Here is a 60,948-nt window from a genome sequence, read left to right as displayed (position 1 = left end):
TTAAATTTCCAGCACGTGTATACACCGTGGCATTTCATCAATACCGCGACAGAAATAACAGCAGCTTGCGTGCTTTGGTTGCAGTACATTTAATTCACATTCAGTGTGTGGAGTTTTCCCTTTTCTGAATAAATCACCTGAGCTTAACTTAATGTAGAAAGTGTCACTGAAAACGAAATGATTAATACCGCTCACTACTTGATGTTGTGTACTCTATCTCGATTAGCCCACAAAGAATGTTTGAAATTACAAAAATTGCTTTGCAGCGTATGTCCTTGTTCTTCACATGTCCAAGTGTTTGTAATCCCATGGCTGTTTTGTACATCACAATTTACATTTTTGGTTAGTCAACAGTGGAGAATTTCCATACATAACTTCTCTTGTTTGTCCTAAGATCTCCGTCGTCTTAATCGGATTGTTTAATGCGTGTGTTTCATCCATTTTTGTCGAATTCTCTGTAGTTTGGTATTTGTGCCTTTGTTTTTGTTGCTCTTAGGCATATTTACAAACATGCACGTCTTGTGTCAATTGCGATACTTTATAATCGATCCGCACTTGTGCAGTGTTTTCTTTTTACAGAATTGTGTAGAGTCCTTTACGCAATACTTTTTAAAAATCGTAATACTGAGAAGAAACACAAACTAGTTCTGTTGCGCTTCTTCAATACACTGTACACGTGTGTGTGTGTGTATATTTTTTATGTATATTCCAAATATTGAGAGTCAATTAAACGATAATGATGAAACACTAAAACTCTCCTTGTTAATTAGATGGAGTATTCTTGCAATATTTAATTATTATCCATTATAACTTTCCGACAAGATTTACTGATACATACGTAAACTAATGTTACTGGTTTTAATACATTCTACGCTGCTAGGTTGCGTTTTAATATTTACCTGAAGTACTTGATGCTTCATTAATAAAACACTTAATTCGGCAGATGTAACGTCCAAAACAAATATAGAATATGTTAATATTAACACGTGCGCGAAAGATCTTTTTCACAAATACTCATTTTACGCGTACAGTTTTCCAACGCGTTAAACATTCAACTACCATATAAGCGCGTACAGTGCAGGAATTCGGCTTCATTCATTGATCCTATACATGCAACGATAACTATTTTGTTAACAGAGGCGTCGGAGCTGGGGCGGCAGGGGCGGCGGTCGCCGCCCCAACATTTTCGGCAAAAAATAAATATCGGCAAAGACCTTTTTTTTTTTTTTTTTCATTTCAATATCCGTATATTTGAAAATATTTTTACCATGAAGCAAAGTAATCACGCTTTTGCGGTTATGACACGTGTATTGTTGAGTGTCATCACCCGCCCAAGGTAATGAACGTGTCAACTATGTTGTTAATTGATCGGTTTCGTTTATAACGATAATACCTTTACGCCAAGTCGCAAATGAATTTGTCAAGTATAAGGAAACACGGATGTCTGCATTTGGAAAACTTTAAGTGTGATGACCTTGTGGTACCTACAAGGTTGCCGGCCAGTGTTCAGTATTCAATGTAAAAATGACCTTGTGGTACCTGTATGGTTGCCGCTCAATGTGAAAATTAAAAAAACAACTACATAGACAAATTACCATCATTAATCGCGATAGCGTTCACATTTGATTGTCCTGTGATATTATGGTTGTATGTTTCATGCGATATGGTTATATTGTTACTGTACAAACATGTACACAAATACATCAAATAAAACTTAATACTAGCATCTTAATTTGACTTTAAGCATATGTTTATTCAGTATTGACGTTAAATGATCTCTATTGTTGTGTTGCCTGCTACAAAGTACAAACTGCGACATATAGAGATCACTTCTCCATCGTCTGTCTGTCTGTCACAACTTTTGGCATTCAGAATATGCCTGCAATAGACGCATTTACATGTATCAGGCATAAAAACGCACCAGAATGCGCCTTTGAATGCTAAAATTTGAAGAAAAAAATTCCCAGACCACCCCCACCAACGTTCGGGGGATGCCCACCCCCTCCACCGCCTCAATGAAAATTTGCTTCCGACGCCCCTGGTTAATTTCAATAACGTCCATAAGCGCCCGTTAATTACGTAAACATATTACTCACTATATAATGTTGTCAGGTGATTTGTTATTTATAATTGTTTGTATATATATATATATATATATATATATATATATATATATATATATATATATATATATATATATATATATATATATATATATATATATATATATATATATATATATATATATATATATATATATATATATATATATATATATATATATATATTATCCATACTTGAGCTAAATATGCTTCCAGTGGCCACTATAATTTATATCTGAGCTAAATATGCTTCCAGTGGCCACTATAATTTATATCTGTTTATTTATTTGCGGAACTCATGCTTGATGAAAGGCGGTTATTATATTTCGTCATAATATTATGTTTCATGCGAGTTCTTCGTCGACGTTTCGGAAAAAAGCGATGATCTTGTAAGTTTCATTACGTAAAATGTCGTATGATAAAACAATCGAAAGCTACAATTTATTAGCGTTTAAATATCTATGCATGTTTTATGTTTAATTTTAATTTATAACTGTCGTATTATAAACATTATCTTAATCAATCTCGTATTAATAAACTAATAAACAAATGAACATGCACAGAAGTCTAAATTGATTATGTACTCTTAACTGTCGTGTTATCTTTAAATATTGTTTAATACATAGTACATGTATGAGAATTTTACTGTCGCAAATAAACAATTTAAACTTAAATCCCCCTCTTTTGATATATCAATGTCAGAAAATGAGAACACTCGGTGATAAAATAATAATAATAAGTGGCCAAACATGCTTACTATTAATAATACCGGTCAGTATTGTGAAACCACCTTGCTGCAAATCAAGTGATCAGCCGTAAAGGGAGGTGACCATTATTTGCGCTTTCAATGGTTGTCACGCTTTTGCGGTTAGTAGCTAAACAATTGTGCAATATCTAACCTTGCGCAATAGTCAACATCCTGAATAAGTATATATGAATGTATGTATGTATGTATGGAGAAATATTAGTTGCACATTACACATTTGTGAAAAGAAACAGAGGTAGGTAGATCTACATTAATTCATAGAAAATAATAATTTTAACGCCTAAAAATACTATTATTTATAAAACATTTGTGTACAGATTACTAGTGACAGATAAACAGTGTGAATAGAGATTCAATTGAAATGCGTCATGTGTTGGTTTAAATTGGTGATGTTACAAAATGGATGTGTAATGTAATACAAATTTAAAGATGTATAAAGGTGAAGATACGTAATTATTTACAGATTTTTAAATATTGTTTTCATATTTTATTTATAAAGGTTATCAAAAAACAATATATACATGCTATTGGACAGAATAATAAAAAATGAGCAATAAAACTTGTTTTGAGTTCAAAATAAAGTGTCCTCCAAGTCAATTGTGTTTACAAACAATCAGTTTATTTACATCGCTGTTTACTCGCGAAAGGGAAAGTGAAAGTGACTCAGGTCACCAAAAATATAACGATGACTTTTAACGTTTCCGGTATCACTCATAAAGTAGGTCTTTTCTAAATGGTTAAAACGTTTGGAGTGATCTATTAAGTTACTTTCTGCCGGTAAAAAGTTTTTAAAATAGAATTAAAATTGAATTTTCTTTCGGCTATTTTTAGCATATGTCAACGCTCTGAGGCTACACATCACGTTAGTTGCAAAAATGTAAACATGTCTTTCAATTATGAAACGGGTTTATCTTCCATAATTCTTGACAACGTTGTACCCAAGCAGTGTTATTAGCAGTTTTTATGCAAGAGTAACTGAAATCCGGTAAAAATTAGACCAGTTGATATGCATAATAATTGGATTTGTGACCTTTATAGAGCCTTTAAGGAACATCAATAAGGAATGGTTATTCTGTACAGGTAAGTCATATCTAACCTTTATTTTTATCGAAGAAGAGGGGGTATATTGCTTTGCTCATGTCGGTCGGTCTGTCGGTCGGTCGGTCCACCAGGTGGTTTCCGGATGATAACTCAAGAACGCTTGGGCCTATGATCATGAAACTTCATAGGAACATTGATCATTACTCGCAGATAACCCCTATTGATTTTCAGGTCACTAGGTCAAAGGTCACGGTGACCCGAAATAGTAAAATGGTTTCCGGATGATAACTCAAGAACCCTTATGCCTAGAATCATGAAACTTCATAGGTAGATTGATAATGACTGGCAGATGACCCCTATTGATTTTCAGGTCACTAGTTCAAAGGTCAAGGTCACGGTGACCCGAAATAGTAAAATGGTTTCCGGATGATAACTCAAGAACGCTTATGCCTAGAATCATGAAACTTCATAGGTAGATTGATAATGACTGGCAGATGACCCCTATTGATTTTCAGGTCACTAGGTCAAAGGTCAAGGTCACGGTGACCCGAAATAGTAAAATGGTTTCCGGATGATAACTCAAGAACGCTTATGCCTAGGATCATGAAACTTGATAGGTAGATTGATAATGACTCGCAGATGACCCCTATTGATTTTCAGGTCACTAGTTATATTTCTATTTTAAGCATTTTAGGTGCTGCTAATCCGACGAACATCTGATCAAATTGTTGTGGCTTAGGACGTTCTATGATACTTGACTTACTAGTAACCGATTTCAACTCAAAATAGTTGAATGGTTGAAAAGTGACAGCGAAGTGAAAACGAAAATAGAATAAAGAACATTTATACAGGTACGTATACATTAATAAAACGTGTTTCTTGCTCTTTGCCTTCCATTAGATTACTGATAAATGCATGCATTTAAAGTAAACTTTATATTCGTATATAACATTAACCATAAACCCATTTCTTCTCTTCAGAGTCAGGTAATGGCTGGTACTGTGTCCAGTGCCCATTGCGCCGTGCAGGTGGGAAGCTACATGGCCCAGAGGAGTAGCGAGTGGCCGGAGAGGGGTAGACACATCTTAGCACAGTTTGACGAGGAAACCATCGTCGTGTACCAGGCCTTCCGGCCAGATATAGCGGAGTACGCCGTGACGCATGGGAAGTTCGGAGGTAATTTCAGTGTACATATTTATGATGATGATGAAGATGATTAGTTTAAACCTAGTATTTATTTTTCGATTGCATCGAAAGCCTTGGGCTTATTGAAACGCTCTTGAGTCCGTTTCCTGGGTAGAACCAGTACTTGGAGTCTTTGGGGGAGATCTCAAGAACGCTCCCACAATGAGGATCGAACCCGTTACCTCCCGGTCGCTAGGGGGACACCGTATCCACTACACCACCGCGACCTAAAGATGATTATGATGGTGATGTGACAATGAGTATTGAAATGACTCGCCATTTCTTTTGCGGTAGAAAAGAGTGGGAGAAAAACGCAATTGCTAAATACACTTTATACAGTAATTTTAAGCACATGAAACGGATTTTTCCAACAGGCCCAGAGTACAGTTTTACCCGGATGACATGGATCAAAACCAACTTCATGTGGATGATGTATCGTTCTGGTTGGGGACAGAAACGGGACCAGGAGCGGACACTTGCCATCTTCCTGAGCAGGAAGGGGTTTGAGGAACTGTTGAAAGGGGCAAAAGGGGTTGGAATTACATTGGAAAAACATCAACCAGGTAAATTACGTTAATACCAAAATATGAAGAGACAAGAGAGCTGTATACGTATATGCGCTTGAACGAGTTAAACACTTGCAATCGCATGCTTTAAAATGATGATTGATACAATTACAAGCATGACATTTATGCAATATGCATGGTAGCTTAGAAACATCATGTCTTCTGAAAGACTTTTGAATATTATTTTTATAGACTTACTAAGTATTTGGATATGCGATGATACCGTCTTTGTGGTCGCCAATGTGTTCGCGTACATGTATAAGAATGACAGCTATATTGAAAGTCTATCTGGATGTAGCACATTCATCAACTCTACAAATTATAGAAACATACACTATGCTATAAACTGTAAACGAATAAGTGCAAAACATAACATGGGTACCGCATATTTCAACTTGCATTTTTGTACAGATGATGTACGGATACAGTGGGATCCTGACCACTGTCCAAAAGGGGAAAAGCTCGAAAGAAGGGCCATCCAGCTAGGTCTGAAAGGCACCGCTCTACAGAAGTTTCACCAGGATTACATACAGCGCATTGCCGATATTAGCGAGTTCGTTGATGAACAACGACAATTTGTTGATAATGATGCACTTGACAAGCTATTAAGTCCAATTGAAAAGGTTTACGTACCTAGTGACAAAGAGATATGTCGACATATCTTATTGGAGGGCTACGACACTATCAATGGGATTGCAGGTGCTACTGAGGCTAGTTACCCACTAAAGAACATAACCGATGAAAATGCTGAGGCCTGTTGTTCAGGGAAGTTGCAATCACTTATTGACGGAAGGTTTGGTGGTACCGATACCAAGGAGAATGTCATTGTTTGTCTTGGGGGAGCGTTCAATCCCGTCCATACAAGACATGTTGCAGTTTTAAAAGCAGCTATTGGTTGGCTACACAAGAATACTCATTACCGCGTTGTTGCCGCGAGACTAGCGGTCGCACCGGACGGATACGTGAAACAGAAATGCAAGAAGACGAAAGTATTGTGCATCAAAGCACAACACAGACTCAGACTGTGTCAGCTCACGTGTGACGGGCATGATTTAATACAATCTTATCACTCAACGGTCGGATCTGCCCTGGAGTGCGGGCAAAATGTCCGCAGGGAGGAGAACTGGGGGAACGTCAAGACCGCCGTGGTAGTCGGAGCAGATAGGGCTGTGAGCAGAGGTGGTGGGAAGTGGACGAGAAAGAGCAAATGCGTCACAGTCTGCGTTGGGAGGAAAGGTACCACCGATGCGGTTAAACAGGCGTATCTTGCGGATCTTTCTTTGCACTCAGTTGAAGACAAGGACTTCTTTATTGCAGATACGGAGATCGATGATGTCAGCTCGACGGAAATACGACGCAAACTACAAAGCGTTAATTTGGGTATCTCTGACGTTTACGCGAAAGGAAACTACCAGAGTTGTTCTAGTACGAGCTTCGACCAAGAGAGGACAGTACTTGAGACACAAGGACCGACTGAGGAGGATACAACGACAACCCAGCAGTGTAGTACAATGAAGCCAGCTGTTAACAAGCAAACATCACCGGATGTTGTTATTGGAGAACTGGTTCAAAAAGGCTGGATTGACAACAAGGCTGGTGCATACATTTTAGAGCATCTGTCAGACTTGTACCACTAGCAGCGACATGGTTTTAAGAGCATTCACATTTAACCTAGTTTGTGGTAAATGTTCAGGTCAGTTTTGACGCAGTCTGATAAAATATTTACAAAGGAGGTTAACGCATGGCAATGTGGTCATCAAATGATCAAATATCATGGTACCAAGAGAGAATGTGTATGCATTATATTTTTAATTAATTTTTGCTAACCTAATGCAAGAAAATACCAAAAAAAATCATACTAAAAACAAGTGATATCACTGTTAAAGCATAATCCCCGCGAATAAGGGTAAATAATGGAAAATAAGGGAAAATAAGGGAAAATCAACACCTTTGAACATCGGAGTTATTAAATGAAAAACAGAACATTTACAAAGAACAATAACTCTGCAGTACGGAAAAAATATATGATATTTGAACTATGCATTGCCTCGCAGTGTTCATTATCATTATTTTTAATTAACTTCTGTATTATTCCCTTCAATGTTAAGTGAGTAATGCTCCAAAATAGGAAAAAATAAAGAACACCAACTCTCTATCACTGAATATAGAGTCTTTATCACTGAAGGAATTGTGCTTCTTGTACTCTGCGATTCCTCTCAATGTCCACTATTTATATCCGAAGTTTCAAAGAAACTCAATTCTATATTAACAGAGTTATTCTTCGCACAATTAAATTCAACAAAGATCAATAACCCCAGTAATATAAATGAAAGAATCACAGTTTACGTTTACAGTTATGATCTGCATAATAAAATTACACGACCTGTATGTAATTGTGCTCTGCAAAAGAAAACAAACATGGGCAAAAACTTCTAAAACAATGAAGTTATATTTCTTGCACTGTGAACTTTCTTGCGATGTTCAAGGTATATCTATGAAGTATCATCTTGATCTACAATTCTTATATTATTATGGAGAGCACTAAAAAAAACAAAGGGCATTAACGACGTAAAATTCGGGATGCAACAGGTTAACCGGTTAAACTACTGAATGATTAGTTATCAGGTTACATTTTCAAGAAAAGGTTATCCTGAAACTTAAAAAAAGCGTAATGGAACTTGGTCAGTGACCTCACACAATGACTCGAACCCTTGTGTAAAATTTCAGGTGAATACTAATTGATAAAAGATATGGAGTCACTGCACGCAATCCCCAAATTATAAGCAGAGCTTAACGCCAACGCTGACAAATAGCAATCTCTTGCACGACGGATACAGTGTATGTGAGAGCAAGGATCGACAACTCTGCGTGGAGATTGATCCATATAGAATGACGAAAAATTGTTGAATATTTTAGTGGATTGTAGCCCCAAATCCAATTTTCACGACACTGTTTAATTTTAATGACAAAACATGTCAAATTTAACGAAAACATCGGCGGCATAATTTGTTCGTCTTCATGAAAAAATGTCTTTGGAAGATCCTTTCTTCGTCGTAAAAGAGTAAGTTAAAGCTGAAAAAGAACATTTCGTTATTTATCCAGCTATGTTTGGATCAACGCAATTTTATGATAATGTAGAAAATGTTAAGTGTTTGAACTTGAAGATGAACAGAAATTAAAAAGCAAAGGCAGTACAAATACTCATAGGCGCTCGATATCACATTCGGTACCCCTCGCAGATTATCATAATCGGACTCGGGAGAAAAACGGGTTGAAAGTAGTCCGCCCAAGTGATACCATTCTAACAATGTTACAACAACAAAAACAATAACAACGATGGCGTCCATAATTCCTGTAGAGTTTGTACTTGCTCTGGCTTCAGAGCATAGAAAATCCCCATGTTCATCTTTGCAAAATGTAAACAACTCGCAAAACCGGCCATGTTTGTTTTTACTATGTAATTTTGATTCGCGTAGGCCCGCGTAGGTAGACCGCAATACCGCTTCCGAAATGTGTATTCATGCTATCTCCTTCGAGGTACTTATCCGATGTTTGACGGAAAGGGCCAAGAATGTGCGATTGTCAATATCAATGACAATGTTTATTATTTATTTATTTATTTTTTAGCTACCCGTTGTTTATTTTAATGCATACACATACTAAATTAATAAAAATCTTCCGACAAAACGTCTTCTTAAAAAAAGATAGTTTGACTATGTATGTATAGATATTGACAAGGTAAATCACTCGCCATTTTCTAAAGCAACGGATGTGTGTCATTATGCATAATATAATTGCTGTCACCCCGCTCGCTTATTGAAATGCGCGCGCAGGCCGGGAACCTCGCTCAATATACACATTACAGCCACTAAGCGCCAGATTTGATTTTTGACGTGCTGATTTTTTTTCTGGAAATCACCATGGCAGACGAAATCAAGTTAAACAATTGGTAAGGAATGATTCATGTGTATGCAATTTACAATATATTTTGTTGATTACCCCATTAATTGAGTGAAACAATAGTTACAAAGGATTTATCACATTGTCTGTGGATGTTTCTGTTGAAACTGAAAGAAGATAGAGAAAGAGCGAGGTTCCCGGCCTGCGCGCGCATTTCAATAAGCGAGCGGGGTGACAGCGCTTTAATTATGCATAATGACGCACATCCGTTGCTTTAGAAAATGGCGAGTGATTTACCTTGTCAATATCTATGTACATAGTCGAACTATCTTTTTTTTTTAAAAAGACGTTTTGTCGGAAGATTTTTATTAATTTAGTATGTGTATGCATTATAAAAAACAACGGTTAACTAAAAAACAAATAAATAAATAAAACATTGTCATTGACATCGAGCGCCTATGCAAATACTACAGTATATCTGTTGAATACTATACTATAATTGACGTGTTGTACAACTTTAAATTCGTGTTATTTCTAGCCTTTTCAATTTGAGTGTAGTTTGGTTAAATTTGGAGCAGACAATCTCAAAAATTCCCTATTTAGGCAGTATTAAATAGAGGTGTACCATTTTTTGTTGTGTGTAAATATCTTCCGGTCACCACATAAAATTGTAACATATCATGCAGTTAATGAAACAAGATTTTCTGAAAAAATACAAACAATTCAACAATAAACAATTTTCCTTCAACAATTGATTTAATTCCCTGTATTTCCCTGTCAAAATTGTTTATTTGCAGCGTGTTTAACCATGCAAAGCTGATACAGTTTTTTTTCTGCCGATTTTGGGAAAAGGAGTCTGGCAAAATTGGGAATTTTTTATCGACAAAATTGTCAATTTTTGGAATTTTTGCATCGGGGAAACAGCCTGTCTTGGGAATTTTTGGTGTTATTTTATTATGATAAAAATATAGAATGAGTGCTATATTGACGTCATCATTTGATGACTTTCAATTGGACGAATGATAATGGCGACTAAAATATATTAAGCTCCAGGGTATAGCTGCGATTTGATTCTCTAGAAACCTGGACCAACACGTTGCCTGAATTTTGACGTGTATGGACCAGAATGCGATCTACCTGTTGGCGTAATTGTTATGTCTGGGAAAAATCTAGTTTTTGATTAAATCACGAAAACATGGTGTTTTTTATTGCGCAATCGCTATAAAAACGCGCTTGGCCGGAAGAAGCGCTGTTCGTGATGTGAACACATCTTCTGTTATGGTTTGCACGAAGCATTTGCTAGATTATTAATATTTTATGTTTCAATCATTTCGTTGATAACAAGTAATACTACAAACTTCGATCGAGGGTATATACTATTTAAATAATCAACGACAGAATTATTCTGTTTAAATATTATCAATACAGAGGCCCACGCTTTGTGCATTGTACTGTTGTTCAAAAAGGCGTGACAGAAAACTAGATAAGTGTCAATTGTGTTCTTGAATGTGTCCAACAAGTTGAATTGTATATACCAATAGGCCTACCAGGCGAGAAAGTTTGCAAACCAATTTATTTCTTATACAACTTAGCTTGATATTTTGTCCGGCATCGGGGATTCGGTGCTAGTGCATAAGTGTGTTTGTTAGCCTGGATGGTTACACACCGGAAATAAAGTGTTGCGTTTTTGTCTTGGCAATTCCAGCCTTAAATTAATAGTTTAATCGCCTTGCGAACCCTTAAATTAACATTGGCGACGAGGATTTGTGATAGGCGAGTGTCAGCTCACAGTTTTGAACGTCAACTCGGCATTTTCAAGTATAAAAATTTGATTTGTTTGTTGCCAACGGATGTCTTGGTAGAAACATTCACTGAAAAATGGCGACATTCATTGGAAAAATTGATATTTTCGATGATAGTACAGAGTCATGGAACTGTTACAGTGAAATGTTGGAGGAATATTTTACTGCTAATGAGATAGCCAACAAAAAGCGTGTGCTAGGTCTTCTGTCATTAGTCGGTGGAAAAACGTACCAGATTTTGAGAGATTGGACTTCCCCAGACAAACCAGGTACAAAGACCTTTAAACTACTATGTGAACTGTTGCAGAAATACTTCAACCCTAGACCATTAGTGATAGCGGAACGCTTTCGATTCTATAAAAGGGATCAGAGAACGGATGAGTCTGTAAAAGACTTGAATGTTAGACTCTGGGCTATTTCAGCATTTTCAAAATACATGCCAGTTTGGTGATCAAGATCCCAAGCTCATTTTTTTCGTACCCAAGTTATTTTTGGCATAATTTTTTCGTACCCAAAGTTTTCGTACCCACATTTTTTTCGTAACCAAAATTTTCGTACCCACATTTTTCTTACCCAAAATTTTCATTTTCACTCATTCCATTCCGCGAAACCCTAAAGGTGTCGCAACTCTAGTTATTCATTTTTGACAAATTGACTTCCCTTTACTTGTTTCTATGCCTGTGTATATTATAATTTAAAAGCCATGCAAAACTGGAAAGTGTTACATTGAAAATTGTCCAATTTTAAAATCACACAGGTAATAAGTAAACGCCTAATAACATGGTCACCAACAGTAAATAAAACACTAACTAATCAAACAACAAGCCACAATTTTGTTAAATTGTTTGACAATTTTCTACCGTAACTTTGCTAACTCTCAATGTTCGCAAAAACACATTAAACTAGAAGTAAGCGATTTGGATTAGAATGTGTAGTTTGCGGACCCCTTTACTTTTTGCATACTATTGCAGAACAGTTCAGTATTAATTGCTATAAATGTTGCTAGAAGAATCCAGAAAATAAACATGCTTACATCTGAGGCGGTAGATGCGTGCTATTTGCAGATAAAGGAGAGTCACTCAAATCTTTATTATACCCCCTCAAACGAAGTTTAGGGGGGTATATAGGAGTGAACTTGTCGGTCAGTCGGTCTGTCTGTCGGTCTGTATTAAGTGTCCACTCTCTAATTCAAGTAGTTTTCATCCAATCTTCACCAAACTTGGTCAGAAGTTGTATCTAGATGATCTTAAGGCCAAGTTCGAACATGGGCCTTGCCGGGTCAAAAACTAGGTCACAGGGTCACTGAGTACGTTTTACACATTGAGCATGGTGTCCACTCTCTCTATTTCAAGTTGTTTAAATCCGATCTTCACCACACTTGGTCAGAAGTTGTAACTAGATGATGTGTAGGTCAAGTTCGAACATGCCGGGTCAAAAACTAGGTCACAGGGTCACTTAGTGTGCTTAAAACCTCACCATGTTGTCCGCTCTCTAATTCGAATAGTTTTTATCCAATCTTCACCAAAATTGGTCAGAAGTTGTATCTTGAGTATGTCAAGGGCAAGTTTGAATATGGGTCATGCCAGGTCAAAAACAAGGTCACGGGGTCACTTAGGGCATTTTAAACATCACAATGTTGTCCGCTCTCTAATTCAAGAAGTTTTCATCTAATCTTCACCAAACTTGGTCAGAAGTTGTATCTAGATGATGTCTAGGTCAAGTTTGGATATGGGTCATGCTGGGTCAAAAACTAGGTCACAGGGTATCTTAGTGCATTTTAAACCTCACCATGTTGTCTGCTCTCTAATTCAAGTAGTTTTCATCCAATCCTCACCAAACTTGGTCACAAGTTTTATCTAAATGATCTCTAGGACAACTGTGAACATGGGCCATTCCGGGCCTAAAACTAGGTCATGGGGTCACTTAGTGCGTTTTTTAACATTCAGCATGGTGTCCGCTTTCTAATTCAAGTAGTTTACATCCGATCTTCACTAAACTTGGTCAGAAGTTTTATGGAGATGATCTTAAGGCCAAGTTAGAACATGGGCCTTTCTGGGTCAAAAACTACGTCAAGGGGTCACTTAGTGCGTTTTAAAAATGGAGCATGGTGTCCGCTGTTTTTTGTGAAGACGACATGCAAAATATTATGTGTCAATGCGGCATGTAGGGGTATTCGTCACGTCTGTGACAAAGCTCTAGTTTTAGTTTGTTAACATCTTTTAACGGTATTGAAAGAAAACTGTTTTATTGGAATTGGGGAAAAATGACTTTGCTGTGGGAATGCCTCTGTTTTCCGGAGGCACAGACGGTGCTGAAAATCCCCTGCGATAGCTCCATGCCATAGTGTATACCCACATGGTTACCTTGTATTGAGACATCACATTGCCAAGGCAGAGTACTCAATTGCAATACACATAGGGCCAACAAAATTTGATTAAACTTTTTAATTACTTTTATTTACAATTTAACAAATGTCTGTTCTATCAATCATTCTTTTGAGCAACATGGGCACCTAAAAGTGCTCAAGAATTTCATAAACACAAATATTCCACATTTGTTGAAATGAATTTTTGCATACATGTATGTTCCTTATACTAGATTTTTTGAATATTCCCACTGAGCATGTGTATATCAAGTGAGGCGGTGTGCACACACCATTTTTGTGCTAAAATTTTTCATGCAACATTTTCTGACAATAGTGAGAAAGTGAAAGTAGTTTTTGAAAATATTTTAAATAAATGGAAGTGTTATGTTAATATTAGTTCAGTCATCTGCTTCGTTTTGGAATGTATTTCTAAATTGAATGAAGAAGACCAATACAATGTATGGAATATCGGTGAATTTGGGTTTCTTTTAGCTGAAGTAAGATTTTGAAAAGCAATTACACCTGAATATAATATGACAACACTTTAAGTCTAAGTTCTACAGTATTTTTAAGTAAATAACCCCTCAAAACTAATGTGTGCAATTTAAGTATAACAATAAGATTTTTTTCCATATCCAAACTGCCCGTGCCCAATTAATTTAAATTTAATAAATGGTTAAAAAAAACACGTACTGTATTGGGTAATGTATTGTACTGTACTGCTTAATGTAATGTATTGTAATGTACTGGATTGCTTAATGTATTGTAATGTACTGTATTGCTTAATGTAATGTACTGTATTGCTTAATGTAATGTATTTTAGTGCACTGTATTGCTTAAATTATTGTTATGTACTGTATTGCTTAATGTAATGTATTGTAATGTACTGTATTGCTTAATGTAATGTATTGTAATGTACTGTATTGCTTAATGTAATGTATTGTAATGTACTGTATTGCTTAATGTAATGTATTGTAATGTTCTGTATTGCTTAATGTAATGTGTCTGAAAAGTATCACTTAAAAACGTTGTTCATTTGTGTCTTGTTCTGTGAAAATTGGGCAAAATGCATGTGTGTAAAGTGTCGTCCCAAATTAGCCTGTGAAGAGACTTCCTTTAAATGAAAAATACCATTAAAGTGGAAAGTGTTGTCCCTGATTAGCCTGTGCGGACTGCATTTGCCCAGTTTTCTCAGAACACAACTCATTCTATTATTACTCTCACATTTGCACAGAGAAATAATTTTTATTTAGTATAAAAATAATTTGTTTAATGAAAATACATGTACATATTATAGTAAAATATAGTTTTGATATAATAAATGCTATATTGTTTATACGCCACAGGGCTGATATGAAACTGTGTGATCAAGTGCCTGTTTGACAAATTCTAGCTGGTTCTCCAATAACATGACATTCTTGGCGAGGCACATAAAGCTCTGTTGTGTTGCAGAGAGGTGGAGAAGGCTCTGCAAACGTCCAAGAATCTTTACACACGATGGTGCCAGTTGGCCGACCAACCCAGTCAGGTGTCTGTAGAGGAGTATAACTGGACCACAAATGAGCTGAGAAACAGCCTGCGCAGTATTGACTGGGATGTGGAGGACCTAGAGGAAACTGTCGATATCCTTTTTGGAATTAAAATCAGTTGCTTTCTGGGAAGACTTGGCTTGATACATATGGGTAAATTGACATACCTGAATCATTGTGTGTTTTTTGTTCAAAATAGGGTCCATTATTCGGCCCCATTCCCAATGGGAAAAAGTACATATATTTCCCAAATGGGACCTTAAAATTCTCGATTTTTTAGGCACCCCCCCCCCCCCCCCCCTCAATTTTGAAGCATTTTTAGCAAAATAGCAACAATACTAATTTCTCAATTTTTGTCAAAACGCAGCGAATTTTTCCAGTCCTCAAGGACCCATACCATTTCCCAAAATGATGACAAAACACACTGTGATTAGCCTGTGCATTCCAAACTGGCTACTCAGAGACCACACTTTTCGTCCGAACTAGAATTGAATTTGGAACAAATTTCATATAAACAAAGAAATGCTCAAAAGTGGAAGTATTAACGCTAAGTTACTTATTAGCCTGTGCTGGGACCACACTTTACACACATGCATTTATACCAGTTTTCAAAGAAAACTGCTCACATTAAGTCTAGCAGGTCCACAGGGACCACAGAAATTCCAGATAAATTATTTCTTGGTAGTCTTAACTTCCTTGGCCTAAGTCGAAAGATTGCTGGTGACATTTGTTTCCTGCCTTTTCTAATACTTACATTAGGTTCCATTTGGGCAGCTCATGTCAAATATTAAATAAAGGTATTCCCTTTTAATTATCATCTCAATTAACAGGGGTTTTTTATTGAAAGAGAAAGAATTGTGTTAATTCTTTCTGAGAATGCTGGTATTTTCAGGAACCCTTTGCATCCCTTTTTCAGATATACATGTATATTACAGTCTCCTGTTAAAATCCCAAAACCATAACTTACAGTAACTGACAATAGTGTGTGTTTTTTTTTCATTCAAAATCGGGTCCAGTAATTGGCACCATCCCCAATGGAAAAAGTATACATTTTTCCCAAATGGAAGCTAAAAGTTCGCAATGAAAGGTTTCCAGGTTATATTTTTTTTAGATATCAATATTTTGTTCAATCCCATCCATATAAGTTCTATCTTAGTAAATATAATACTGAAAACACTTGTGTTCTCAATTTTGAGCATTTTTTAGCAAACAACAACAACACTAATTTTCCAATGTTAGTCTTAATGCCGCAATTTTCCAAATCCTAAGTGAAGATACAGTATTGCTGAAGTCAATATCATATGATTATAACTTTTCAGTACTTAATTGATTACATTGGCATCTCAAGCGTCGTATATATATCAGCATGGCAAGCTAGATTGTCTACTTCTTAACATTACAAAAATCTCTTGTAAGTTTAAATTGTCGTACGATCGTTTATGAAACGGCCGCCAGTATTTTAGAAATTATTCATGCAGTTTTACTGGCTGGTCTGCAGGCTGACAAACTTTGGCAGAAACTGATAATAACAGGTGTTATGCAAAAAAAATAGGTGGAACAGTAAAATATAATTATATGTTTACACATCTGTGATGCATCAGTACAATTTACAATTCTTAACATTTGTGTAAGTATTGTTGAAAAGAACCCCAAGAAGTTCAGAATAGAAGTCAGTGAGTTGAAAGAGAGAAGAGACTTTATAGAACGCACCAAATCTGCCGTTAGGGTAAAATTTCTTGAATTTTTTAGTTTCAAGTAATCAACTGTCTTTCTTCATTTATTTTATGAATTTATGTGTGACTAATATAGCATTTAAAATTAACTAAAAGTTTTGAATTTTTCACCAATAAGCCTCTATTTTTAATGTCATAAATACTGACCTGTTATCTCATGCTTCTCCTTTCCAGGGGGAATTAACTCCCCTTGGAAAGCAGAAGCATGAGATAACCGGTAAGTATTTAGTAATTAAAATGAATTTTATTTAAAAAAATTGTTTTAGGAGATGAAATCTCAGATGACCTCACCGCAAATCCGAACTACTGAGGATACAAATGTCAGACAGGTAGAGAAAACATACCATAAACTATAAGTAAACATGGAATGACACCATAGTTAATCACATAAAAGATGGACTGCATATCAGGCTATAACAACAATATCATGGCCTTTGAAGTCTACACAAAGCAGGATACTTTCCTTAGAAAAATTAATTCTTTACATTAAAGAAGTTAAATCCTTATGAACACTTGTGAAAAAGATATATTTCTTAAATGTTTTGTATAATTCTCAGATTATTATATTGTCTTTAAAACAGCTTTCTTTCTAAAATGTCCCCAAATTTGGGGCTCAATCATAATGGCAGTACTAGTTGTAGTCAAAACAGGTTTGTGGATGTTGACCTGTCACGCACATTCCAAGATTGTATGTGTCTTGTTCTGAGAAAACTGGGCTTAATGCTTGTGCATAAAGTGCCGTCCCAGATTAGCCTGTGCAGTCCGCACAGGCTAATCAGGGACGACACTTTCCGCTTTTATGGTATTTTTAGTTTGAAGGAAGTCCCTTATTACCGAAAATCAAGTTTTAGCAGAAAGTGTTGTCCCTGATTAGCCTGTGCAAACTGTGCAGGCTTCTTTGGGACAACACCTTAGACACATGCATTAAACCCAGTTTTTCCAGAACAAGGTTCATATTGAAAACTGTTGTGGGTTTCAGTCCTTATTGAACCCCAAAAGCCCCAGCAAGGCGTATGACAAGTAATTGTTGTGAGTTTCAGTCCTTATTGAACCCTAAAGCCCCAGCAAGGTGTATGACAAGCAACTGTTGTGGGCTTCAGTCCTTATTGAATCCTTAAAGCCCCAGCAATGCATATGACATGCAACTGTTGTGGGTTTCAGTCCTTATTGAATCCCAAAAGCCCCAGCAAGGCGTATCACAAGTAACTGTTGTGGGTTTCAGTCCTTATTGAACCCTTAAAGCCCCGGCAAGGCGTATCACAAGTAACTGTTGTGGGTTTCAGTCCTTATTGAACCCCAAAAGCCCCAGCAAGGTGTATTTCAAGTAACTGTTGTGGGTTTCAGTCCTTATTGAACCCTTAAAGCCCAAGCAAGTTGTATGACAAGTAACAGTTGTGGGTTTCAGTCCTTATTGAATCCCTAAAGCCCCAGCAAGGTGTATTTCAAGTAACTGTTTTGGGTTTCAGTCCTTATTGAATCCCAAAAGCCCCAGCAAGGCGTATTACAAGTAACTGTTGTGGGTTTCAGTCCTTATTGAATCCTTAAAGCCCCAGCAAAGCTTATGACAAGTAACTGTTGTGGGTTTCAGTCCTTATTGAACCCTTAAAGCCCCAGGAAGTTGTATGACAAGTAACTGTTGTGGGTTTCAGTCCTTATTGAACCCCAAAAGCCCCAGCAAGGCGTATTACAAGTAACTGTTGTGGGTTTCAGTCCTTAATGAATCCCTAAAGCCCCAGTAAGGCGTATTACAAGTAACTGTTGTGGGTTTCAGTCCTTATTGAATCCCTTAAGCCCCAGTAAGGCGTTTTACAAGTAACTGTTTCTGGTTTCAGTCCTTATTGAATCCGAAAAGCCCCAGCAAGGCGTATGACAAGTAAATATTTTGGGTTTCAGTCCTTATTCAACCCTTAAAGCCCCAGCAAGTTCTATGACAAGTAACTGTTGTGGGTTTCAGTCCTTATTGAATCCCTAAAGCCCCAGTAAGGCGTATTACAAGTAACTGTTGGTGGTTTAAGTCCTTATTGAACCCTAAAGCCCCAGCAAGATGTATGACAAGTAACTGTTTTGAGTTTCAGTCCTTATTGAACCCTTAAAGCGGGTATATACGATTTTGTCAAATATTTATGAATTTATATAAACCGTGTAAAAAACTTATTATATATATATTTCAATATAAATTAAAATAAAAGTTAAGAAGAACATGTGTCGAAAAATTCGAAATAAGCCAGATATTTAATTCTGAAATTGAAAACGGCTGTACAGCCGAATTCGCCAGCATGTATACCATACATGTACGATGTGCATCTAAACTTAGTTTAACGGTTTATTTGAATTCCTGCAACGATATCTATTCATACGACACACGAACACTATCTCCGATCCTAATACAAAGACGAATGCTTCGGTTATTGTAGGAAAATATATACGTCACTATCGGCTCGATGCGCTAATTTGTCTTTGCTGCATTTTATGAAATTCGGCTTTAATGTATCATTTTTCTTTCCTATTTTGTGTTATTGTAACATATTTTATCAATATATTACAATTAAACACATATAAAAAATCGTATATACCCGCTTTAATGCCCCAGCAAGTTGTATGACAAGTAACTGTTGTGGGTTTCAGTCCTTATTGAACCCCAAAAGCCCCAGCAAGGCGTATTACAAGTAACTGTTGTGGGTTTCAGTCCTTATTGAACCCCAAAAGCCCCAGCAAGGTATATGACAAGTAACTGTTTTGGGTTTCAGTCCTTATTGAACCCTTAATGCCCCAGCAAGTTGTATGACAAGTAACTGTTGTGGGTTTCAGTCCTTATTGAACCCCAAAAGCCCCAGCAAGGCATATTACAAGTAACTGTTGTGGGTTTCAGTCCTTATTGAACCCCAAAAGCCCCAGCAAGGTATATGACAAGTAACTGTTGTGGGTTTCAGTCCTTATTGAACCCCAAAAGCCCCAGCAAGGTGTATGACAAGTACTCAAGGCTGGACATGGAGGCTGAAAGATCACATCAGAGTTTCATCGACGACACAACACAACACCAACAGGTATAGCAGCTGCATGATTCCCAACAGATTCTGTTGGACCTTGGTCTGAGCCAACGTTCACTCAAATTTGCTATTCTTTGTTATACATATATTCCGGGGATTTTAGTAACAAAGGCTCAGGATGCTGTTGAGCATGGAAATTCAACTAAATAAACCACAAGAAAACAGGTACATCTTCCCAGTGTTGGCATTTGTTCTATGTACTGTAATCCTATCAATTGTAAATAAATGTTTATACTTCATAAGAAGATTTTAAAATTATTAATGTGACTGTTTATCTCACATGTAAATATTATGTTGTTTTATGTCATGATTCTTGATTGATAAGTCTTAAAAGTTTACTAGATGCAAACAAGATAAATCAAACCTTGTTCTGGGAAAAGGGCTTATTTTCTGGGCATAAAGCGTCTTTCCAGATTTCACAGGCTAATCACGGACCACACTTTCCGCCTAAACTGAGTTTTTCTGAAAAAGAGACTTCTTTTAAGCAAACAATTACATAAAAGCAGAAAATGTTGTCCCTGATCAGCCTGTGTGGACTCAGTTAACATTGTGACTCACTTTCCCCTGTCTAGTTAACATTGTGACTCACTTTCCCCTGTCTAGTTAACATTGTGACTCACTTTCCCCTGTCTAGTTAACATTGTGACTCACTTTCCCCTGTCTAGTTAATATTGTGACTCACTTTTCCCTGTCTAGTTAAGATTGTGACTCACTTTCCCCTGTCTAGTTAACATTGTGACTCACTTTCCCCTGTCTAGTTAACATTGCGACTCACTTTCCCCTGTCTAGTTAACATTGTGACTCACTTTCCCCTGTCTAGATAACATTGTGACTCACTTTCCCCTGTCTAGTTAACATTGTGACTCAATTTCCCCTGTCTTTCTGCAGCTGATTATCAAGGATCAAGACGAACAGTTGGACTTGATTGGTTCCAGCGTAGGAGCACTCAAAAACATGAGTCATCAAATAGGCAACGAACTGGAGGAGCAAAACAGGTAAAAAGACTATTGGCTCACAAATCTTTTTATCAACCTCTTTGGTATGTAATATTTATATCTTATCGTGGTGTCAAATGATGGAACATGTAATTGCATATAAGAAATGGTGGGAATGATGAAGAACCAATTACAACAGTGTTACTTATCATGTGTAGTTCTACATTTCATTTCTTTTCATTGTTGTTTCTTAATCATCATTATTATTACCGGTAGACCAAGTATTGACAATGTAACCTTTTATAAAAGAAATGCTAGTTATTTACGATTTGTTACAAATCAATGTAGATGGATTTTACTGATGGTGTCCATGGCAACTTCTGTCTGCACATTTCGAGACCAATAAGAAATGTGAATATATGTTGGCTGTTAACCCCTGTATTATGGAATAATTCTTTTGTATGGTAACCTGTCTTTTAAAATTACATTTAAGTGATATTATGGGCATCTAACAGTTTATAGGTGTCTATCGCAATTGTTGTTTATTTTTGGTGTTTTCACTTCAAATACACTTATATTTGTTAATGCAGCATCAACATACTAAAGCAATATCACAGAAAGAGGAAAATAATGCATTTGAATATCAACCGTACTTTCTTTTGACAACTGATCATGCATGTACAATGTGAGCCTAAATTTAGTTTTAGTGCAGATTCATTCATACGACACAAAGACACACTTTTGTTTTACGGATCATTTCGGGTTAGAGGACTGGGTGAGTCACGTAAGAATACCGAATATAAAATATATTTTTATAAACAACTGGTAGCAAGATGAGTTGCATATAATTGGTCAGTAACCACATTTTAACTAACTCTTTTGACCTGTCAATTCTTTTCAGCTCAATTTAACAGTGAAAAATGCCCAATATATCACTTTAACTTATCAGATAGCCAGTCTATACCTCAGTACATAAGTACATGTACTTGTACAAAAGAAGGACATTGATCTAGTGTAAGGATGCTGGTCTATGTAATGGTAGCCAGGTCCCAGGTTTGTATCCCGCTCAGACCACGGAAATTTTCGGAAAAAAATACAAAATAAAAATCCCACTCTTGTTCCTCTCCACCCAGGATTATAAATGGGTCCCTGCGAGGGTAATATCCCAATGTGCAGTGGCTGCATACTGCTGGGTACCTGCGAGGGTAATAACCCAATGTGCAGTGGCTGCATACTGCGCCAAATGTAAACAGACAACTTATATCATAGTGATCAGAGGGGGGGGGGGGGGGGGGTAAATGTAAATGTCAGCTAAAGATTAGCCTAGTATCAATATCAGACTATTAACCCCTGCCCTTACCTTTCACATGTGTGTACCATTCACGTGTTTGTCACAGGATGTTGGATGACTTTGGCCATGAGATGGAGGTGACAGAGTCCAGGATGGACAACGTCATGAAGAAGATGGCAAAGGTGCTGCACATGTCCTCAGGTAGGCACTGAGACATGGGGCTGTATTCACAAAATATTGTTTAGACTTATGTATAAAGAATAGACATAGGACATAGAAAATGTACTTGAATATTTGAACAGATGAATTAATGGTGGGTTGGTCATATGCAATAGGCAATCTGTACTAAATGAAGAATGGCGCAATTTTTAGGTTTCCAATGTCATGTTAGACTCAACAATAAAAAATAATAAGAAGATAAAGGTTTACAGAATATAAGAGTTAGAAAAAAAGCAGCAACATTGTACCTGCTATTGGGAATCATTGGATTTCCCATAACAATGTCATGTATTTATTACAACTGTCTCTCTGTTGCAGACAAGCGTCAGTGCTGTGCCATAGGAGTGTTGCTGGTGATATTGCTCATTGTGATCATACTGCTAGTGGTGCTCTGAATACCACAGACAGCGCCTGGGTCTTATGGCACTTAGTGTTGTGAAGAGAATGCCAGGGCTGCTGGTCCTGATGAGTTATCTTAAGATCACTCTTTAGACAGGTGGATCAATACACTTAAAATGCATCTTAAGATCAGTCTTGAGACAGGTGGATCAATACACTTAAAATGCATCTTAAGATCACTCTTTAGACAGGTGGATCAATACACTTAAAATGCATCTTAAGATCACTCTTTAGACAGGTGGATCAATACACTTAAAATGCATCTTAAGATCACTCTTTAGACAGGTGGATCAATACACTTAAAATACATCTTAAGATCAGTCTTGAGACAGGTGGATCAATACACTTAAAATGCATCTTAAGATCACTCTTTAGACAGGTGGATCAATACACTTAAAATGCATCTTAAGATCACTCTTTAGACAGGTGGATCAATACACTTAAAATGCATCTTAAGATCACTCTTTAGACAGGTGGATCAATACACTTAAAATGCATCTTAAGATCAGTCTTGAGACAGGTGGATCAATACTCTTAAAATTCATCTTAAGATCACTCTTTAGACAGGTGGATCAATACACTTAAAATGCATCTTAAGATCACTCTTTAGACAGGTGGATCAATACTCTTAAAATGCATCTTAAGATCACTCCTTAGACAGGTGGATCAATACACTTAAAATGCATCTTAAGATCACTCTTTAGACAGGTGGATCAATACACTTAAAATGCATCTTAAGATCACTCTTTAGACAGGTGGATCAATACACTTAAAATACATCTTAAGATCAGTCTTGAGACAGGTGGATCAATACTCTTAAAATGCATCTTAAGATCACTCTTTAGACAGGTGGATCAATACACTTAAAATGCATCTTAAGATCACTCTTTAGACAGGTGGATCAATACACTTAAAATGCATATTAAGATAAGTCTTGAGACAGGTGGATCAATACACATAAAATGCATCTTTAGATCAGTCTTGAGACAGGTGGATCAATACACTTCAAATGCATCATAAGATAAGTCTTAAGACAGGTGGATCAATACTCTTAAAATACATCTTAAGATCAGTCTTTAGACAGGTGGATAAATACACTTATAATTTTAACATCTTAAGATCAATTGTAAAACATGTTGATCAATACACTAAAAATGCATAATCGTCTTTTTAAAACATTTAAAATCATCTTCTAACATGACCTACACTCCAGGAGTGAAATAACGTACTGCTCAATTTTGTTTATTACACGGGTGTTATTACACTAGTTATATAACTGTGAAATGACGTCATTTACAATGTTAATAAACGGTGAAAAGAGCTCAGCATTAAATAAAAAGAAAATGTGTTGGTCATGTTATAAATAGAATCTTAGATTGTTGTCATTTTGTATTGAATTTATTAAACTCGTCATCTAAATAAAGATAAAAACTCGGCTATTTAGATGACTCTTTTAATAAAGTCAATACAAAACGACAACTCATGCAAGATATATATGTAAAAAATAATGCTGTAAACTTAGCTAGATTATTGAACTGTGTTAGCTAGCATAAACTTTCAAAGGAGGATCGATTTAATGTTTTTTTTTATTTACATAGATTAGATAATGGCCTAATAATAAGTAAATAGGTTTTTGTAACTTCTTTGAATGCCAAAAAGTGCTATCCCCATTCACTGCAGATTGGCAAAGGGTCTTGTTTGTTTTTTAAAGCTACCCTGCAGTGCATCCTAAATCTCTGAATAAAGAATGATTCACATCAACCATGAGCACTTAAAATAATTGTTAACTATGCATAGAGCAGTACAGCAACTATTGTTAAGTATGCAAGTAAAAGGATAGCACCTATGTATGTGATATGTCATCAGAGTAAAATCCTATTGGATTACACACCCATAGTTGGCCATAAAACATGTGTTTGTTTAAACCCTTTACCTCATAGAAACAACCCGAGATGAATTAGAAAATCAAATTATATTGAAGAACTTTATTACTAAAGTCAAGTTTTAAAGGCTCCATTTTCAACCCTTGGTACTGATGTGCAGCAAACAGCATAAAAGTTGAACAGACTGCGAGTTACTTGCAGGCAGTATTGGTTTTAATCTGTTTGCCATTTTCACGTTGCTTCTGAGTGGGAAAGGGTTAAGTAACATGGTTGAGAGAAATTCTGGAAATATTATTTAGCCCACCTGAGTTTTGTTACGGGTCTGTTTGCAAGAAATCTGTGCAGGTGAAAAGAGACCATTTGAATAAATGTTGTTTAGTAGTTACTTTAATAATTGTTATGACTTTGTATGTGTCTTATTTTATGCTTTCCAGTGGTTTATAGAGAAATATCAGTGAATTATAACTGATAATTTCACTGTTTCAAACAGTGAAAATCAACAATGAAAATTATTTTTAGCTCGACTTTTATATATGAAATATATATAGTGGAGCTATCCTACTCACCCCTGCGTCGGCATTGCCGTGTCCGTTTGCATGCAAATGTTAAAGTTTGTGTACTACCCCAAATATTTCCTGTGTCCCTTGACATATTGCTTTCATATTTTGCATGCTTGTTTACCAACATGACCCCAACCTATAAACAAGAGCAGAAAACTGTATCAAGTTTTTTGACAGAATTATGGCCCCTTTTATACTTATAATATGCATATTATTGATAAATCTATGTTAAATTTTGCGTACTACCCCAAATATTTCATGTGTCCCTTGACATATTGCTTTCATATTTTGCATACTTGTTTACCATCATGACCCCAACCTATAAACAAGAGCAGACAACTGTATCAAGCATTTTGACAGAATTATTACCCCTTTTATACTTAGAATATGCATATTATTAATAAATATATGTTAAAGTTTGCGTACTACCCCAAATATTTCCTGTGTTCCTTGACATATTGCTTTCATATTTTGCATACTTGTTTACCAACATGACCCCAACCTATAAACAAGAGCAGACAACTGTATCAAGCATTTTGACAGAATTATTACCCCTTTTATACCTAGAATATGCATATTATTGATAAATCAATGTTAAAGTTTGACAAAACAACACTTACCTGACATACCACAATGCACTCCACCCAAACCATTCCCCACGCTCCCCCCCCCCCCCCCCCCCCCCAAGAACCCCCTCTGTTATACTGTCAAGCTATCAAATAGTCGAGCGCGCTGTCCTCTGACAGCTCTTGTTTACGAAATGACGTCATTATCCCAGCAAAATGCTTTAGTTAAACTCTTAAACAATGATGTAAATAAACTGAAAAAAAGGCATAATCACTCGTGATCTTAGAAAAAATATATTTTCACTCGTGGCGCATATTATTTTCTATGTTAACTCGTGAATTAAAATCGATAATCCACCGAATCCAACAAATATCCTCTATTTATTTTGTTACAAAGGCAACATTTGTTTAGGCATGATTTTTTTAATCAATAGTGAGATTTTAAGAGTAATTTTGTATTTATAAGTCTTAAAATATGAATGAGGCAGGCTATGGAATATCTGGACTTAATTCATGTGCGTAAATTTTAATCATAGATTAGCCTGTGCAGTGTACACAGGCTTATCTGGATTAACATTTTCTGCATCAATTGGAACTTTGCTCTGATTAGCCTTTGAGACCGCAAGCGTACCTTAACCCTTTGCATGCTGGGAAATTTGTTGTATGCTAAATTTCTAAAATGAGCATTTTCTTCGATTTTTTTTCAAAGAATACTATCAGAATAGCAAACAGTTTGGATCCTGATGAGACGCCACGTTCTGTGGCTCTCATCTGGATCCAAACTGTTTGCACAGGCCTTCAAAATTCGGTTCCCGCACTGAGAGAGTTATATGCAGACCTTGCTTTCAAGACTAATATAAATTCAACGAAACAAATTGTTAGTTAGTTCAACATCTAATATGTTAGCACGGCACATTTCTTGTTATAATTTGTAAATATTCAGCTTGAAGTTTACCTATCAAATATAATTACCAGATAATACACATATTTAGCTACAAGCTTGTCTTAGTGGTCTTTATAAGATGACTGGTAGAAAATACACAGTAATATATCAAAGAAAATAGTTGACCCCTTGTCTACAGACAGCTCTTGTTTTATTAAGTTTTTGTCATTTGAGTAGCATACAGAATATTTTATCTTAAATCACATTCCTTATGAGATTTTGTATATCTGGCTCAACTTTTATAATGGTTTGTTAATAGTATAAATTATGCTGTGACATGGTCGCTATGTATGCTTGCTTTGAAATTTACAAATTGTGTTTTTTCATATTCATTATTTATTTTCTTTGATATTTTAAAAAAGTGTTATATATGTATATACATTTATATGTAATTCATCTCATGTTTAGTAACATTACGTTATGGCTTGCATTCAACAAAACTGTCTCTGTGAACCTGTGACCCATGAATTCCTTCAATGAATAGTTAAAACGAAGTAACTTGAGCGGTGCTCTCTAAAAAGGGAGTTTAATGCATGTGCGTAAAGTCTCCTCCCAGATCAGCCTGTGCAGTCTGCGCAGGCTAATCAGGGATGACACTTTCTGCTTTAATAATATTTTTATTTTAAAGAAATTCTCTTTTTGGCAAAATTGCAGTTTAGGCGGAATGTGTCGTCCCTTATTAGCCTGTACAGACTCAAGAGGCTTATCTGGGACAACACTTAACGCACATGCATTTAACTCTTTACCACGTAGATGCGTATTTTCATGCATTTGTGGTCCCTAAGAAAGTTAAATTTAATTAAAGACCCTTTTTTACTATATTCACATTTACAAGGCTTCATTTCCAACCCTTAGATACTGATGAGCAGCAAATAGCATAAAACCTGAACAGACTGCGAGTTATTCACAGGCTGTTCTGGTTTTATGCAGTTTGCTCAAAGCGATTTTCACTTTGCATCTAAGTGGGAAAGGGTTGACCCCATTGGCACAGAGTACGGCTCTCTTTCATTATGTGTGCCAGAAAGAATTTTTTTTGTTTTTCAAATTTCCTAAACTTAACAAATCACGGCCATCATTTAATTTTCCGAAATAAAATTAAAAAAATTAGTGTTTTATTGCATTTGAATTTAAAGCTGTTTACCATTTCTGACAATATCAAGTACATGATTCTAGCGACCTTAATGTGTTCAGATGTGGTTTAATCAAAGTTTTAACCTTAGATCAGGTCATCAATGTTTGTTTGAGAAATGTTATGTTTTGTCATTATTTGATCACATATGATGTCATTAGATACGTTTCTTTATTGAAAAAACAACAACAGACTATTGACATTATATAGTATGGTAACAATATTAAAACAGAATTTAATGTGAATCCAAAAATGACCTTACTTAGTTTATTAATTAAGAGACTTTATTTATTAATAACAAACTGAAAAGAGTTTGTTGGCAAAATAAATTTTGCTTGATGGTTAAATATTATGTCCCTTTCGAAGAAGTCAGTAGACCCTATGACATAATAGTGATCAGCTTGGCAGCCCCACACGGTTTGACCAAACTTAACCCTTTCAGTGCGGGAACCGAATTTTAAAGGCCTTTGCAAACAGTTTGGATCCAGATGAGACGCCACAGAACGTGGCGTCTCATCTGGATCCAAACTGTTTGCTATTCTGATAGTATTCTTTGAAAAAAAATCGAAGAAAATGCTAATTTTAGGAATTCAACAGACGACATTTTAGCAGACGACTAATTTCCCAGCATGCAAAGGGTTAAGACAAATTCAAGCGTGAAATGTATGCTTGTAGAGTTCTTAAGTATTACGTCAATGTTATGGGTTTTATATCCACGCGTACGGACATGTAGGCCTGCCAAGAACCGTTGATGGATCGGTCCTTCCAAATTTAAATCCATAGCTTTTCAAATGTGTAAACCAATCAAACATACCCATCAAGTCCAATAACAGGCACATAACGTCCGAGTAAATCAAGATTTAAGATCATTGTGTGAGATAAAATAATGAGCTATAGCCCACCTTAGCATAAAGCTCTAATATGAGGAAATGTTGATTTGACTGTGTACGAAGCCATACGTGGTCACAGCATAAATGTGTGGTAAATTGATGTTAGCGTACTTATGGTCGTAATAGTAACTTACTTAATTAAATGTGATCATTTATGTTGATTTAATGGTAACTTGCTTATAAGAAGTGTTGTTTTGTGCTGTTCTGTTTGCAGTATTTGTATTACATGACCACGCTTGCTGTAGAAATTGTGGTTTTGTAAGTGACGTGATGTTTGGAACAAAAACGTGTTAAGATTGTTAGTAAAGTGTTTGGAGGGGTATTAACGTTATAGTTAAGATGGCGACGTCCGTGCCGAGACGGGTATTTTTCGTCGTATTATACCATTCATTACTTTTTTTAATGCCGCTCACTTTCCAGCCATATCAGCAAGATTGTAATAAGCGTTTATTTCGTATAAATAATCGCTCTATAACTCGACTTTACTCGATACAAATTTTCTTAGAGGGATCATACAATTACAACTCCCGCTAAAAATTCTTATAGAGTTCAGTCGAATAAAGCGAATATGGATTCAAAATAAACGCTAATCCCTGTTTTACTGATATGGCTGGAAAGTGAGCGACATTTGAAAGTTAACCCTTTCAGTGCGGGAACCGAATTTTAAAGGCCTTTGCAAACAGTTTGGATCCAGATGAGACGCCACAGAACGTGGCGTCTCATCTGGATCCAAACTGTTTGCTTTTCTGATAGTATTCTTTGAAAAAAAATGAAGAAAATGCTTATTTTAGAAATTCAGCAGACGACATTTTAGCAGACGACAAATTTCCCAGCATGCAAAGGGTTAAACAAAAGTAATAACGGGTATAAACAGCGAAAAATACTTGTATCGGAATAGACATCGTCATCTCGACTATCACTAGATAACATCCTCAGTGTTGCAATAGGGCGGAGTGTGTGTTATTTATTGGAGATAGTGAATAGTTAATGGTTTATACATTCTATGTTGTTGCAAGCATTGTAGATACGTATTTTTAAGATTGGTGAGTAATAAAATATTATTTTACAAACAAGTGTACTCTGTGTTGTGATTGCAACCTGATACCAAGCATGTCGATAAAAGTTCACTATGAAATATACTGTTTTGTAACCTGTCGAAACGAATACATTATTTGTCTAATATGAACAATACAATTTTGCTACGTATGACGCATGATGGAAGATAGAAGTTCTACACCAGCTTACGATTTACATGCGTACATCGATCTCTAATATACCACGTGACATTTTGGACTACTTTCAATATATCCGTGCACATACTCATATAAATTCAAATCTGCAAAAAAAGATTCAATAATTAATGATATAATAATTTGGAGTCTGATAAAGATATCTCTTTATATTGATCCTTTGAGTACAGTCTAACTTTGGATACCATCTACCGATGTAATCCCGAACGTGCCAATACTACCATTTTAAGGATTGAGTTACGATTTATAACGGTTATTACGATTTGTTTTGGCGATTGAATGCATTGAAAACATTCCATATTAAAATACTGACGCCACAAGTAAGTATACATAACAGCCGATGTTATATGTATTAAATCATTGACAAACTACTTGGATCACTGGCGTAAATTTCATGAACATGAATGGACTGATTGTATCGGGTATTGTAGATATATATTATTAGTCACGGGGACAGTAACTAACCCTGTAACGATTATATCACGCAAACTACTTTCCATCTCATCTCATCAAATTAACAAATTTCAATGCTTCTTCTGCCCCATATAGTTTCTACTGCCCTATATAGTTTCTACTGCCCCATATAGTCTACTGACACCATATAGAATATATGGGGTGAGCATGTGACGTCAAACAGCCAATGAGAGAAGAATATTTTGTAGATGGCGTGATATAAAGGAACATATGATTGGTGACTATATGATGTGATATCAGACGAGGCTGATATCGCGTAGGAAAAGGCGAGGCTTGTCGCACATGCATTTAACTACCTTTTCACAGAGTGATGACGATATTTAATTATAAACGATTTGTTTAATGCACGCATGTTTAATGTTATATACGTATTCTCCATATCACTGAGGAAAACGATACATACGGGATATTACGCTAGTCAATTGTTCCATGTGTTTGTATCAGTCGAGTGGCTTGAGTGATGACGTATCTCACGAGGGGCGGAGGCTCGAGTGTGATACGAAATAGCGCAAGCCACGAGACTGATACAAACACTTGTAACAATTGACTTTCGTAATATTCCTTTTATTATGTACAACTTTCAATCATTTAAGTAAAAAAAAGAGTTTTATCATTCACAATTTACCAAGAATGCTCTTATAATTTTTTGCATTCAAAGTGACGTCATTAAAAGTAGTCCGGCTTGTATGGTAATACGGAAGTGGAAAACTAGCGAGTAGAAAAATACGGGAATTATTTTTGTGCAGTTGTTTTTTACCGATTGATACAACTTGTATGTTTTGGAAACATAAAGCAGGTATATAATAAAAATTGAAAATTAAAAACGCTTCATTATGTCACCTATTAGGAAATATTATTAGCGATTAATAAGCCAACAATTTTGATATGTTTCTTAGTCAGGAGTGTTATTTCGCTTGTTAAAACACACTGTATACATTCCTTTGAATCTGTTGCAACTTTTTTGACAACTGACATGTGCGTACAGTGGCGTCCCAGATTAGCCTGTGCAGTCCGCAGAGGCTATTCAGGGACGACACTTTCCTCCTAAACTGGATTTTTGCTAAGAAAAGTCTTTCTGTACATTACATATACCATACAAGCGGAAAATGTCGTCCCTGATTAGCCTGTGCGGACTGCACAGGTTAAACTAGGACGACACTGTACGCAAATTAAAACCCCTTTTCACAGAGCACAGCTCATATCTACAATACAGAATGCGTGGCACAGAGGTAGTAGCGCAGAAGCTTTTGAATACAATGATATCGAGTTCGAATTCCGGATAAGGCAATGTTTTGTATTCAACATTTTTCTTTCTATTGTTATTAGTTTATAATATTTTAAGCAAATTATATTTACTAGCAAACAAATAGAGAATATGAAAATCTTTTATTCTAATAAAATGTGTCCGAATACAAAATGATGCAAAAAAAGTCATCATTGACATATAAGCTTCCCCACTTTATTTTAAACAATTCCTTGATTGTAACACACTAATCGAAATAATATAATATTATATTATTTAATCTATTTTAAATTATCGCATAGTAAAGCATTTTTTTTATTCAAAACAAAAGTCCACGATGATGTTAATTCATTTGTTAACTATCTTGTATATTGCTGCACGAGGTTTCCAATGGTCTTCATTTGTTCGCACCGTGTTCATGTCTGAAATGTAGATGACCACTGTCTTGCGATGGAACCATGAAGGTCAGTAAAGAATTCCTCGCTTAGTTGTAGAAGATCACACCACTCGCCGGATCTGCAATGTAAGTGTAACAAGTACTGTATAATTGAGCCTCGCTCTGTGAAAAAGGGGTGTAATGCATGTGCGTAAAGTTTCGTCCCATATACGCCTGTGCGTTTCTAACAGGCTTATACGGTAGCACGCTTTCCGATTTAATGGTTGTTTTCGTTTAAGGGAAGACTCTTCATGACAAAGATCCAATAAAGGCGAAAAGTGTCGTTCCTGATTAGCCTGTGCCGACTGCACGGGCTAATCTGGAACGACACTTCACGGACGTGCATTTAGCCCCGTTTCCCAGTGCGACTAAATAACATTCTGTAAACATTGTTTGCGTCTTTATATTCGTAAGAAATATATTTAATGGTATTTACACGAATATTGCTGTCAAACAAGAACACATTTAACACCACGAGTTTATGAATCTGACATTCACATATTTGACTCTATAAAATAACATACGGCAGGCTTTATAATAATAGACGTGTAATCAATTAAGAATTACAACCCGCTTAACTCTTTCAGTGCTGGAACCTAGTTTTAAAGGCCTTTGCAAACAGTTTGGATCCAGATGAGACACCACAGAACGTGGCGTCTCATCAGGATCCAAACTGTTTGCTATTCTGACAGTATGCTTTGGAAAAAAAAGAAGAAAATGCTAATTTTAGAAATTCAGCAGACAACATTTTAGCAGATGACAAATTTCCCAGCATGCAAAGGGTTAAAGAATATAATACTTTATATACATGCACCGCTCACCACTTGATAGCTTCAGCTGTGTCACTTTCGTAGCTGTGTTGCTGTCGCCATCTCCTACACAGGTATAGTCCCCAAAGTCGTGGAATCCAAGGGCGCCAGGTTTGGACGTGGCCGTTACAAACCTCACCGGATTATCGCCGTCACCTTCCTCGACCACCTAGTACATAAGGAAATGCATACGATTGTTTTCGTCATGGCGTTTTTACGGTATTGTAAACATATTTTTTATTATTATAAATTACACGTACACATGACATAGATGAATATACAATTGTTTATTGAATATATTCATTTGAAACAAATGTGATGAATTTAAGATTATAACATTATGTATGATCTATTCCTTACGGTACAACTTATAAAGGATGTTGTTACATCAATTGACATGACGCCTTATCTATGATCGCTCCGCCCACTAGAATTGATCCACCCATCAGCGATCGATTAATCGGGCGCACTCGTTAGCAACGACCTGTCCGCCATTTTCTAGACAAGCTACATGTTTAGGTTCACTTTTATTCCAACGAGTTTCTTTTGTTTTCCTCTTTAAAAAACGATTAAAAATGGTTAAAAAGTGTCGTTGGGGACTATGTAACTCGGACAATCGATATCCTGAAAGATTAGTTGGTGACATTTAATTCATATCGTTTCCAAAGCCGAAAAGAGATCTTGAGAAGTGTAAGAGATGTATAAATGCATGCGGTCGTCACCACAAACAACTGAATGTCAACACTGTCAAAGACAATTATAATATATTTTTATCGGATATACTAGCAGATTTTAATAGTTTATGTTATCGAACTGATTATCACATAATATTTCACGTTTTAAAAAAAATAGTTTTATCAGTTACTAGGTCATTAATATACAGAAGCGAGGTTCATCTGCATTACTTAAAGAGAAATAAAACCCAGCATGAAGCCTAATTTGTGCTGTGTTTTATTACTCTGATAGTAATGCACTTTATTGCCATTATACATGTTATTAGAAGGTGACTCGTGATATATTATATTAAAAACGGTATCTACACATGTGCTGACATGTGATGTCACCAATGAACGCTTTTAAACCACCTTTGAGATCGAATGCCTAGTTCTCATTTTTTTCAACGAGTTTCGTTTGATTTGTCCGAAAAAAAAAGCGGAAATGAAATAAGGCAAAAACGGTGTAAATAGGTTTTATGTAACTCTGACATTCGGTATCCATAAGTTAGATTAATTAAATATATACCATTTCAAACGCGGAAATGCGGTCTTGACAAGAGCAAGTGGAAGCTTCAATGTATAGAATTACCGAGATCACCCTTATGGAGCATTTATTTATTTAAAAAACTGGAATTGTTATGTGAGAAATAACTACGCATTATTAAGTATGAATTATATCACGTGTGCTTGTAGAATAATAGAGAAGATTGGTACCAACTTTGCGTAACTTAACGAAATCCCCGTTATAAATCGAGTTTTGTGTGTGTCAGAAACAAGTGAAAACGATAATATGTTTCTATTTTACTAGAATCGAATCGATAAATGCCACATAATAAGATTTATTATTACTGATATAACTAACTTTGGAGAAGTCGGTACCTGCGCCATCGTCTGATACAGGTAGCTTTACTGAATACCCCTTCATACAGCGCTACTTTATATATGACAATGACCAAACTTATTGTGCTGTCTTCACTTTCAATTAAATAGTGATTGATAAATGTCCCATAAGCAATGTTTAATATTATTAATATCACTTTTATACGCAATAACATGTGGGATTAAGGTACCCACCCGGCGTCAGAAAGCGCGTAAAACTTCACCGAATTCCCAGTTATAAAGCGCTATTTCGTGTCAAATACACGGGAAGGGGGGAATGTTTCGGTAATAATTTTGTTAATAACACGTGTAAATACCGGTGAAGTGTTAATTTATTGCAATTTTTTTATACCACCATGACACATAATAACGGGTTCGATTTCGGTAAGCGCGCAAGCGTTTGAGAGTGTGTTTAATGTGCCGTTATAAATAGCTGATGTTCTCTTTAATCATATTTTTTTTTCATTTGCAGAATAACTAAATGGCATCAACCCCTTTACAAGTGTAATATGGTGTTAAACAAGTCGATAAAATCATCCGGAATATCGCGTAAATCTATATGCAGTCTATAGGCCAAGAAGCCATTTTGGTGTTAGCTTGTCTAGGTTTTCTTCCCGCTGAGCCACGTGATTAAGTGGGCGGAGCGATCACTGATAAGGCGTCATGTCAATTACCGGCCAAATATTTAATATTTCAAACCGCACGATGATATTATTAATTTCTAGTAATATATGATGTTGGTACAACAATAACCCACCAACGACGATGTTTCTTTCTTTCTGTCAATAAATATTACCTCGAATTGCCAATTATTGATTATCTTGTCGCCATTTGGATTTGTCCAGTAAGCTTTCGGTATCGGCTGTCCCTGCACCACACAAACAAGGGAGACAACTTCCCCCTTTCTGGCAGATATTTCTTCCTTCATCACATCTACTTCAACGGGGACTGGAAGACATAGCAAAACCTAATTGAACTGCTGTGAAAAGGGGCCTTAATGCATGTGCGTAAAGCTTCGTCCCAGATCACAGGTGGTTAGCGTGTGGCTATGATATCAATTAGTGAAAACATCATTTTGAATGATAAATAATCACATTATAACGAAAAAATAACTTTTCTGAAAAAAAAATCACTATCAAATATATATATATATATATATATATATAACAAGGTATGCAACTCAAAATCACCCCAAAACGGGGTGCATCGCTTTGAACAGCCATATCTTCATCAATTGTGCAGCGATTTTCACGATCTCGGTCTTATTCAACGCAGAATATTCATTGTAAACTGGGTCATGCGAGTTGTGTATCGTGTTATTTCTTACAAGTTGACCAAGCATTTGTAAAAATATTGCAAGATATATAAATTTCCAGAAAGGAAATTCAGTTCTGCGTTAAATAAGACCGAGATCGTGAAAATCGCTGCACAGTTGATAAAGATATGGCTGTTCAAAGCGATGCACCCCGTTTTGGGGTGATTTCTTCAAAGACTGTCTCCATAGTTGAGTATAATGACATCAAAAGTTGTAGCGCTGAAGATTTAAGATGTGAACTAATTTACTGTTTTGCAACGATGCTCGTGTTAGTAATATTTTGTATTTCACAGTAATGGAACGCAGTTTTAAAGTTAAACATATCAAGCGTAACTCACATGTCACCTTTAGGTCAATCGTGTAGTTGAAGCTGCTAACTTTGTTCGTGCCCACGCAAGTGTAACTTCCAGACGCGTAACGTGTCACATCCGGGAAACGAAGTTTCTCTCCAGTTATCCCCGTGTCTGCCGAGACAAAGAGGAAACACACCCAGACTTACTTGCTATAGCATGTTCTTCCCTACACTATTGTCCTTGCTGAATGCATCTTTTGTACACAGCCAAAATGGCATGCACAATTGTATTTGTCACACACTTTAAAAGAAATTATTATTATATGTCAAATTTTCAAGCGGGAATTAAAGACAAATTTTTGAGAGGGGGGAAAATAGTTTGTACTTGAGTGCCAAATCACAATATTAAAACAAAAAAGTGTATACAGTTATAAATTTGTTAGGAAAGAGATTCAATTTTTAAAATATCGAACGTAAAATGCATTATTTTATATGTATACGGCCACACCAAGCACGTTATGACGTTTTAATGTAGTACTGTTTAAATGTCATCTCAAGTCTCGCCATACCTACGACGTCCGTCAACACCCGGTACCAGCGCACTGTAGGTTTAGGAACACCAGAGAACTTGCATAGCAGTTCAGGCGAGCTTTCTTCTGGGAACGTCACGTGATCTGGAGACGAACTTTCATGGATAATCTTGGGACCATCTGAAAACACACGGCAACCAATATCATCATTACCTTGAAAGCCTCACCTCACACGGATAAATACATCAGTTACACATGGACCTATTGAATTGAAATATGTTTACCAAGGTCACACGGATAAACATTTCAGTTACACCTGAAACTATTGAATTGAAATATGTTCACCAAGGTCTCGTAAAGCCACACAAAATAAAAGAAGTAGCCCTTGGTGATTTTACAATGCATACTTTTGATAAAAAAATGTAATAATTGTACAATTTTCATTAGACCAGTCAACATTTATACTTCGCATTTCAGATAACCACGTCGTGTATGTTTTTGATATCTAGTAATCCATTACAAAAACACATATTGTTACCATAATTATAAAACAATTTGTTAAAACAAACTTTAAACAGCGCATTCAAACACAAAGTTTATCTATTGAAAGTAAAGTCTTTTTTAAATGGAAAATATGTATGAGTGCAGTGAACGCTTTACAATGAGTACACAAATCATATTTTAAATACATGAATTAACAAACCGTCAGAACAAAAACCTTATTACAGTATAACACGAGGTTCTTTGTTTATGGCAATCATACTTCTCAAAATTTGCTAAGGATCACTTTTTATTTTCACATTATCTTCAATTTAATTTTATTTAAATTGTTATTTTGCAGGTTTTGATATTAGCATGTTAGAGTTTGCTTTGATTTTTATGTATTGAGTTTTCATTGATGCGTGAAGCTGGGTGAATCTAGCTATGGGTGAACCTCAAATTAAACATACTATAAAAAGTGATCCTTAGCAAATTTTGAGTAGTATATTTAATTGCCAGACAGTACCACACGGCACAAAAGCACGAAGGACAAACACTCAAACATGAACAAAACCGAGATAAACTCCTCAGAAAGGTCAATGCACTGGGTGGCGTTCACTATTTCAAAGGAAAATCAAACGGAAATTTAAATTATTATTTACCAAAACTACCATACCGACTATTTCCAAAGTCCATCTAGCAATTACAAATCCAGTGCTTGTCTCACACGTATAATCTCCTGCAAAGGCGTCGTCAACCTTTTTAATGATCAGGTTCCAGTCGTTCTGAGTCGGTTTCTGAACTTCCAAGTTGTTCTGAAACAGTAATTTTGCACCTTTAACATCAATGGTGCGATCGGATTGACTCAGAGCGGTCACGTGTTCACTGAGTATTTTCCATCAACATTAATACGATTATTTTTAAGACCTGAGTGCCTGCAATTTCATACCGTCTAAGTGAACTATTTAACACTGTTAGTCGTAGAATAAAATTCGGAATACTCCATCGATGTTTTTTTTATACCGTCCTCCATTTTGCCGCCTATGAGGCGTGTTATAGTTGGACAAAGGATACTTCTATATTTTAATACAGCGTGTTAATCCAACAAAACGAATACAAAATGTACAAGTAATAAAGTAAATAACTATCGATAATTGCACATATTATAAAATATACAACTGCAAAACATAAACCACGTCGCATTACATACATGAGTCGGTGCATGTAAAGAATCAGACACATGTATGCCGCACATGTACCAATAACTGCCGGATATAATATGCTGTAGGAGAGTGTCATTAACCCTTTGCATGCTGGGAAATTTGTCGTCTGCTAAAATGTCTTCTGCTGAATTTCTAAAATTAGCATTTTCTTCGATTTTTTTCAAAGAACACTATCAGAATAGCAAACAATTTGGATCCTGATGAGACGCCACGTTCTGTGGCGTCTCATCTGGATCCAAACTGTTTGCAAAGGCCTTCAAAATCCGGTTCCCGCACTGTAAGGGTTAAAACGCACATTGAGTACTTTTATTAATAAGTTATTTAATAAGTGAGTACCTAAGCAAACATGTTATACAACAACTGAATGTGTGTGATGCTGCTGCTATTGATGATCGTGTCGTTGATGTTGTTGTTGATGATTATAATTATTACGATAATAATGATCATGATGACGAAGAGGAAGAGGATGAGGAGGGGGAGGAGGAGAATCAGAACGGATAAGAAAATGATGATGGTGACGATAATGAAGGTGATAAAAGCGATGTGCGGTAATTTTAGTCGCGTTCTGACAAAACTTGGCATAATGTATGTGCGTTAAGTGTCGTCCCAGATTAGCCTGTGCAGTCTCCACAGGCTAATCAGGGACGACACTTTCCGCCCAAATTGGATTTTTACTAAATGAAAAATTCATTTTAACGAAAAAGTCATAAAAGCAAAAAGTGTCGTCCCTGGTAAGCCTGTGCGGACTGCACAGGCTAATCTGGGACGACACTTTACGCACATGCATTATGCCAATTTTTGTTCAGACACATTTCAAAAACAATACGCTCACTGAGTACTCATTTTATCATACCGTGTTCTTGTAAACAATAATTCCATTCGTCAACAGTCCCTCTTTTGAAGACTTCCAGCGAATCTGCAATTGAACAATCACAAGGTATTTAGAAAATACGATGAGTTTTGAAAAACTCAGTGGCCACTCAATGAAAACTTGATAAAACCAATATTCAATAAGGATGTCATCGGAATGACTTTTTAAGGAGGTATATAACAATATGTAGTTAAAGAATAAATTATATAGCATACATGTACTCGCTCGGGATTTAATGTCCAAACAGAGTCACGCCACTTTTTATCAATTAAGTCCTTTGTGTATTGTTCTGAGAAAATTGGGCTAAATGCATGTGCGTTAAGTGTCGCCCCAGATTAGCCTGTGCAGTCCGCACAGGCTAATCAGGGATGATACTTTCCGCCTACATTTGATTTTCAGTAAGGAGGGACTTCATTGAAACTAAAAATACCATAAAGCGGAAAGTGTTGTCCCTGATTAGCCTGTGCAGACTGCGACACTTTACGCACATGCATTTAACCCAATTTTCTCAGGACAATACACAAAGGACTTAATTGATAAAAAGAGCACATTGTGATTTCAATATCTAACACGACTTTTCTATCTTCCAACCACATGTGTTGCATCAACCAAAATATAGCATAGTCTGCGAGCTACATATAATTTGACATATAAGTGCACTGCGTTCAGGCTTAACTGCTGGATGTAATAAAATGTATAGAGAATAAATTACCATTCATGACATTTTTTTGCTATTTCAAAATTCCGCGTACCGGTATATTTAATACTCCTTTTTAAATAGACACAAAGTAAATTAATGTAATTCAAAAGACCGATCCTATAACTGTTGTCGATGCATTCAATCCTTAAAACAAGCAAATCAATGATAATATGAGTCGCGTTCTAAGAAAACTGGGTTTAATTCATGTGCGTAAAGTGTCGGCCCAGATAAGCCTGCACAGTCCGCACAGGCTAATCAGAGACGACACTTTCCGCTTTATGGTATTTTTAGTTTCAAGGAAGTCCCTCCTTACCGAAAATCAAGTTAAGGCGGAAAGTGTCGTCCCTGATTAGCCTGTGCGGACTGCACAGGCTAATCTGGGACGACACTTTACACACATGCATTAAGCCCAGTTTTCTCAGAACACGACTCATATGATCATAATACTTATACAAAGTAAATGGACACATTTCAGAGCACAGATCCAATAACCTTTGTTGAAGTAGGTTTATGCAATATAGTACTTGTTTAACAGACACAAAGTAAAAGAACACATTTCAGAAGCCCGGTCCTTTACCGTTGTTGAGGCTTCCATTCCCTGATACAGGCACATCAAAGTGGCCGGCTCTCCTCGACGTTTTAGGAGTTTCTGGGGCGACACGCCGGAAGCCATGGTGACGACACTTGAGCCTAGTAAAGCGAGTAAGACCTAGACATGAGTTACATGTTAAAGCGACACATTTACTGCCATTGTTCTTTTTTTTTACTTTCTTTAGCAATGATAAGAATATCAGGCGAAAAAGGTCTCAATACCTTGTGAAATATCATTCTTAAATAAGCTTGATTCGGGGACTGTTACAGTAATGAAAATTGGTATGCGGAGTGTCAATAATTATGTTTAATAACTTAATTGTCAACATTATATTACATATTTATTAACTTAAGTTCAACGATGCAATAACTCAAGAAGTATAATAGTTCTTACTTCTAATTATATTAAATTGATAATAAAAATGAAGTACCGGGTGTTGTTATTTTGTACCTATGCATAATGTATATGCAATATAATACGTAATTCTTTTATCTTATTAATGACCAATGATAAGATATCACAACGGGAATGTAATATACAATGAAGGGTACAAAATCTTGACCAACTAGCTTTATTTGTGAAGCAACTCACTAATCTCAGTCATCTTGTGTAAGCGCCTATAAAAACATGTGTTTATAATAAATTAAAGAACATATGAGACGCGTTCTGAGAAAACGGGGCATAATGCATGTGCGTAAAGTGTCATCATGCAGAGCTCCAGATAATTTTTTCAGATGAGGGGTATTTCACTCATGAAATTTTTAATTGATGAGTAAAAATCAAAATCCAATAATGTTAAGGAGTATTTATGTCCAAAGGATCAGAATTAATAATAAAATGTACATGTAGTGTTAACTCGCTATAACAAGCAGTCTTGTACACAATAAAGCAATCACTTTTGTTTTATTTAACAGTTGTTCTGTTGTTGTGTTTTGCCCATGGCTTATAAGCAGCCATTTATCTTTTTTTTTCGTCTTGATTTGGCAAGCCACTGTTTTGCACACACTGCACAGCCACGATCAAAATCTTCTAAGCTTGGCCCACAAAACTTGTTTATTATATGTGTATTTCGACCGCCATTTTAAAAAGTGCTTGAAGGAAAAAGGGTTTTACATAGTGCCACACAAGAGATGAACTGATAGCAAAAATTAAATGCTTGAAGTTGGGCGATTCGGGTTTTATCGAATGTGATGTCAAATGTTTTCACCATAAGCGTATATCAATTCTCAACAATGCAGCGGGGAGCCCGTTGTGTCAACATCGGCCTTTATCGTGGGTCAAAATGAAATATTACCGTTCTGACTGAGGAGTAAAGTAGGTCGGAAACCACATTCTATACATAGATGGTCATGTCACTATGTTTTACCGGTGTGGACACAATGACGCGAACCAGTCATGTTTACAGGAATTTATATGCATGTATAAACGGCTAATACGCATTAAAATTGCACACAATACGTAATCCGTAATTATTGTACTCAACAAAGTGTTAAGTCATGCGTATTTCCATTGGTTTCATGCGTATTTTACGCAAATACGCATCTTACCTGGCCCTTTGGGATCATCCCAGATTAGCCTGTGCAGTCCACACAGGCTAATCAGGGACGACACTTTCCGCTTGTATAGTATATTTCGTTTAAAGGAAGTCTCTTCTACACGAAAATCCAGTTATGGCGGAAAGTGTCGTTCCTGATTAGCCTGTGCGCAATGCACAGGCTAATCTTGAACGCCACTACACGCACATGCATAAAGCCCAGTTTTCTCCAAACGCGATTCGTATATTTATGACGATTTTTACATAGTTCATAGTCAGTCTTAACAATATTATTATATACATATCACAAGGTCACGTGAAACAAAGTTATAATACATGTACAGTTATAGTGTAAAACTATCAAACATAATACATGACAGTGGTAGGAACACAACAAATAATTACTTTTGTTAAAAGTATTTATGTGGAAGGGTTGCAATCCGCTACTATGCTGTTAATCTTAAAAGAATATAAACTAAAACAAAAAATGGATTATTTTACGTATACCATGTGACTCATCATGCTAATCAACCCATTTGTTATTATTAAATTTTATAATATATATATATACAGTGTATATATATATTTATTTACTCACATATGGTCATCAGTATCCATGCCCTGTAATACATTACTTTCAAATTATTTTTATTCTTAACTTTTTTAAAACATGTTAAAAAACTTTACAATTAACCTCCACATGACTACATCGAGTGTTGATATCCATCAAACAAAAGGCGAGTTGTCACACTCTTGACAAGAGGTTGGTTATTTCCGGTTTGTTATTCACACAACTTCATGACAGTTTGATGAACTTCCCGTGCACTTGAGTAAATAAAGTGTTAGTGTTTGTCACTGTTGACGCGGATTTAAGTAATCCATTGAATGGTCTTTTATTTAGTTTTCGCAATGCCTCGTTACGCATCGCTAACGGTCGAATGGCGATACCGGTTCGTTGACATATTTTAGTAAACAAACATGTAGTACAAACCGGTAGACTACTCCGTTTGGAACGACAAGCATTTCTCGTTAATTAATAACTCCAACGTCTTGCCATGCTGCGTTTTGCCCTTTAACACGTTCAGCGACTATATGCCCTTATATTTTTATACTGTTTGTATTAAGACGATGTACTTATGTATAAGTTAAAATAAAATGTCTGTTCTGTTCTGTTTCCTATATTTTGAACTTGATGTAAAATCACTGCGCGCAGCCAGTTACATGTATTCGAACGTTACCACTTCCGCTGAACTACGTTACAATGACAAAGCTGTGCCCCTGGAAAATCAAGCTAAATGCATGTGCATAAAGTGGCATCCACAATTAGCCTGTACAATCCCCATAGGCTTATCAAGGATGACACTTGCTGTTTATAATGTAAATATTTGTTTATTGAAAGTCTCTGCTAAACAAAAATCCAGTCCTCTCTATCTCACTGCTGTTCCTATCTCTATCTCACTGCTGTTCCTATCTCTATCTCACTGCTGTTCCTATCTCTATCTCACTGCTGTTCCTATCTCTATCTCACTGCTGTTCCTATCTCTATCTCACTGCTGTTCCTATCTCTATCTCACTGCTGTTCCTATCTCTATCTCACTGCTGTTCCTATCTCTATCTCACTGCTGTTCCTATCTCTATCTCACTGCTGTTCCTATCTCTATCTCACTGCTGTTCCTATCTCTATCTCACTGCTGTTCCTATCTATAAAATTGAAGAGAATAAATATGACTATTATCTGTATCTCGCCTTAACCTAACATAATCTCGAATGAACCCAACATAATGCCAACTTAACCAAGATACTGTCGCCTTAACCCAGCATAATGTCAAATGAACCCAACATAATGTAAACTTAACCCAACAGAATGTCAACTTAACCAAACATGTCAGTCTTGTGCAACAAAAGGCAGTTTTGGCGTTCCATATCACTCGAGTCGTATCGGGTGTGTACGGACTGAAACACGTGTGATTTCGTTTAAGAAACACGCATAAATGAATAAAGCAACACTTGTGATTTCGAGATGGAATGCTTAAACTTAATATAGTTTTACTTGTATCACAATATGAAATCAAAAAATGCGCTAATTGAAAAAAAATGATTAGAATAATGTACTTCTTGAAGACTTGTGAAGAGTATACATTTAGACGTTTGATTCAAAGACCTGCGGTTCGAACTTCGGATAGAGCAAGCATGCTTTGTGTATAATTTAATTTTAGAGGCTAAATTTAAATACATGAATTTGTAAGATTTGACGACATTTTTGTGGCGTATGTAAGATTCACATACAACCGGTCACGGTTTAACCCTTCGCACTGTCGTAGTCAGCAACACATATGCTAATATATGTTCAAATTTCTATATTTTTGCATATATTACGTGACAAATTAAGTCGTGTTCTGAGAAATCTGGGCATAATGTATGTGCGTAAAGCGTCGTCTCAGATTAGCATGTGCAATCCGCACAGGCTATTCAGGGACGACTCTTTTTGCTTTATGTCATTTTGCGTTTAAATAAAGTCTCTTCTTAGCAAAAAATCCAATTATGTCAGAAAGTTTCGTCCTTGATTAACCTGTTTCGGACTGCACAGGCTGATCTCGGACGATACTTGACGCACAAGCATTAAGCCCAGTTTTATCAGAACGCGACTCAATTAATAAACTCATTTCACACACTCGTTCTTTGTATTGGAACAGGATGTTCTCTACATTTAAAGAGACTTTTCACAGATTATGGCATGTTTCAAGTTTGTCATTAAATGCTTGAAATTGATCAATGTAAACAACGGAACTAAATAGCTACAGTATAAAACAAGTATACAATTAAAGAAAGAAAAAAAAATCCTCTCCAGGGCTCGAACCACTGACCCTTGGAGTAAAAGACCAGCGTTTAAACCACTCCGCCATCTGATATGATAATTGACAGGTGTATTCTATGCTTAATATAAGCGATCCTCGTGATGTCACAAAATATAACGATAACAACAGAACTCTCCAAATTGTCCAATTGTTTCGCGTTTGTAACGCTTTATAATTTTCAGATTTTTAAATCGTCAAGAGAATGCATACAATGTTCAGTATTACTGTTTCCTCGAAAATAATATAAATACAACGATTATTTGCAAATCTGAAATCTTTTTTTCAAGTTTGTCAATTTACCAAAACGTGAACAGGCCCCTTTAAATAATTAGAAGATAATTTGACCACATGGCTCCCTCATCATGTTCCATTTTAGGAGCACCCTGTGTCCGTTGTGATCCTTGACCTTTCTTAAAGTGCTGTTCCTTATTAACAAATGTTTGCACTTGGTAATGTTTACGGTTCAGACGTGCTGATAAGACGTAGGGGTTAGGCTTGTATTCACAATTTCGTAACTTCTTGCAACGGTAAGATGCTTTATGTGTATTCAAAATTTATTTATTGCTATTTATTTTATTGTAATATGTTTGATTTTGTTTCTGTTTGCTTCTTGATACGATGATCAATAGCGCATTATGGTTATAACTGTTAAATTAATGCAATTACATGGTTATACTTTTAGATTGTAACGATCGTGTGACACTTATTGGCATGTCTGATAAAATATAATTGTGTGTTATAAGTTTGTACTAGACACTTTTTAATATATGTATATTGTTTTAAATGTTTGTGAAAACCTAAATGTAATTTATATACGATTCTAATCCCGACTGTTATAGAATTATGAAGTCTGTTAAGACAATTTTTGCAAATGATGAACTTTAAGAGTCTACAGTACACTGTAAAGCACCTAATTTTATTAATGCTGAGTTAAACAATATGTTTGTAAATAAAAAGTTTACATAGCATTCACTAATTTGTGTTCATTATTTATATATAATTATATATTTGATTAAACGTCTTCCAATACAAATGTCCATGTAAGCTAAGTAATTCAGGCTGACCAATTCTGATATAGCCGGTGGGTGAACCTTACATAAATGTTTCCGTTTTCAGACCAACATGAAGATTACATCCATAATTATTGCTCTATCCTTCATCAGCGCCTGTCGGGGGTAAGTGCTTGCAGAAATATTGGATATCGTTTCATTTCGCCTTGAAGGAAAAATAGAGCTGCGTTATGCGAATAGTATATAAATGTACAATTTATATGACGGCACTTAGTCCGAAACGGCGAGCTACCCATTTATGCCAAGCGTCTAGAAAAAAAGGCCTTGGCATACAGCGTTGACCCAGATGAGACGCCGCATAATGCTTAAAGGAATTTCTGTAAAAATATTCTAAATATAGAAATAAATATACTAGACATCCCTAATTTTTGGAAATAAATTGATCCAATTTAGAAGGATGGGAGTGTCCACTAGGCATAAATGGGTTAATTGTGTATATGTGGTGCTGTGCTAAATGTTGGGTCTTATCATGTGTTATATTTGGATTTATGTAATGCCCCGTTCTTTACATTGTTATTCCAAATGAACGAAAGTAAGTGTCCCAATAAAGTCTTGTCTAGAATGTGAAACAATATTTCGCCCACACGTGTTCATCAGTTGCTAAGCCGATGCGAGCATTACGTATTTATAATCAAATATTTAAATGTGTAATTAAATGTGATTTTTTTTATCTCTGTTGTTATATATGAAAAACATGTTATACATGAAGAACATGTTTTGATGTATATTTTTAATTGAAAATTTAAATATTCAAAGAAATCGAACCTTACAGTCGCCTATTTAGTTTTTTTTACCGGAAATTAAAATAAAATATGTTTGCGCCTCATACTTGTCCTTGAAAACAATGACAACGTGTTTGGCGCCTCGAAAGAGACAGTTTTTCCTTTGGGGGTTTTAACACTGACAATTTGCGACCTGCTGCTATATTCTCGTCATATTTGCGTTCCCGTGTTTAAGGCTTAACATGACGAGGCTTCGCCCGTACGATTTGACCGCCGAGCTGATGTTCATCTTTGAGGATATTGACCAGAACGGCATCATGACCGTGTTCGAGTTTGAGACCGTCTTCGACAGATACGACTCCAACGGTAAAAAACGTTTAACCCATTTATGCCTAGCGTCCTGAAAAAAGGACATTGCAAACAGCGTAGACCCAGATGAGACGCCGCATAATTCGGCGTCTCATCTGGGTCTGCGCTGTTTGCTTTAATGAATTTCTTTATTAAATATTCTAAATATAGACATAAATATACTTGACACCCCTAATTTTGGAAATAAATTGATCCAATTTAGAAGGATATGAGAGTCCACTGGGCATAAATGGGTTAATACCTTTTCCCGCTCAGAAGCAGAGTACCAGTAGCTATATGCAACCGTCATAAAACCAGAACAGTCAGCGAGTTACTCGCCCGCTGTTCATGTGTTATGCTGTCTTCTGCTCATCGTTTTAAATGAAACTTTTTAATATTGAAGCTATGAAGAAAGGTCTTTAATTTAATTTGATTTTTAAGGGACTACAAACGCGTCAAAATGCAAATCTGTTAGGTAAAGAGTTAATACGACTTCATCGTCACGTTGCTATATGTGCGATACGAAGCCGAAGGTAGAAATCGTTGTTTTTATATATAAGAGTACAGTCATAACTAGTAAACCTTTGTACCGATAACATAATCACCGAATATGTCTACTTTTTTATTAAACACACGACTCCTTTTATGGGAAAATTAGGCGTCATGCATATGCTTAAAATGTCGTCTTATATAAGCCTGTGCTTTTTGCACAGGCTAATCAGGGACGACACTTCCTTCTTTTATGGCATTTCCCGTATAAAGGAAGTGTCTTTACAGCGAAAATCCACTTAAAGTGGAAAGCATCCTCTCAGATTAGCTTGTGTGGACTACACATGAAAGTGGCCACGACACTTTACGCAAATGCATTCAACCCAGTTTTACGAGAGTACGACGTTCACGGTATTATGGTACTATTCTTATCCCCATCCCAATGTGACATTCATCTTGTCAGTGGATGGCCGCGTTACCCGTAGCGAGTACACCATCCCAATGTGACATTCATCTTGTCAGTGGATGGCCGCGTTACCCGTAGCGTGTACACCATCCCAATGTGACATTCATCTTGTCAGTGGATGGCCGCGTTACCCGTAGCGTGTACACCACATACATCTGCAAGTCTGACCCGGTCCAGTACGAGCTGAGCCATTACCTGTTTGACGAGTACGATGTGGATGGGGACCACTTTCTGGACTACCACGACTACGACAACTTCTACAACAAGATGGATACCAGCGGTAAGGTGTTCATATGTATTATAATGCCCTTATTCATCCACGTAGGCACCTGTTAACCTACATTGGTCTAACATCACCATTCAAGGTCGTATTTTTGGTGAAATGTTTTATTTTGCTGAAAATTAATACTTTCTGGACTACTGAGACTAAAAAAACTTCTACAAAAAGATGGACACCAGCGGTAAGGCGTTTATACATATGAGCCTCGCACTACGAAAGGGAGTTATAATGCATGTGCAGAAAGTGTCGTCCCAGATTAGCCTCTGCAGTCAGCATAGGCTTATAAGGGACGAAACTCTACAACTAAACCCTTTGCATGCTGGGAAATTTGTCGTCTGCTTAAATGTCATCTGCTGAATTTCTAAAATTAGCATTTTCTTCGATTTTTTTTTCAAAGAATACTATCAGAATATCAAACAGTTTGGATCCTGATGAGACGCCACGTTCTGTGGCGTCTCATCTGGATACAAACTGTTTGCAAAGGCCTTTAAAATTCAGTTCCCGCACTGAAAGGGTTAAATGGATGTTGGTCAAGATGAGTCTTCCTTTGAACGGAAAATACAATACTTGTGGAGAGGGTCGTCTCCGATAAGCCTGTGAATATTTCGCACATGCATTTAAGCCCCTTTTCATAGAACGAGGCTCATATTACTTTGGTTCATCTTATTAGGTCAAACTTCACCATTCTATATCTGTATTAAGTCCTTAATGTTACTCCATATTCACAAACCTAGACCCTTATTCACAAAACGAGGTACCATATTAACCATCCGAACCGATATTTATAAATCTAGGTACGCATTTGACAATCTAGGTCTGTAATCAACAATCTAGGGCAGTTTTAATCAATCGAGATCCGTATTCATAACCATATCATTTGTCACAAACAGAACCTTATTAACCAAACTAGTGCCGAATTTACCAATTTAGGTGCGCCCGTGCAAGTATCCAACATAAGCATACATTCAAAAATCTAGATCGGCACTCGTCAACCTTTGTTCAACAATATAGCTCGGTATGCCTCAACGTATATTTTCCTGTTTTTAAGCTGACGGACTGGTGGTTAAAACGGAATTCGTGAACTATTGGGTTCTAGTAAGTATTAAAACGGCTCTTTTGGAGGGCATTTAATATTTTCATTGTAATATGTAGCTGAATATATTAAATACAATGTGTTTATTGAACTTAAATACACTTAAGTTACCTCAACAATATATGGTATTTCCAAACATAATTGGGTTGGTAGAAATGTATACATTTAAACCATGCATGCATATTCGTAAAATGTTGAAAGCTTAAGATGTTCACTATCGAAAGTCTTTTGCTTATATTTTATGTTGAGAAGCGTTCGTTTATACAATCGATGTCATTAACGAAACCAAACGGAGATTACATAAAACGTTTTTTTTTTATTATATGTATCAATCGGCAATTTGAATTCCTTGTGTACCGTTACACTTTTAGTATTCTTAAAAACCACGCATATGTATTTAAATTGATAACAATATGAACAAAGGATCCATTTTAAGTCCTTTGTTAGGCAATGCGTCGTCTGTTTTCAAGACGCCATGTCTTTGGTTGTGTACCTTATAAGCCCCATATATATTACAATAAGGAATAATTTGAACTTGTTTGGGCGATATGCTTTGAATATCCATGTCATCAGTAAATAACTACAAAACCAAGACAATGCATTAAATATGCAAACTAATATTTTCACACGTTATTTTGTAACCATTACTCTAGATCGACTTAAAAAACACCAAAATAACATTATTTCCCCTTTTTCACGTAAAAAGAATATGAAGATAAAATAATTTTACACCAACTTCATGATTTGATACACTTCGCGAATAATTGTCAGGACTTTAATCTGTAAACAACGTTTGTACATGTTTAACCATAACACCTTTTTATAATTGCTATATGTTGCTGAAAACCATCGCATTAAGTCAGCAAAAAGACGTATCATTTTGTTTTTGAAATGACTTATTATGAATGACTAGTAATGCGCGAAGAAGAACAACAGCATCGATCGTGGACCGCCGTTTCCGAAGTCCAATTTGTGCGCACGAAATGATGTTAATTAATTTAAATTGATTAAAAAGGTGAAAACAATTCACATTAACAACGTACTAAATTTATCCTGTTACAAGTATGAACATCTTCAGTGTTATAGTCTTTGTAAATGAATAAACACATTTAATTGAACTTCGTTTGACGAACTAATTCTGGCACTTTTGGATAATGCACGCTTCAGTTGGAAAACATATCTTGATAGACGTTGAAGCTTTAATGCACTTTACATGTATACATAAGTATTTTATAAATTACAAATCTAGAAAATTAAATGTTTACCGTTAAGTGCATTGTGATTTGCGAATTTTAAATTTAGATTAAGCTTTATAGTTTAAATGTGATACCTGTACTATGAACATTAGCTGTTTTTGCCATAGCAAAATACAGACTGTAACGTGCTGTTTCATGCCATATTTTATTTAATCAGTTCATGAATGTGTTAGTTAGCGAGTCCAACGAATGCCCTATACGTCATTTGGTATGGACTGTTTTATGTTGTATCTGTTTATCACCCATCTACGTTCGAAGAAAAGGGCCTATAACAGTTTCACCGTCCGTCTTTTTGTCTGTTCTTTCAAACGTGTGTACGTCTTTGCAAAGTTTCCTATTCTAACAAAAACTTTGCAATATATTGACGGATATTGAATAACTTGCAATAAATGTCCACCACAACGTGTTGCGTGTAATACAAGTATCCCTTCCTGAAAGGCCAATATCAAATATTAAATTTAAAGGTGAAATTTTGACATAAAAGAACTTGTTTGGATCAAAACTGCGTCATAATATTTTAACATAATTTTCCACTAATGAACACCACGAGTAGACGGCATTTTGTGTGTAACACCTGTCTCCCTAACTCAAAGGCCAATGCCAATTTTGTCCATTTAACATCGTATTCGGGTTAACATGTTGGTATCTATCATGCGTGTTGAATATAATTTTTGAGAAATTACAAGATGAAGGGACTGAGAATGACATGTGACCTCACAAGTCTGGCTCACACTTAGAAGTGTAATATCAAATTTGGTCATAAACAGCTTTATTTATGACATAAGCGGAGTTTTGAGACAAAGGTGGAATGTGGAGGCATTCGTACTCTTTTGACAAAATTCTTGTTATAACATACTATTGAAAGACAAAAATTCCACTTTTATTAGTACTACATCGTCGGTTTTCATAGTTTTTATTGTTAATTGCAGCTTTTCCAGAAGTACGAGAACAGTGATATCCACCCAATGAGCACGCTCTGTCGCTAAAATAACCGTCGAACACATTCACGAACGTAATAATGGTGTTTATTTGTGAATAAATCGTAAAAGACGAGTTTCCCTTGTTTCTATTGATGTATTTTATCGAGATTTTATGTAAAACCAACACGCAATTCATCTCAATTTAATAATCGTCAAATTGTGAATTTTTAATGAATAAGATTATAGTCAATATACTCACGTCAGCATCATTTTTTATGTGAGGCATCGGAATGATTTTAAGCACATCTACCAATTTTAGACATTCGAAAGTTGGGGAAAAAAATTCATTTGAATCTGCCATTATTGGCGTCGCACTGGAATGCGGCGACTAGTATGTAATGCATTTTATTTTATTTGCGCACAGGCTAATCAGAGACGTCACTCTTCGCTTAAACTGGATATTTTGCTACGAAGAAACTATCTTTGAACTAAAAATTTAATGAAAGCGGAAAGTGTCGTCCCTGATTTGCCTGTGCGGACTGCACAGGCTTATCTGGGACGACAATTAACGCACATGCATTTAACCACATTTTCATAGAGCACGGCTCATATAGTTGCGAAAACTTTAACGCCGTAATATGATTTCAGCTCATGCAATGTCATTTAACTCAATGCAACATTGGACACGTTACAATCCATCATTTGACTCAATGCAACATTGGACACGTTACACTCCATCATTTGACTCAATGCAACATTGGACACGTTACACTCCATCATTTGACTCAATGCAACATTGGACACGTTACACTCAATCATTTGACTCAATGCAACATTGGACACGTTACACTCCATCACTATCATTTTAATTAAATATTTTTATCGGGACACGCAACGACAACTGTCTGAATAACAAAAGAACGTCATAAAGTATTTAACTGATGTAATACTTGACATGATCATTTTCATGACAAACAATGTTCGTTACTCAATAAGCTCGGTTAACGCAAGCAACTCAGGAACTATTTAACTGTTCAAACATTCTGAAAGTGGTTTGGTCACAAATTGACGAGAGGACAATTTAAAAACTTTTTAAAAGAACAAAGCAAAAATGCACTAACGATGAATGAAAATACAAAAATAAATTGTTTTTTAAAGTAACCATAGGTAATTTTTGTTACTGTTGATAAATCAGGTGGGTCTATCACACAAAGTGAGTCCCGGGCATTTATTTCAGTAAATGCCTATTATGCAGTACACGTGTATTCCTAAAGGATTGAATACAAATAATACAATATTATGTAACAATTATATAAATTTGGGTTTGCATTGTTTTATTATTTATCTCTTCAAACAAAATGCGTTCCCAGCTGAACTAGTATTTATGAACATGAAAACAATAGCAAAGATTACTGGTACTATGTTGAAATCTACATATATACACGATTTAACCATTCAGCCAAGAGGTAAAATAATATGAATATAAAGAAAACAAACATGAACGTTAAGCCTGTTTGTTGACATATGTTGACTCAAACAGTTTAAAAATGATCAAATAATATTTTGATTCTCGCAAACAAAATTTCATTTTATCTTTCATTTGGTGGAATATTAGAATAACCGTATATTGAAAAGTCCACACTGTACAAGTCTTTGATCACGTCAACAACATCTTTGCTGACACCATCATACGCTTTTCGTAACGCATTTTCTCGTTGAATTTTACGTTCTTCCGACGACAAAGTATATTTGAATATTTCCGCCAAAATTATATCGGATACTAGTGACGGATCTGAGCTGTTCCGAATGGACTCGAACGTACCTTGCGGATATCCTCGGTCCTCGCGAATATAGCCCTGTAGGTCACAATATACTACATATTTTTATTGTATAATTCAATGTAAAAGCGACAACTTGAAGCGAAAATAAATGCACTAATTTTCACATGGGCAATCTAATAACAACAAATTTTCTTGACGAGCATTCTGAGCTGATTCGAATAAAAAAGATGTTATTTACAAAGCAAAAAAGGAATTGACATAAATCAAAATCGACTGTTTTAACCAACATTTTTCGGCTGTTTTCTATTGGACTGTAACCTGTTTCCGAGCAATATTTTGATATAGCCCATAACTCATTTTTAAGTGATTACCTAATGAACACCTATGTTAACCTTATCAATACCTTTATAATATAAAACCAGATCAACTGTCTTAATTGTACAGTATGCCTTCGAGTAAATTATGATGATTTTCTAAACGATTATTTAGTATAATTTAACCTGAATCTGGAAAGAGCGCCATATCCTTCGAGTGACCTCCAGCCATGGCATACATCGGCTAATCTCGGCCCCAGAACTCCGCTCTAGAATTGTAGCCACAATTCCCGGCAAGGATGACTGGATCCGCTTGCCTTCCAGCGTATGCATGATGAAGTTGTATCTGACGATACGTTCAGCTTCTTTAATAAGACGCCGATATCGTTTGCAAATGTTTCTTGTTTTACAATGTACTGAGCGTTAACCTTGCACGATCCGCAAATAGAATAAATCGGTGCCCAGTGTACATATAAAGATTTGCCTGCTTTCGCTTCGTTCAAAATCCATTGCAGAAATTCTTGAAAAGAAACATCAGTTGCGCACAGTGATTTGTCTTGAATGCTAAGAACAGCGTAGTTTGTGTTTATTCTAATGGGCAAGTATGATTTGTCGATGAAAGCCGAGTAAATCCGAGAATATGAGTCACGTGTAGGGAGAATTGTTGCAACTTTGGCACTCTTCACGTACGTGAATGAGGAAGAAAAAGTGTAACGACCGGCGTGTAGAGAACTGCGTTTCTTTTCTAAAAGCTTCTTGCCAAAATCGACTCCATTGTCAAGAGTTGTTAATAACAATGTCCAAAAAGTAGACCCAACTTTTGGCACTTTGCAATATCCGATATTGTAAACCTTAGAATGAAAAAACCGTCCGCGTTCCGTTCTCTTATAAGTTGCGTTGAGTAAAACGTCCTTGAAGCACGTTGTGTTTAAATGCCGTGACCTCTGTTCCAGTTCATTTAATTGACTAACCATAGAAGAATCCTTGCTAATAAGAACAATGTCTTCTGGGTTTGTGTGAGAAAAACCACCCGGCGAGCCGCCAGATGCGGTTGTGCATGGAGTATGTGGCCTCTGATTCTGAAATATGGCTGGCTGCGGTGACCGGAAATGCCACGGCGGTAGCGAAGCGCCGAGCGTCGGAAGTTGCAAAGACAGGGGGACGGGCGTTGACATAGTCAGTGTTTCGTTTCCCGGTCGAGTGTCAGTACGCTGGTGCAAGTCTCTCGCAACACCTGCAGAAAAACAAAACGCTTTATTTCACTCCAGATTCAAAACTGAATATTGAAAGTAAAAAACAGAGGTTATTTTTTTATGAAGATGAAAAACTCTTGCACAATCCGAAAATGTTGGCACCTATAAAAGAAGATTAACATGAAGGTCAGCATATCAAAAAGCGTTTCATGAAGTGAAACCTTCGGTTGTAAATATTCTGAAGCAATACAAAAATAAGACCCAAAGCATTAACAGTTCTCGCATGGAACTTACTGAACTTGTAAAGCAAATCACAGTAAGCCGGGACCTTTATTCTATACCTTGATAACTACTGCAATTAGGCATACCTTACAGTGATAATACATACCCGGGATAAAATATAACGACATCTGTCTACCGGAAATGACATAGAAGACCATTAGCAACAACACCACCCCAGTTGACAGTGGTTTCAAACAAGGACGCACAACTGTTAGGATTCCCATTCTGTAAAGCAAACATTACATTATTGGTTATATCTGGGGGCTGACGAGGTCAAAGCGTTGTGCGTTTGTCTACGACGTCGGATATATGTTTTACTACGAAACATTGTAATACACATGCCCTCGAAGTACAGATTGGTGGAAAAATTGGGTTTTAAACCGGTAAGATTATGCTTTTCTAATAACAAAACTCTGAATTTAAGCACAATGACATTTCATAGGTCTGTAACATCAAATTATGTTCCAACATGTGTCTGGTTTATGCGGTTAAAAGTGAAATATACATGAAATATACCGCTGATTTATCAAATCGAAGTCAAGTTTCAATTCAACAAATGCAATATAGGTTTACAACTGTGTTTAATTGACACAATTTTACAATTTACATATTGATCTATGTATCGTTAGGCCATTGGTGTGTTTAGAAATGTGTAGTGTGACCCAGTTATCAGGAATTAAGGCGAAATAGTATTATTAGGCATGGCCATGTGTCTGACAGTATACGTATATACGTATGAAACTTCGTTGAGTTACCTATACATTACATTTGTAGTTCGTTGCACAACAAATACATACTCTGTGTATATAAAGCGACTTGTAATTTCCTTCGAAACAAAGCATTTGAATGATTAAAATATATGTTCCTAACTTGTTTTTTACTTTAAAATGTTTATTGTACAGCGTATCAAATTAACATGTAGTTTCATTTAAGTTAAGTTACTGCAATTGGCTATTTTAACAGAATAACCACCTTATCGGCGCTATCGTACTCAAACCTCGTAGCTCCCAAATGTTCTCCTTTTTTTCGTCTTTTCCGAATGTATGAAGTCTGACGCGTGTTTTGTGCTATATCTCGTTGCTCTACGCCGATCAGAGCCCTTGAAAAAGCAACATGACGAAATGTTGTAGCTTGATTGTTGGCTTTTTTTCCGGCGAAAAGTCGTATCGACGTCATTTCACCTATACATACGTCATTTCGTTTGGACAAATGTGACAAAAACGCTTTTATATTTGCAACTGCGAGGTTTCCTATCAGGACGAATTGTCGTACCTCATAAAAATTACAAAACTGTGGTTACAAAATATCGTAGTTACCGTTTCTGAATATCATTATTACTTATCAGTATGACTTACGCGTCTACGGCTTGTACCGTATTTTGCAGCTTCATTTGTTTGGTATTTTTACAGAATTTCAATTTCTAAAACATCGTTATGAAAAAAAAAGTGACGTTTTTTTCTCTCTCCTGAAAAGTTGGCATTTTGTAGCTACAAGGTTTGAGAACGACAGCGACGTTATGCATTACTTAAAATCAAAATATTTCGATTTTAACTCAAAGCAATGTAAAGGTTGCAACTACGCGCATCTGTAATTAGTTTATTATTGAAAATAAGTACCTACCATTACTGGATGTTCCGTTCTCTAATCCATAAATTTCAGAAAAGATAAAACTCGCCTGATTAAGTAGTGTATTGACACAATGTTTCGTAATAAAACATATACCCGACGTCGTAGACAAACGGACTACGCTTTGACCTCGTCAGCCCCAAGTGGTTATTGCTGTTGCCCTTGTGGTTAAATGCTTGCACAAATCGTTGGCATTTACCACATGATAAAACACTTATGTACTTATGTATACATTTCTCAAATATTAGTGATTATATGTTGGTATTATATGTGTATGTATGTGTTTATTAATTTTGGCAGACAACAGTAAAAAGGGACCTAATTATAACTGCTAAACTTCTACAACGAGCGATTACGTGACTCATTATTATTAATTGATGTACTTTTGTTGCGTAATTGAACCCACTAAACAAACGATAACACAAAACACAGAAACAGCGCTGGTTTCTGTAGATAACAAGTTTGGAATTGGTGTTGATTCAATCGTGAGCAGATTAAACAAACACTTATTTCTTATGTAGCTCCTGAAATTGATAATATTTCGAAACTAAACATCTTTTGTTTGAATATTTGTACGAAAGAGCATTTGAAGCTATTTACATGGGCTTCAAACCGTTGCTAGAGCATAATGTTTGATATCATTTATAGTGTACAGCGTTCGACACTAACGGGAGTCTGGGAGTCCGATACTCCTTAAAATGAGACTCCTTGTTTTTGCGTCAGGGGAGTCCGTCGGACTCCTTTTAAATCATCTTTGACTTTAAAAAAAATCAGTTGATTTCCTTATTTGTTCCGCAAGATCAGAATGCACGAACTTATGTTGATCCGAAAAATGTGCCACATATCATTCTGCTTGAACACATGGACAAAAACAAAAAAATCCGAAATTATTTATTTTGGTTCCCTGTCACTGTCCGTGCTTGTAGTAAAAGGGGAACATGCCAAGTTGAACATCTAAATGAGAGCTGGCTGTGCATATTGACCTTCTGCTGCACTTGAAAGGCATCCATGACATTACATGCTAGAATATATCATTGGTGGCTGGTAGATAAATGGGCTCTGAGCGACAAGGCGCTTTCAAGATTTCACACTTTTATTGGTGTGAAACAACAAGTCATTGGAAGTTAATTGATTTCTACACTTCAAAGTCACTTTGATCTCTCATTTTGACTTTTTTTTCTTGGATGAAATTGGATTTTTTGGCTTTGAAATTGACATATTTGAGGTGATTAAAAAAACACACACAGAAAAGACATTATCAAAAATGCTAAGAGTAAAAATATCTAGCAAAGTCATTCTTTCCCCACCCCGCATAAGCCCCACGTGCTTGTCCGTTTGGTTTGTTTTTGTATTTTGTTGCAGATATTGAACACAACAGCTTTGTGAAAATATGATATAAAATGGCCAAATGGACAGATAATCCAGCCAAACTTAATATGTTGGTGCAATATGAATAGGAAGATACTAATATGCAAGAAAAACACAATTTAATCAGAATTTTTTATTTTTCCTTTAGGTTACATTATACTAAATTTTTTTGGAGTGCAATGGTATACTCTCTAAAAACATGAACATCATTTATTTGAAGACACGGTTCTCTGTAGGGTCACTTGCCATGACTTAATTTTAGAATATTTCTGTGAGCATTTTGCAGGGAAAACATTGATGTTTACTAGAAATTCACTCTTTTATCTGAAGATTGGAGACTACATAAAACTTTGACAGATGGCGGGAAACCCTCATGAACTGGATAGAAGCCGGTAAATAAATGGCCGTAAAACAGTGACTTTTTTTTCGTGACGAATTCTTTCTTGCATACCACGTGACCCAAATTTTTAATTGCTTAAATCAATTTGGCATGGAATGCTCTTCGAGAAAAGGTATGGTTATGAGGGTCTCTATGCGCAAAAGTTTGACTTCATTTTTCGTTAAAGTTATTGCTTTTACATTGAATTTGTGTAGGAAATCTTTTGGTATATTGTGACCTGTAAGGGAGAGTTTTCTTCGTTGTTGTTGTTAAACTTCCGCCAAATGCTTGATTTTCTTTTAACCCAAAGCAATTAAAACATCCAAGGATACTTTGAACTATGAGTAGAGTGATAACCTCCTTTTATTGAGGTCTTTAACATTTGAAATTTTATATAAAAAGATATTTATATTATACGCACATTTTGGAACGAAGTTAAGATGGCCGCGTTTACTGTAGCTTTTGATAGTACTATGCATGCGTACGGCTGAAAAGGCGGAGTCAGTATCGCGAGCTACTCTGCCTTTTCAGCCCTACGCATGCGTAATACTATCAAAAGCTTGCATACATAACCCCATATTTTCACCCTAACGCATGCGCAGAGTGCAAGCATCCCTTATAATCCCAAAAAATCCCTAAAAAACCCTAGTAGGGATTGTTAGGGATTAATTCCTAAAAAAACCGGATTGTTAGAGATTAATCCCCAAAAAAATTCATCCCTATGCAACCCCTTATTTGCGGAACATAATCCCTAACCCCACTGTATATGCATCTTTTGACGATATAAAAACCTAAAAATTATAAAGCGTTGCAACGCGAAACGATTGAATAATTTGGAGATTTCTCTTGTTGTCGTTTAAATTTGTGAAACTACGAAGATTGCTTATATAAGGTATAAAATACGCTTGGCAGGATAGCTCAGTTGACTAATGGGTTTTTACTTCAGGATTCCGAGGGTCACTGGTTCGAGTCCTGCTGCGGGTTATTTTTTTTCCTTTTTTCAATTTTACTTAAATGTAATGTTTACATTTATCAATATAAAGCATTTAATGACAAACTTCAAAACATGCCAAAATATGTGAAAAGGCCCCTTTAAATACAAAATTACTATTGTTTAACTTGAGTGTCAATGCTATCAGGTTAATTTTTATTTACACTTTAATTTATCATGAATATTGCTGGGCCTAGTGTGAGGTTGAGCGCTCTAAAACCAGTTTTAACTACAATGATTCGCATTGACCGTTCCATGTTGGTGACCCAATGTTTATTCTACCATGTGTGTATGTTGTTTCGTATTGTGCTGTTTCGTTCTACTTTGGCAATTGGTAAATTGCCTAAAATAAAATACCATTAAGTTGTATATAATAAGAATTCAATACTGCCCCAGCAGCTGGAGTTTCACTTCTTTATATTGTTCATGTTGGTTTGATGATTTAATTAGTCTTTGACAACAGAGAAAATTTAGGTTTGGATGTTATTTATTAAGTAGAAAAAATCCAGCCTAAAGTCAAGTTGTACAAAAAGACTTTATAGTACATCCGTGACCGCAAAAGTAAGTGATAAATTGATGCAAAGCATTATATGATAAGATGACAATACAAAAACTACAGCAGTTGTTGATGGACATAATTTATTGTTGTAAGTTTGCATGCTGTAAAATATACTTTTAATTTACAATGTCATGTAATCGTTCGATCACACGCCATGGCGCATTGCCGGAATAACGTGAGTCGCATTAACTGCATTTTGTTACGTGGCGAATAGGGTAAGTCCGTCCCTTTTCCCTAATGTCAATTAATCTGTATAATAACGTGGAATGAAATATATAACAACAACGCCATAGATGAATTATATTCCAAATTAATAATTATATTTCAATTTCTTTAAATTCATTCATTTCTACAAATATATAAATACATTCTGATGGCTACATGATTGGACCTTTTTTGTCCGTTCAAATCTAAATCTATGCGAAGAGTTTCACATTTTTCCACAAAACATGCACCTTTAAATTGACAGGTTAATTTTTATAAAATTTAATTTGCTTCTTTTCATGTCTTGATTGATCAGTAGTATGCGTCTCCGCAATCGCAATATCTTCTGATTCAATGATGCAGGAAACGTGCAGACAACATTATTTACGTTAGTCCGATGTTATAGATGGATGACCTATATTATAATTCTCGAAGCAATGAGATTACACTTTTAATTGGCACGTTCGTCCAGTTCGACGAATGTTTTAGATTTTCGGACAGGATTATAATTCTCGAGGCAATGACACTTACTACTATTACATATTTAGTCTAATAGA

At 36.0% G+C, this 60,948-nt stretch overlaps 4 protein-coding genes across 55 annotated transcripts; 3 read left to right on the top strand and 1 right to left on the bottom strand.

Annotated features, from left to right (window-relative positions):
• The first annotated feature begins 2,934 nt into the window (after positions 1-2,934).
• Positions 2,935-8,431, top strand: LOC127838057 (uncharacterized). Of its 2 annotated transcripts, none has more exons than XM_052365568.1 (5): positions 2,935-3,103; positions 4,596-4,760; positions 4,890-5,085; positions 5,469-5,657; positions 6,072-8,431. In XM_052365568.1, exons 3-5 carry the CDS (start codon positions 4,899-4,901, stop codon positions 7,295-7,297), a joined length of 1,602 nt encoding a protein of 533 aa, XP_052221528.1. In that variant the 5' UTR covers positions 2,935-3,103; positions 4,596-4,760; positions 4,890-4,898; the 3' UTR covers positions 7,298-8,431. The 2 variants fall into 2 exon arrangements, with proteins under 2 accessions (XP_052221528.1, XP_052221529.1); XM_052365569.1 differs by lacking the exon at positions 2,935-3,103 and adding an exon at positions 3,669-3,948.
• A 141-nt stretch (positions 8,432-8,572) lies between these two features.
• Positions 8,573-25,144, top strand: LOC127838059 (syntaxin-6-like). 50 transcript variants are annotated; one of them, XM_052365609.1, is made up of 12 exons: positions 8,573-8,721; positions 15,180-15,349; positions 16,888-16,982; positions 17,256-17,318; positions 19,920-20,033; positions 20,925-21,031; positions 22,369-22,463; positions 22,800-23,024; positions 23,166-23,212; positions 23,354-23,400; positions 23,448-23,494; positions 23,542-25,144. In XM_052365609.1, the coding sequence occupies exons 1-8, from the start codon at positions 8,687-8,689 to the stop codon at positions 22,874-22,876; spliced, it is 756 nt and encodes a 251-aa protein (XP_052221569.1). In that variant the 5' UTR covers positions 8,573-8,686; the 3' UTR covers positions 22,877-23,024; positions 23,166-23,212; positions 23,354-23,400; positions 23,448-23,494; positions 23,542-25,144. The 50 variants fall into 50 exon arrangements, with proteins under 50 accessions (XP_052221569.1, XP_052221564.1, XP_052221581.1 ...); XM_052365604.1 differs by lacking the exon at positions 23,166-23,212; XM_052365621.1 differs by lacking the exon at positions 23,448-23,494 and having other exon boundaries at positions 23,730-25,144.
• Positions 25,145-31,946: 6,802 nt separating this feature from the next.
• Positions 31,947-43,416, bottom strand: LOC127839458 (hemicentin-2-like). 2 transcript variants are annotated; one of them, XM_052367834.1, is made up of 9 exons: positions 42,794-43,416; positions 40,647-40,759; positions 39,352-39,414; positions 37,952-38,090; positions 36,835-36,975; positions 36,312-36,437; positions 35,455-35,606; positions 33,076-33,232; positions 31,947-32,334 (listed from the first exon to the last, which is right to left on the bottom strand). In XM_052367834.1, exons 1-9 carry the CDS (start codon positions 42,825-42,827, stop codon positions 32,303-32,305), a joined length of 957 nt encoding a protein of 318 aa, XP_052223794.1. In that variant the 5' UTR covers positions 42,828-43,416; the 3' UTR covers positions 31,947-32,302. The 2 variants fall into 2 exon arrangements, with proteins under 2 accessions (XP_052223794.1, XP_052223795.1); XM_052367835.1 differs by having other exon boundaries at positions 42,890-43,416.
• A 2,058-nt stretch (positions 43,417-45,474) lies between these two features.
• Positions 45,475-51,827, top strand: LOC127838630 (uncharacterized). The gene is made up of 6 exons (XM_052366481.1): positions 45,475-45,577; positions 46,167-46,225; positions 47,078-47,208; positions 48,261-48,425; positions 49,474-49,520; positions 51,704-51,827. Exons 2-6 carry the CDS (start codon positions 46,173-46,175, stop codon positions 51,758-51,760), a joined length of 453 nt encoding a protein of 150 aa, XP_052222441.1. The 5' UTR covers positions 45,475-45,577; positions 46,167-46,172; the 3' UTR covers positions 51,761-51,827.
• Positions 51,828-60,948: the final 9,121 nt, after the last annotated feature.

This window comes from Dreissena polymorpha, chromosome 7 (genome assembly GCF_020536995.1).
Source record: "Dreissena polymorpha isolate Duluth1 chromosome 7, UMN_Dpol_1.0, whole genome shotgun sequence".
NCBI lineage: Eukaryota > Metazoa > Mollusca > Bivalvia > Myida > Dreissenidae > Dreissena > Dreissena polymorpha.
Note: the sequence above shows the minus strand (reverse complement) of the source record. Positions and strands in the feature narration are given on the sequence as shown.

Excerpts from the sequence above, each read along its gene's own strand:
- LOC127838057 (XM_052365568.1), top strand. The coding sequence starts at position 4,899 with ATGGCTGGTACTGTGTCCAGTGCCCATTGCGCCGTGCAGGTGGGAAGC. Across the intron at positions 5,086-5,468 it reads GACGCATGGGAAGTTCGGAG|GCCCAGAGTACAGTTTTACC; the intron begins GTAATTTCAGTG and ends TTTTTCCAACAG. Across the intron at positions 5,658-6,071 it reads ATTGGAAAAACATCAACCAG|ATGATGTACGGATACAGTGG; the intron begins GTAAATTACGTT and ends ATTTTTGTACAG.
- LOC127838059 (XM_052365620.1), top strand. The coding sequence starts at position 8,687 with ATGTCTTTGGAAGATCCTTTCTTCGTCGTAAAAGA. Across the intron at positions 8,722-15,179 it reads CCTTTCTTCGTCGTAAAAGA|AGAGGTGGAGAAGGCTCTGC; the intron begins GTAAGTTAAAGC and ends GTTGTGTTGCAG. Across the intron at positions 20,034-20,924 it reads ACACAACACAACACCAACAG|CTGATTATCAAGGATCAAGA; the intron begins GTATAGCAGCTG and ends GTCTTTCTGCAG.
- LOC127839458 (XM_052367834.1), bottom strand. The coding sequence starts at position 42,827 with ATGTATTACAGGGCATGGATACTGATGACCATAT. Across the intron at positions 40,760-42,793 it reads ATGGATACTGATGACCATAT|GCTCAAGTGTCGTCACCATG; the intron begins GTGAGTAAATAA and ends TCGCTTTACTAG. Across the intron at positions 39,415-40,646 it reads GAATGGAAGCCTCAACAACG|ATTCGCTGGAAGTCTTCAAA; the intron begins GTAAAGGACCGG and ends GTTCAATTGCAG.
- LOC127838630 (XM_052366481.1), top strand. The coding sequence starts at position 46,173 with ATGAAGATTACATCCATAATTATTGCTCTATCCTTCATCAGCGCCTGT. Across the intron at positions 46,226-47,077 it reads TTCATCAGCGCCTGTCGGGG|GCTTAACATGACGAGGCTTC; the intron begins GTAAGTGCTTGC and ends CCCGTGTTTAAG. Across the intron at positions 49,521-51,703 it reads TCGTGAACTATTGGGTTCTA|CTTTTCCAGAAGTACGAGAA; the intron begins GTAAGTATTAAA and ends TGTTAATTGCAG.